Genomic DNA, 72,089 nt, shown 5'->3' on the forward strand with positions numbered 1-72,089 from the left:
CCGGATCACCATTGTACCCTCTTGACCAACTCATGGCAAGGCACACTACATGTGCGGTACACAGCATAGCATACTATAGAGCCTATGTCTAAAGCATAGGGGACGACCTTCGTCCTTTCTCTATCTTCTGCTGTGGTCAGGTCTTGAGTCTCACTCAATACTCACACCTTGTAACACAGCCAAGAACTCCTTCTTTGCTGATCTATTTTGAACTCTTTCAAAATCATGTCAAGGTGTGCTGTCTTTTGAAAGTATCATCAGGCGTCTTGATCTATCTCTATGGATCTTGATGCCCAATATGTAAGTAGCTTTATCCAGGTCTTCCTTTGAAAAACTCCTTTCAAACAACCCTTTATGCTTTCCAGAAATTTTACATCATTTCGGATCATCAATATGTCATTCACATATACTTATCAGAAATGTTGTAGCGCTCCCACTCACTTTATTGTAAATACAAGTTTCTAACAAACTTTGTATAAACCCAAAAACTTTGATCACCCCATCAAAGCGTATATTCTGACTCCGAGATGCTTGCTCTGATCCATGGAAGGATCGCTGGAGCTAGCATACCTTTTAGCATCCTTAGGATCGACAAAACCTTTCTGATTGTATCACATACAACCTTTCCTTACGAAAACTGGTAAGGAAACTTGTTTTGACATCCATCTGCCAGATTTCATAAATGTAGCTAATGCTAACATGATTCCGACGGACCTAAGCATCGCTACGGATGAGAAAAACTCATCGTAGTCAACTCCTTGAACTTGTGAAAATACTCTTTGCCACAAGTCGAGCTTCATAGACGGTAACATTACCGTCCATGTCCGTCTTCTTCTTAAAGATCCATTTATCTCAATGGCTTGCCGATCATCGGGCAAGCTCACCAAAGTCCATGCTTTGTTCTGATACATGGATTCTATCTCGGATTTCATGGCCTCGAGCCATTCGTCGGAATATGGGCCCACCATCGCTTCTCCATAGCTCGTAGGTTCATTGTTGTCTAGCAACATGACTTCCAAGACAGGATCACGCATTACTCTGAAGTAGTGCGCATCCTCGTCATCCTACGAGGTTTGGTAGTGACTTGATCCGAAGTTTCATGATCACTATCATAAGCTTCCACTTCAATTGGTGTAGGTGCCACAGGAACAACTTCCTGTGCCCTGCTACACACTAGTTGAAGCGACGGTTCAATAACCTTATCAAGTCTCCACCATCCTCCCACTCAATTCTTTCGAGAGAAACTTTTCCTCGAGAAAGGACTCGTTTCTAGAAGCAATTACTTTTGCTTCCAGATCTGAAATAGGAGGTATACCCAACTGTTTTTGGGTATTCTATGAAGATGCATTTATCCGCTTTGGGTTCGAGCTTATCACCTGAAACTTTTTCACATAAGCATCGCAGCCCCAAACTTTTAAGAAACGACAACTTAGGTTTCTATAAACGGTGTCGTCTCAACGGAATTGCGTGGTGCCCCTTTTAAAGTGAATGCGGTTGTCTCTAATGCCTAACCCATAAACGATAGTGGTAATTTGATAAGAAACATCATGGTATGCACCATATCCAATAGGGTGCAGTTATGATGTTCGGACACACCATCACACTATGGTGTTCCAGGCGGTATTAATTGTGAAACACTTTCCACAATGTCTCAATTGTGTGCCAAACTCGTAACTCAGATACTCATCTCTATGATCATATCACAGACATTTTATCCTCTTGTCACGATGATCTTCAACTTCACTCTGAAATTACTTGAACATTTCAATAATTCAGACTTGTGTTTCATCAAGTAAATACACTCAGCATCTACTCAAATCATCTGTGAAGTAAGAACACAACGATATCCACTGCATGCCTCAGCACTCATTGGACTGCATACATCAAAATGTATTACTTCCAATAAGTTGCTCTCTTGTTCCATCTTACTGAAAACGAGGCCTTTCAGTCATCTTGCCCATGTGGTATGATTTGCATGTCTCAAGTGATTCAAAATCAAGTGAGTCCAAACGATCCATCTGTATGGAGTTTCTTCATGCATATATACCAATAGACATGGTTCGCATGTCTCAATCTTTTCAAAAATGAGTGAGTCCAAAGATCCACCTACATGGAGCTTCTTCATGCGTTCTACACCAATATGACTCAAGTGCAGTGCCACAAGTATGTGGTACTATCATTACTATCTTATATCTTTTGGCATGAACATGTGTATCACTACGATCGAGATTCATTTTAGGTGCAAGACCATTGAAGGTATTATTCAAATAAACAGAGTAACCATTATTCTCCTTAAATGAATAACCGTTTTGCGGTAAACATAATCCAATCATGTTCAACGCAAACACCAAATCTCGATGGTAGAGGGAGCATGCGATGCTTGATCACATCAACCTTGGAAACACTTCCAACACATATCGTCATCTCACCTTTAGCTAGTCTCCATTTATTCCGCAGCTTTTATTTCGAGTTACTAACACTTAGCAACCGAACCAGTATCTAATACCCTGGTGCTGCTAGGAGTACTAGTAAAGTACACATTCATATAACGTATATCCAATATACTTCTGTCGACCTTGCCTGCCTTCTCATCTACCAAGTATCTAGGGTAGTACTGCTTCAGTGACCGTTCCTCTCATTACAGAAGCACTTAGTCTCGGGTTTGGGTTCAACCTTGGGATTCTTCACTAGAGCAGCAAACGACTTGCTGTTTCATGAAGTATCCCTTTTGCCCTTGCCCTTCTTAAACTAGTGGTTTTACTAACCATCAACAATTGATGCTCCTTCTTGATTTCTACTCTCGCGGTGTCAAACATCGCGAATAGCTCAAGGATCATCATAATTATCCTTGATATGTTATAGTTCATCACGAAGCTCTACTAGCTTGGTGGCAGTGACTATGGAGAACTATCACTATCTCATCTGGGAGATTAACTCCCACTCGATTCAAGCGATTGTGGCACTCAGACAATCTGAGCACACGCTCAACGATTGAGCTTTTCTCCCTTAGTTTGCAGGCTTAAGAAACTTGTCAGAGGTCTCATACCTCTTGACGTGGGCACTAGTCTGAAATCCCAATTTCAGTCTTCGGAACATCTCACATGTTCTGCGACGTTTCAAAACGTCTTTGGTGCCACAATTCTAAACCGCACTGAACTATCACGTAGTCATCAAAACGTGTATGTCAGATGTTTCGTAACATCTACAGACGACGCTGAGGTTCAGCACACCGAGCGGTGCATTAAGGACATAAGCCTTCTGTGCAGCAATGAGGACAATCCTCAGTTTACGGACCCAGTCCGCATAATTGCTACTACCAACTTTCAACTAAATTTTCTCTAGGAACATATCTTAACCAGTAGAACTAAAGCGCAAGCTATGACATAATTTGCAAATACCTTTTTGACTATGTTCATGATAATGAAGTTCATCTGATTATGAACTCCCACTCAGATAGACATCCCTCTAGTCATCTAAGTGAAACATGATCCGAGTTTAACTAGGCCGTGTCCGATCATCACGTGAGACGGACTAGTCAAGATCGGTGAACATCTCCATGTTGATCGTATCTTCTATACGACTCATGCTCGACCTTTCGGTCCTCCGTGTTCCGAGGCCATGTCTGTACATGCTAGGCTCGTCAAGTCAACCTAAGTGTATTGCGTGTGTTCCGAGGCCATGTCTGTACATGCTAGGCTCGTCAACACCCGTTGTATTCGAACGTAAGAATCTATCACACCCGATCATCACGTGGTGCTTCGAAACGACGAACCTTCGCAACGGTGCACAGTTAGGGTGAACACTTTCTTGAAATTATTATAAGGGATCATCCTACTTGCTACCGTCGTTCTAAGCAAATAAGATGCAAAAACATGATAAACATCACATGCAATCAAATAGTGACATGATATGGCCAATATCATTATGCTCCTTTGATCTCCATCTTCGGGGCACCATGATCATCTTTGTCACCGGCATGACACCATGATCTCCATCATCATGATCTCCATCATTGTGTCTTCATGAAGTCGTCACGCCAACGATTACTTCTACTTCTATGGCTAACGCGTTTAGCAACAAAGTAAAGTAATTTACATGGCGTTATTCAATGACACGCAGGTCATACAAAATAATAAAGACAACTCCTATGGCTCCTGCCGGTTGTCATACTCATCGACATGCAAGTCGTGATTCCTATTACAAGAATATGATCAATCTCATACATCACATATATCATTCATCACATCTTCTGGCCATATCACATCACATAGCACTTGCTGCAAAAACAAGTTAGACGTCCTCTAATTGTTGTTGCAAGTTTTTACGTGGTTTGTAGGTTTCTAGCAAGAACGTTTCTTACCTACGTATGACCACAACGTGATTTGCCAATTTCTATTTACCCTTCATAAGGACCCTTTTCATCGAATCCGTTCCGACTAAAGTAGGAGAGACAGACACCCGCTAGCCACCTTATGCATCTAGTGCATGTCAGTCGGTGGAACCTGTCTCACGTAAGAGTACGTGTAAGGTCGGTCCGGGCCGCTTCATCCTACAATGCCGCCGAAACAAGAAAAGACTAGTAGCGGCAAGAAGAATTGGCAAACTCAACGCCCACAACTGCTTTGTGTTCTACTCGTGCATAGTAACTACGCATAGACCTGGCTCATGATGCCACTGTTGGGAATCGTAGCATAATTTAAAAATTTCCTACGCTCACCAAGATGCATCTATGGAGTCTACTAGCAACGAGGGGAAAGGAGTGGATCTACATACCCTTGTAGATCGCGAGCGGAAGCGTTCCAATGAACGTGGATGACGGAGTCGTACTCGCCGTGATCCAAATCACCGATGACCGAGTGCCGAACGTACGGCACCTCCGCGTTCAACACACGTACGGTGCAGCGACGTCTCCTCCTTCTTGATCCAGCAAGGGGGAAGGAGAGGTTGATGGAGATCCAACAGCACGACGGCGTGGTGGTGGATGTAGCGGCTCTCCGGCAGGGCTTCGCAAGCTTCTGCGAGAGAGAGAGAGGTGTTGCAGGGGAGGAGGGAGGCGCCCAAGGCTTAGATCTTGCTGCCCTCCCTTCCCCCCACTATATATAGGGCCAAGGGAGAGGGGGGGCGCAGCCTTGCCCCTTCCTCCAAGGAAGGGTGCGGCCAGGGGGGAGTCCTTCCCCCCCAAGGCACCTCGGAGGTGCCTTCCCCCTTTAGGACTCTCCCTTTTTTCTTATCTCTTGCGCATGGGCCTCTTGGGGCTGGTGCCCTTGGCCCATATAGGCCAAGGCGCACCCCTTACAGCCCATGTGGCCCCCCGGGGCTGGTGGACCCCCTTGGTGGACCCCCGGACCCCTTTCGGCACTCCCGGTACAATACCGATAAAGTGCGAAACTTTTCCGGCGACCAAAATAAGACTTCCCATATATAAATCTTTACCTCCGGACCATTCCGGAACCTCTCGTGACGTCCGGGATCTCATCCGGGACTCCGAACAACTTTCGGGTTTCCGCATACATATATCTCTACAACCCTAGCGTCACCGGACCTTAAGTGTGTAGACCCTACGGGTTCGGGAGACATGCAGACATGACCGAGACGCCTCTCCGGTCAATAACCAACAGCGGGATCTGGATACCCATGTTGGCTCCCACATGCTCCACGATGATCTCATCGGATGAACCACGGTGTCGAGGATTCAATCAATCCGTATGCAATTCCCTTTGTCAATCGGTATGTTACTTGCCCGAGATTCGATCGTCGGTATCCCAATACCTTGTTCAATCTCGTTACCGGCAAGTCTCTTTACTCGTACCGCAATGCATGATCCCGTGACTAACGCCTTAGTCACATTGAGCTCATTATGATGATGCATTACCGAGTGGGCCCAGAGATACCTCTCCGTCACACGGAGTGACAAATCCCAGTCTCGATCCGTGCCAACCCAACAGACACTTTCGGAGATACCCGTAATGCACCTTTATAGTCACCCAGTTACGTTGTGACGTTTGGCACACCCAAAGCACTCCTACGGTATCCGGGAGTTGCACGATCTCATGGTCTAAGGAAAAGATACTTGACATTGGAAAAGCTCTAGCAAACGAAACTACACGATCTTTTATGCTATGCTTAGGATTGGGTCTTGTCCATCACATCATTCTCCTAATGATGTGATCCCGTTATCAACGACATCCAATGTCCATGGTCAGGAAACCGTAACCATCTATTGATCAACGAGCTAGTCAACTAGAGGCTCACTAGGGACATGGTGTTGTCTATGTATTCACACATGTATTACGATTTCCGGACAATACAATTATAGCATGAATAATGGACAATTACCATGAACAAAGAAATATAATAATAACCATTTATTATTGCCTCTAGGGCATATTTCCAACAAAGGGATCACCTCCAGCGAGGATTATATCCCCCAACAATTGTTCTTGTTCGTAGTCTCTTTCCATAGTTTCTGCAAATATTACAACATGCATGGCAATATACAAACATGAGAGATGGATTAATTAGTGGCAAACATAGACCTAGCTAATCGCAACAAGGAATCATATGCATATATGAGCAATGGATTAGTTGTGGACCGCCTCTCTCATGCATGTCCGACCGCTAGTAGAAAACAAGGCTTTGGTTCGGCCAGAAAGAGCATTAATCCCGGTTGCATTACGAACCGGGTCTAATGTGAGCATTAGTCCCGGTTCGAGCGGCTAGGGCACCGTACATGCATTAGTCCCGGTTCAAATGGGACGTTTAGTCCCGGTTGGTGCCACGAACCAGGACTAAAGGGTGCGATGCCCATTAGTACAGGTTCGTGGCACCAACCGGTACTAAAGGTCTAACCCTTAGTACCGGTTGGTGCCACGAACCGGTACTAATGGTCCCATTTTCAAACTCTACCCCCCCTGTGGATCGCCTTTTCAGTTATGTAAAAAGAAAAAGAAAAAGATAAAAACTTCAAAAATTAAAATCCTTCCAGATGTAGTTATGTTACTACATGTACTAGTTAGGAAAATTTAAAAACTTAAATTTGGACATGTTTTGCAAAAAGTGTAGGGAAAGTGTAAAACGGCTATAACTTTTGCATACGATGTCAGAAAAAACGTATAATATATCAAAATGTTCAGCACAAAAATCCGCATCCGATTTTGACAGCGTACGGCCTGTTTGCAAATTTTTAGATCCTCAAATTCTAAAAGGAAAAAAAGTTATGCTCAAATTTCAATTTTTTTTGAATTTTGGTTAAAACAGGTCAAACTTTGGTCAAACTACTTATTCAAGAAGTATTAGTGTTACTAAATAATTTTTCAATAATATTAGTGTTACTAAATATTATTACAGTTTCTTAGAATTTTGGTCAAATCTGGTCAAACTGTGGTCAAATCTGGTCAAACTGTGGTCAAACTATGGTCAAACTACTTATTCAAGAAATATTAGTGTTACTACATAATTATTCAAGAATATTGGTGTTACTAAATAATTATTTCAATTTTTTGAATTTTGGTCAAATTTGGTCAAACTGTGGTCAAACTATGGTCAAACTACTTATTGAAGAAATATTAGTGTTTCTAAATAATTATTGTTTTTTAGAATAATAGATTCAAACTCAAATAGTGAAACGTGTGACTTCATGCTCAAACTAAACTCCTGAGGGTTAATAGGATTGACATCTTACTATTGTTAGGAAAACAACAAGTGCAGACTTGGAAACGAGGGGGAATAGAACCCGAAAGTTAAGCGTGCTCAGGCTGGAGTAGTGAGAGGATGGGTGACCGGCCGGGAAGTTAGATGATTTGGAATGATGATGGGTGATTAGAGATTATAGGTTAAATTGAGCAGTGATGAGGGGTAATTAGAGATTAAATTGGAAAATAATTCAGAAATTTGAAAATCGAAAAAAAAATTCAAAAAAATTCCAATTTAAAAAAAATCAAAAAAATTCGTAAAAATACCTTTAGTGACAGCGGCCACGTGGACGGCCTTTAGTCCCGGTTCGTGTAAGAACCGGGACTACGAACCGGGACTAAAGGGGGAGGCTTTAGTAACGACCCTTTAGTCCCGGTTCCAGAACCGGGACTAAAGGCAACCGGGACTAAAGGCCCTTATAAACCGGGACAAAAGGCCCTTTTTCTACTAGTGGACGTCCCCCCTCATGTCGAAGTTATTAGGCCGGGGTTATACTTTCAGGAGAGGACACTCTGCAAAAAATAATCGCTATGCAGGGAGGGGGTAGATCGACAACGCTCTTTCTTCTAGGGTTTGGGTGGCCTAGAGACTTGGTAAATTTGGGTGGCCTCGACAACGCTTCTAGGGTTTGGGGTGGCCTCGACAACGCTCTTTTAACTTGGTAAATTTGGGTGGCCTTGACAAGTCGGTACGATGGCCTCGACAACGCTTCTAGGGTTTGGGGTGGCCTCGACAATGCTTCTAGGGTTTGGGGGAAGTGGCCTCGACAACTCTTCTAGGGTTTGGGGTGGCCTCGACAATGCTTTTTCAGTCCCGGTTTGGGTGGACTCGAGAGTTGGTTGGGCGAGAGGGGGTTGATCGACGTCCCCCTTCATGTCGAAGTCATCGGAGTTTTCTATATGAACAAAAAAAATCCACATGACATGTCCGATGAGCGGTTCGCCTCTCTCTCATGCATGTCCGACGTCCCCCCTCATGTCGAAGTTATCGGGGAGGGGGTAGATCTGCAGGGACGTCGCTCTTTCTTCTAGGTTTTGGGTGGCCCTTGAGAGTTGGTCGGGCGAGCGTACCGGGAGTAAGTAACATTTTAACTCATTTTCAATATATGAACATTTTAACTTAGTAACTTAGTAAATTTTAACTAATTTCTATGAATAAAAAAAATATTCTATGAATAAAAAAACATCATATGATCATTTTCTATATACATCCATCCATCCATCCACATCCATGCATACATATGAACAAAAAAACATCATATATATGATTATTTATTAACAGAAAAAACATCATATGATCATGTATGAACAAAAAATCATCATATATATGAACAAAAAAAATCATATGAACATTTTCTATATATATACATCCATCCATATCCATCCATTCATCCATACATACACATACATATATACATGGACCAAAAAATGCTATATACATACACACATATATACACATACATATATACATAGACAGACACATATATACACATACATATATGCATATGAACATACATACACATAAAAAATTCTAACTTTTGCAAAATCTTTGCAAATTCTAACTTGATGCTGCGCAAGGCAGGGGCGGTGCAGGCAGGGGCGGCGCGGCGTGGCGGCAGCATAGAGCAGGGGTGAGGCAGGGCAGGGGCGGCGCGCAGCGTCGCAGGGGAAGGGGCCAAGGTAGCCGGAGCTCACTGCGGGAGGTCGGAGAGCGGGCGGACGGAGAGCGCGGGCAGCGGCGTTGGGGCACGGGTGGGGGGGGGGAGGAGGAGGAGAGGAGGGGAACAGTGTTCGAAAACGTAGCATGCAATTTCAAAAAAATTCCTACTCTCACGCAAGATCTATCTAGGAGATGCATAGCAACGAGAGGGGGAGAGTGTGTCCACGTACCCTCGTAGACCGAAAGCGGAAGCGTTAACTTAACGTGGTTGATGTAGTCGAATGTCTTCTCGAATCAACCGATTAAGTACCGAACATACGGCACCTCCGAGTTTTGCACACGTTCAGCTCGATGACATCCCTCGAACTCTTGATCCAGTAAAGGCACAAAGGAGTCGATGAGTTCCGTCAGCACGACGGCGTGGTGACGGTGTTGGTGATGTTATCCGCGCAGGGCTTTGCCTAAGCACTACAACAATATAACTGGAGGAGTAAACGGAGGAGGGGGGCACCGCACACGGCTAAAACAACTGTTGTCCTTTGGGGTGCCCCTTTCCCCCGTATATAAAGGAGGAGAGGGAAGGAGGCCGACCCTTGGGTGCGCCAAGTGGGGGGGGGGGAGTCCTACTACGATTCCCAATCCTAGTCGCCCCCTTACTTTCCAACGGAGGGGGAAGAGGGAAAGAGAGGGAGAGGGAGAAGGAAAGGGGGGCCACGCCCCCTCCCCCTTGTCCAATTCGAACTCCCTTGGGGGGCACCTCTTGCGGCATGCCTCCTCCTTGATACGTCTCCAACGTATCTATAATTTTTGATTGTTCCATGCTATTATATCATCTGTTTTGGATGTTTAAGAGGGCTTTAATATGCTCTTTTATATTATTTTTGGGACTAACCTATTAACCGGAGGACCAGTGCCAGTTTCTGTTTTTTTGTCTATTTTAGAGTTTTGCAGAAAAGGAATACCAAATGGAGTCCAAACGGAATGAAACCTTCGCGATGATCTTTCTTGGACCGAAAGCAAACCAGAAGACTTGGAGTTGAAGTCAGAAATGCCACGAGGCGTCCACGAGGCAGGAGGGCGCGCCCAGGGGGTAGGCACGCCCCCACCCTCATGGGCCCCTCATAGCTCCACCGACGTACTTCTTTCACCTATATATACTCTTATACCCTAGAAACGTCAGGGGAGCCATGAAACCACTTTTCCACCGACGCAATCTTCTGTACCCGTGAGATCCCATCTTGGGGCCTTTTCCGGCAATCTGCCGGAGGGGGAATCGATCGTGGAGGGCTTCTACATCAACACCATTGCCTCTCCGATGAAGTGTGAGTAGTTTACCACAGACCTTCGGGTCCATAGTTATTAGCTAGATGGCTTCTTCTCTCTCTTTGATTCTCAATACAAAGTTCTCCTCGTGGAGATCTATTCGATGTAATACTCTTTTGCGGTGTGTTTGCTGAGATCCGATTAATTGTGGACTTATGAACAAGATTATCTATGAATATTATTTGGTTCTTCTCTGAATTCTTATATGCATGATTTGATATCTTTGCAAGTCTCTTCGAATTATCGGTTTAGTTTGGCCTACTAGATTGATCTTTCTTGCAACGGGAGAAGTGCTTAGCTTTGGGTTCAATCTTGCGGTGTCCTTTCCCAGTGACAGTAGGGGCAGCATGGCATGTATTGTATTGTTGCCATCGAGGATAAAAAGATGGGGTTTATATCATATTTCTTGAGTTTATCCCTCTACATCATGTCATCTTGCTTAATGCGTTACTCCATTCTTATGAACTTCCTACTCTAGATGCATGCTGGATAGCAGTCGATGTGTGGAGTAATAGTAGTAGATGCAGAATCGTTTCGGTCTACTTGACACGGACGTGATGCCTATATTCATGATCATTGCCTTAGATATCTTCATAACTATGTGCTTTTCTATCAATTGCTCGGCAGTAATTTGTTCACCTACCATAATACATGCTATCTTGAGAGAAGCCACTAGTGAAACCTATGGCCCCCGGGTCTCTTTTCTATTATATTGCATCTCTTTTCCATTATATCGCATCCCGTTTACTATCTTGCAATCTTTACTTTCCAATCTATACAACAAAAATACCAAAAATATTTACTTTACTATCTTTATTAGATCTCACTTTTGTGAGTGACCGTGAAGGGATTGACAACCCCTTTATCACGTTGGTTGCAAGGTTCTTGATTGTTTGTGTGGGTACTAGGTGACTTGTGCATCGTCTCCTATTGGATTGATACCTTGGTTCTCAAAACTGAGGGAAATACTTATGCTACTTTGCTGCATCACCCTTTCCTCTTGAAGGAAAAAACCAACGCAAGCTCAAGAGGTAGCAAGAAGGATTTCTGGCGCCGTTGCCGGGGAGATCTACGCCAAGTCAAGCCATACCAAGTACACATCATAAACTCTTCTCCCACGCATTACATTATTTGCCATTCGCCTCTCGCTTTCCTCTCCCCCACTTCTAAAACAATTTTCGAAAATGTTTTCCTTTTCTTCGCCCCTCTTCCGTTCGCCTCTTTTCGTTTGCTTCTTGTGTGCTTGTGTGTTGGTGTACCTCTTTGCTTTGATGTCTTTGCCAAAAATTGTTGATCCTCACCTTAGGAGGTTGGAAGAAATTGAAAACAACGTTAGAACTTTATGTCTGCAATTTGAGCACAATAATTTCTTCAGAAACGAGTTTAAAGAACAAAAAAGTTTTATGGAGTACATGAATAAAGAGCTCGATGATATGACTAAGGAATTTTATGGTTTGAAATATCAGTTTGCTCATCTTGAAAATTTAGTAGGCCAAATTTCGGATAAACAAGCCACCTTAGTTAATAAGATGGCTGCTAAACCGGAAGATCTACATAATAATGATGAAGATCTAAAAGTGGTTGATGTGACTCCTATTAAATCTTTTTTTTCCAATATGAATCTTGATAAAGATGGGACTGGAGATGAGTCAACTTTAGTTAAAAGGCGTCCCAATGATTCGGAATTTTTAGATCTAGATGCAAAAATTGATAAAAGTGGGATTGAAGAGGTCAAAACTTTACATAGCAATGAACCCACTATTTCGGATTTCAAGGGATTTAATTATGATAATTTTTCTTTAATAGATTGTATTTCCTTGTTGCAATCCGTGTTAAATTCTCCTCATGCTTATAATCAAAATAAAGCTTTTACTAAACATATCGTTGATGCTTTGATGCAATCTTACGAAGAAAAGCTTGAACTAGAAGTTTCTATCCCTAGAAAACTTTATGATGAGTGGGAACCTACTATTAAAATTAAGATTAAATATTATGAATGTTATTCTTTGTGTGATTTGGGTGCTAGTGTTTCCAAGATTCCAAAAACTTTGTGTGATGTGCTAGGTTTCCGTGAATTTGATGATTGTTCTTTAAATTTGCATCTTGCGGATTCCACCATTAATAAACCTATGGGAAGGATTAATGATGTCCTTATTGTTGCAAATAGGAATTATGTGCCCCTAGATTTCATTGTTCTTGATATAGATTGCAATCCTACATGTCCTATTATTCTTGGTAGACCTTTCCTTAGAACGATTGGTGCAATTATTGATATGAAAGAAGGAAATATTAGATTCCAATTTCCATTAAGGAAAGGCATGGAACACTTTCCTAGGAAGAAAATTAAATTGCCTTATGAATCTATTATGAGAGCCACTTATGGATTGCATACCAAAGATGGCAATACCTAGATCTATTCGCGTTTTTATGCCTAGCTAGGGGCGTTAAACGATAGCGCTTGTTGGGAGGCAACCCAATTTTATTTTTGTTATTTGCTTTTTGCTCCCATTTAGTAATAAATTCATCTAGCTTCTGTTTAGATGTGGTTTTATGTTTTAATTAGTGTTTGTGCCAAGTAGAACCTTTGGGAAGACTTGGGTGAAGTCTTTGTGATCTTGCTCTAAAAAACAGAAACTTTTGCGCTCACGAGAATAGCTGTCATTTTTTTTACTGGAGAGTGCTTTTGGGTTGATTCTTTTTGCAGATTATTAATATACAAATTCCTCACGCCCACCAAGTTATTTCAGAATTTTTAGAGTTACAGAAGTATTAGAAAGTTACATATTGCTACAGACTGTTCTGTTTTTGACAGATTCTGTTTTTCGTGTGTTGTTTGCTTATTTTGATGAATCTATGAGTAGTATCGGGGGGTATGAACCATAGAGAAGTTGGAATACAGTAGGTTTAAAACCAATATAAATAAAGATGATTTCATTACAGTACCTTAAACTGGTGGTTTATTTTCTTATACTAACGGAGCTCATGAGATTTTCTGTTGAAGTTTTGTGTTGTGAAGTTTTCAAGTTTTTGGGTAAAGATTTGATGGATTTTAGAATAAGGTGTGGCAAGAGCCTAAGCTTGGGGATACCCAAGCACCCCAATTTAGAATTCAAGGACAACCAAAAGCCTAAGCTTGGGGATGCCCCGGAAGGCATCCCCTCTTTCGTCTTTGTCTATCGGTAACTTTATTTGAGGCTATATTTTTATTCACCACATGATATGTGTTTTGCTTGGAGCGTCTTGTATGATTTGAGTCTTTGCATTTTAGTTTACCACAATCATCCTTGCTGTACACACCTTTTCGGAGAGAAACGCATGAATCGGAATTTATTAGAATACTCTATGTGCTTCACTTATATCTTTTGAGCTAGACAATATTGCTATAGTGCTTCACTTATATCTTTTTAGAGCACGGTGGTGGTTTTTATTTTATAGAAATTATTGATCTCTCATGCTTCACTTATATTTTGAGAGTCTTTTAGAACAACATGGTAATTTGCTTTGGTTATAAAATTAGTCCTAATATGATGGCCATCCAAGATGGGTATAATAAAAACTTTCATATAAAGTGCATTGTATACTATCAGAAGTTTGATTCTTTATGATTGTTTTGAGATATGAAGATGGTAATATTAGAGTCATGATAGTTGAGTAATTGTGAATTTGAGAGATACCTGTGTTAAAGTTTGTGATTCCCGTAGCATGCACGTATGGTGAACCGTTATGTGATGAAGTTGGAGCATGATTTATTTATTGATTGTCTTACTTATGAGTGTCGGTCGGGGATGAGCGATGGTCTTTTCCTACCAATCTACCCCCCAGGAGCATGTGCGTAGTACTTCGTTTCGATTACTAATAGATTTTTGCAATAAGTATGTGAGTTCTTTATGACTAATGTTGAGTCCATGGATTATACGCACTCTCACCCTTCCAACATTGCTAGCCTCTCTAGTACCGCGCAACTTTCGCCGGTACCATACACCCAGCATATACCTTCCTCAAAATAGCCACCATACCTACCTACTATGGCATTTCCATAGCCATTCCGAGATATATTGCCATGCAACTTTCCACCATTCCGTTTATTATGACACGCTCCATCATTGTCATATTGCCTCGCATGATCATGTAGTTGACATCGTATTTGTGGCAAAGCCACCATTCATAATTTTTCATACATGTCACTCTTGAATCATTGCACATCCCGGTACACCGCCGGAGGCATTCACATAGAGTCATATTTTGTTCTAAGTATTGAGTTGTAATTCTTGAGTTGTAAGTAAATAAAAGTGTGATGATCTTCATTATTAGAGCATTGTCCCGGTGAGGAAAGGATGTTGGAGACTATGACCCCCCCACAAGTCGGGATGTGACTCCAGATTAAATAAAAAAAAGAGAAAAAGAGGCCATAAAAAAGAGAAAAGGCCCAAATAAAAGAATGAGAGAAAAAGAGAGAAGGGGCAATGCTACTGTCCTTTTACCACACTTGTGCTTCGAAGTAGCACCATGATATTCACGATAGAGAGTCTCCTATGTTGTCACTTTCATTTACTAGTGGGAATTTTTCATTATAGAACTTGGCTTGTATATTCCAATGATGGGCTTCCTGAAAAATGCCCTAGGTCTTCGTGAGCAAGCAAGTTGGATGCACACCCACTTAGTTTCTTGTTGAGCTTTCATACACTTATAGCTCTAGTGCATGACAATCCCTACTCACTCACATTGATATCTATTGATGGGCATCTCCATAGCCCATTGATACGCCTAGTTGATGTGAGACTATCTTCCTCCTTTTTGTCTTCTCCACAACCACCATTCTATTCCACCCATAGTGCTATGTCCATGGCTTACGCTCATGTATTGCGTGAAGATTGAAAAAGTTTGAGAACATCAAAAGTATGAAACAATTGCTTGGCTTGTCATCGGGGTTGTGCATGATTAAATACTTTGTGTGATAAAGATAGAACACAACCAGACCATATGATTTTGTAGGGATAGCTTTCTTTGGCCATGTTATTTTGAGAATACATGATTGCTTTGTTAGTATGCTTGAAGTATTATTGTTTTTATGTAAATATTAAACTTTTGTCTTGAATCTTTCGGATCTGAACATTCATGCCACAATAAAGAAACTTACATTGATAAATATGTTAGGTAGCATTCCGCATAAAAAATTCTGTTTTTATCATTTACCTACTCGAGGACGAGCAGGAATTAAGCTTGGGGATGCTTGATACGTCCCCAACGTATCTATAATTTTTGATTGTTCCATGCTATTATATTATCTATTTTGGATGTTTAATGGACTTTAATATGCTCTTTTATATTATTTTTGGGACTAACCTATTAACCGGAGGACCAGTGCCAGCTTCTGTTTTTTTGCCTATTTTAGAGTTTTGCAGAAAAGGAATACCAAACGGAGTCCAAATGGAATGAAACCTTCATGATGATCTTTCTTGGACCGAAAGCAAACCAGAAGACTTGGAGTTGAAGTCAGAACGCCACGAGGCGTCCACGAGGCAGGAGGGCGCGCCCAGGGCGGTAGGCACGCCCCCACCCTCGTGGGCCCCTCATAGCTCCGCCGACGTACTTCTTTCGCCTATATATACTCTTATACCCTAGAAACATCAGGGGGAGCCATGAAACAACTTTTCCACTGACGCAACCTTCTGTACCCATGAGATCCCATCTTGGGGCCTTTTCCGGCGATCTGCTAGAGGGGGAATCGGTCACGGAGGGCTTCTACATCAACACCATTGCCTCTCCGATGAAGCGTGAGTAGTTTACCATAGACCTTTGGGTCCATAATTATTAGCTAGATGGCTTCTTCTCTCTCTTTGATTCTCAATACAAAGTTCTCGATATTCTTGGAGATCTATTCGATGTAATACTCTTTTGCGGTGTGTTTGCCGAGATCCGATTAATTATGGATTTATGAAAAAGATTATCTATGAATATTATTTGGTTCTTCTCTGAATTCTTATATGCATGATTTGATATCTTTGCAAGTCTCTTCGAATTATCGGTTTAGTTTGGCCTACTAGATTGATCTTTCTTGCAATGGGAGAAGTGCTTAGATTTGGGTTCAATCTTGCGGTGTCCTTTCCCAGTGACAGTAGGGCAGCAAGGCACGTATTGTATTGTTTCCATCGAGGATAAAAAGATGGGGTTTATATCATATTGCTTGAGTTTATCCCTCTACATCATGTCATCTTGCTTAATGCGTTACTCCGTTCTTATGAACTTAATACTCTAGACATGCTGGATAGCGGTCGATGTGTGGAGTAATAGTAGTAGATGCAGAATCGTTTCGGTCTACTTGACACGGACGTGATGCCTATATTCATGATCATTGCCTTAGATATCTTCATAACTACGCTTTTCTATCAATTGCTCGGCAGTAATTTGTTCACCCACCGTAATACATGCTATCTTGAGAGAAGCCACTAGTGAAACCTATGGCCCCGGGTCTCTTTTCTATTATACTACATCTCTTTTCCATTATATCGCATCTCGTTTACTATCTTGCAATCTTTACTTTCCAATCTATACAAAAAATACCAAAAATATTTACTTTACTATCTTTATTAGATCTCACTTTTGCGAGTGACTGTGAAGGGATTGACAACCCCTTTATCGCATTGGTTGCAAGGTTCTTGATTGTTTGTGTAGGTACTAGGTGACTTGTGCGTCGTCTCCTACTGGATTGATACCTTGGTTCTCAAAACTGAGGGAAATACTTACGCTACTTTGCTGCATCACCCTTTCCTCTTCAAGGGAAAAACCAACACAAGCTCAAGAGGTAGAACTCCTCTCCACTATGGCCCAATGATGCGTCCATCTTGCACCATGCTTTTATATCGATATTTATTGCATTATGGGCTGTTATTACACGTTATGTCACAATACTTATGCCTATTCTCTCTTATTTTACAAGGTTTACATGAAGAGGGAGAATGTCGACAGCTGGAATTCTGGGCTGGAAAAGGAGCAAATGTTAGAGACCTATTCTGCGCAACTCCAAAAGTCCTAAAACTCCACGAAAGTCATTTTTGGAATTAATAAAAAATATTGAGCGGAAGAAGTTCCAGAGGGGGACCACCCACCGTCCACGAGGGTGGGAGCCGCGCCTTACCGCCTGGGCGCGCCCCCTGCCTCGTGGGCCCCCTAGCAGCCTTCTGGTGACCATCTTCTGCTATATGAAGTCTTTTACCCTGGAAAAAATCATAAGCAAGCTTTCGGGACGAAACACCGCCGCCACGAGGCGGAACCTTGGCGGAACCAATCTGGGGCTCCGGCGGAGCTATTCTGCCAGGGAAACATCCCTCCGGGAGGGGGAATTCATCACCATCATCATCACCAATGATCCTCTCATCGGGAGGGGGTCAATATCCATCAACATCTTCACCAGCACCATCTCCTCTCAAACCCTAGTTCATCTCTTGTATTCAATCTTTGTCTCAAAACCTCAGATTGGTACCTGTGGGTTGCTAGTAGTGTTGATTACTCCTTGTAGTTGATGCTAGTTGGTTTATTCGATGGAAGATCATATGTTCAGATCCTTAATGCATATTAATACCCCTCTGATTATGAACATGAATATGATTTGTGAGTAGTTACGTTTGTTCCCGAGGACATGGGTGAAGTCTTGCTATAAGTAGTCATGTGAATTTGGTATTCATTCGATATTTTGATAAGATGTATGTTGTCTTTCCTCTAGTGGTGTTATGTGAACGTCGACTACATGAAACTTCACCATTATTTGGGCCTAGGGGAAGGCGTTGGGAAGTAATAAGTAGATGATGGGTTGGTAGAGTGACAGAAGCTTAAACCCTAGTTTATGCGTTGCTTCGTAAGGGGCTGATCTGGATCCATATGTTTCATGCTATGGTTAGGTTTACCTTAATACTTCTTTTGTAGTTGCGGATGCTTGCAATAGGGGTTAATCATAAGTGGGATGCTTTTCCAAGGAAGGGTAGTACCCAAGCACCGGTCAACCCACATATCAAATTATCAAAGTAACAAACGCGAATCATATGAGCGTGATGAAAACTAGCTTGACGACAAGTCCCATGTGTCCTCGGGAGCGCTTTTCTCTATATAAGAATTTGTCCAGGCTTGTCCTTTGCTACAAAAAGGATTGGTCCATCTTTCTGCACTTTATTTACTTTCATTGCTTGTTACCCGTTACAAATTACCTTATCACAGAACTATCTATTACCGATAATTTCAGTGCTTGCAGAGAATACCTTACTGAAAACCGCTTGTCATTTCCTTCTACTCCTTGTTGGGTTCGACACTCTTACTTATCAAAAGGACTACGATAGATACCCTACACTTGTGGGTCATCAAGACTCTTTTCTAGCGCCATTGCCAGGGAGTGAAGCGCCTTTGGTAAGTGGAACTTGGTAAGGAAAAATTTATGTAGTGTGCTGAAATTTACTGTCACTTGTTACTATGGAACATAATCCTTTGAGGGGCTTGTTCGGGGTATCTTCACCCCGACCAGTAGAGCAAAGAGTTTCTCCTCAACCTCTAAACCTACTGAAAATGTTTACTTTGAAATTCCTTCGGGTATGATAGAGAAATTGCTAGCTAATCCTTTTACAGGAGATGGAACATTGCATCCCGATTTGCACCTAATCTATGTGGATGAAGTTGTGGATTATTTAATCTTGCAGGTATGCCTGATGATGTTGTCAAGAAGAAGGTCTTCCCTTTATCTTTGAAGGGAGAGGCATTGACATGGTTTAGGCTCTGTGATGATATGGGATCATGGAACTACAACCGATTGAAATTGGAATTTCATCAGAAGTTTTATCATATGCATCTTGTTCATCGTGATCGTAATTACATATATAATTTTTGGCCTCGCGAAGGAGAAAGCATCGCTCAAGCTTGGGGGAGGCTTAAGTCAATGTTATATTCATGCCCCAATCATGAGCTCTCAAGAGAAATGATTATTCAAAATTTTATGCTCGACTTTCTCTCAACAATCGCTCCATGCTCGATACTTCTTGTACTGGCTCTTTTATGATGAAGACTATTGAATTTAGATGGGATTTATTGGAAAGAATTAAACACAACTCTGAAGATTGGGATCTCGACGAAGGTAAGGAGTCAGGTATGACACCTAAGTTTGATTGCGTTAAATCTTTTATGGATACCGATGCTTTTCATGAATTTAGCACTAAATATGGACTTGACTCTGAGATAGTAGCTTCTTTTTGTGAATCATTTGCTACTCATGTTGACCTCCCTAAGGAGAAGTGGTTTAAATATAATCCTCCCACTGAAGTAAAAGTAGTTGCACCTATTAAAGTTGAAGAAAATACTATCACTTATAATGATCCTATTGTTCCTACTACCTATATTGAGAAACCACCTTTCCTTGTTAGGATAAAGGGATCATGCTAAAGCTTCAACTGTGGTTCGTAAGAGAAATACTAGAACACCTACACCACCTGAGCAAATTAAAGTTGAACCTAGTATTGCTATGGTTAAAGATCTCTTGGCTGATAATATTGATGGGCATGTTATTTACTTCTGTGATGAAGCTGCTAGAATTGCTAGACCAGATACTAAGAATAAACATAGACCTGTTGTAGGCATGCCTGTTATTTCTGTTAAAATAGGAGATCATTGTTATCATGGCTTATGTGATATGGGTGCTAGTTCTAGTGCAATACCTCATTCCTTATACAAAGAAATTATGCATGATATTGCACCTGCTGAGATAGAAGAAATTGATGTTACAATTAAGCTTGCCAATAGAGATACTATTTCACCAGTTGGGATTGTTAGAGATGTTGAAGTCTTGTGTGGGAAAGTTAAATATCCTGCTGATTTTCTTGTTCTTGGTTCCCCACAAGATAGCTTTTGTCCCATTATATTTGGTAGACCCTTCTTGAATACTGTTACTGCTAAGATAGATTGCGAAAAGGATATTGTTACTATTGGTTTGGGGGATATGTCTCATGAGTTTAATTTTGCTAAATTTCGTAAACAACCCCATGATAAAGAATTGCCTAGTAAGGATGAAATTATTGGTCTTGCTTCTATTGCCGTGCCTCCTAATGATCCTTTAGAACAATATTTGCTAGACCATGAAAATGATATGTTTATGAATGAAAGAAGGGAGATAGATGAAGTATTCTTTAAACAGGGACCTATTTTGAAACACAACTTGCCTGTTGAAATTCTAGGGGATCCTCCACCACCCAAGGGTGATCCCGTGTTTGAGCTTAAACCATTACCTGATACTCTTAAATATGCTTATCTTGATGAAAAGAAGATATATCCTGTTATTATTAGTGCTAACCTTTCAGAGCAGGAAGAGGAGAAATTATTGAAAACTCTGAAGAAGCATCGTGCTGCTATTGGATATACTCTTGATGATCTTAAGGGCATTAGTCCCACTCTATGCCAACACAAAATAAAATTGGAGAAAGACGCCAAACCAGTTATTGATCACCAACGACGGTTAAATCCTAAGATGAAAGAAGTGGTAAGAAAAGAAATACTAAAGCTCCTGGAGGCAGGTATAATTTATCCCGTTGCTGATAGTCAGTGGGTAAGTCCTGTCCATTGTGTCCCTAAGAAGGGAGGTATTACTGTCGTTCCTAATGATAAAGATGAATTGATCCCACAAAGAATTGTTACAGGTTATAGGATGGTAATTGATTTCCGCAAATTAAATAAAGCTACTAAAAGGATCATTACCCTTTGCCTTTTATTGATCAAATGCTAGAAAGATTATCCAAACATACACATTTTTGCTTTCTAGATGGTTACTCTGGTTTCTCTCAAATACCTGTGTCAGCAGAGGATCAAGAAAAGACCACTTTTACTTGCCCTTTCGGTACTTTTGCTTATAGACGTATGCCTTTTGGTTTATGTAATGCACCTGCTACCTTTCAAAGATGCATGATGGCTATATTCTCTGACTTTTGTGAAAAGATTGTTGAGGTTTTCATGGATGATTTCTCTGTTTATGGATCTTCTTTTGATGATTGCTTGAGCAACCTTGATCGAGTTTTGCAGAGATGCAAAGATACGAGTCTTGTCTTGAATTGGGAGAAGTGCAACTTTATGGTTAATGAAGGCATTGTCTTGGGGCATAAAATTTCTGAAAGAGGTATTGAAGTTGATAAAGCTAAAGTTGATGCTATTGAAAAGATGTCGTGTCCCAAGGACATTAAAGGTATAAGAAGTTTCCTTGGTCATGCCGGTTTTTATAGGAGGTTCATTAAGGACTTCTCTAAAATTTCTAGGCCTCTGACTAATCTCTTACAAAAAGATATTCCTTTTGTGTTTGATGATGATTGTGTAGAAGCATTTGAAATACTTAAGAAAACTTTGATTTCTGCACCTATTATTCAGCCACCTGATTGGAATTTACCCTTTGAAATTATGTGTGATGCTAGTGATTATGCTGTAGGTGCTGTTCTAGGACAAAGAGTTGATAAGAAACTAAATGTTATTCAATATGCTAGTAAAACTCTAGACAGTGCCCAGAGAAATTATGCTACTACTGAAAAAGAATTTTTAGCAGTTGTATTTGCTTGTGATAAGTTTAGACCTTATATTGTTGATTCTAAAGTAACTGTTCACACTGATCATGCTGCTATTAAATATCTTATGGAAAAGAAAGATGCTAAACCTAGACTTATTAGATGGGTTCTCCTACTACAAGAATTTGATTTGCATATTATTGATAGAAAGGGAGCTGAGAACCCCGTTGCAGACAACTTGTCTAGGTTAGAGAATGTTCTTGATGACCCACTACCTATTGATGATAGCTTTCCTGATGAACAATTAGCTGTCATAAATGCTTCTCGTACTGCTCCATGGTATGCTGATTATGCTAATTACATTGTTGCTAAATTTATACCACCTAGTTTCACATACCAGCAAAAGAAAAAGTTTTTCTATGATTTAAGACATTACTTCTGGGATGACCCACACCTTTATAAAGAAGGAGTAGATGGTGTTATTAGACGTTGTGTACCTGAGCATGAACAGGAACAGATCCTACGCAAGTGTCACTCGAGGCTTATGGAGGACACCACGCTGGAGATAGAACTGCGCATAAGGTATTGCAATCCGGTTTTTATTGGCCTACTCTCTTCAAGGATGCCCGTAAGTTTGTCTTGTCTTGTGATGAATGTCAAAGAATTGGTAATATTAGTAGACGTCAAGAAATGCCTATGAATTATTCACTTGTTATTGAACCATTTGATGTTTGGGGCTTTGATTATATGGGACCGTTTCCTTCCTCTAATGGGTATACACATATTTTAGTTGCTGTTGATTACGTTACTAAGTGGGTAGAAGCTATTCCAACTAGTAGTGCTGATCATAACACCTCTATTAAGATGCTTAAAGAAGTTATTTTTCCGAGGTTTGGAGTCCCTAGATACCTAATGACTGATGGTGGTTCACATTTTATTCATGGTGCTTTTCGTAAAATGCTTGCTAAGTATGATGTTAATCATAGAATTGCATCTCCATATCACCCACAGTCTAGTGGTCAAGTAGAATTGAGTAATAGAGAGCTTAAATTAATTTTGCAAAAGACTGTTAATAGATCTAGAAAGAATTGGTCCAAGAAACTTGATGATGCATTATGGGCTTATAGAACTGCATATAAAAATCCTATGGGTATGTCTCCATATAAAATGGTCTATGGAAAAGCATGTCACTTACCTCTCGAACTAGAACATAAGGCATATTGGGCCATTAAAGAGCTCAATTATGATTTCAAACTTGTCGGTGAGAAGAGGTTATTTGACATTAGCTCACTTGATGAATGGAGAACCCAAGCCTATGAGAATGCCAAACTGTTTAAAGAAAAAGTTAAAAGATGGCATGACAAAAGGATACAAAAGCGTGAGTTTAATGTAGGTGATTATGTGTTGCTATACAACTCTCGTTTAAGATTTTTTGCAGGAAAACTTCTCTCTAAATGGGAAGGCCCTTACGTTATCGAGGAGGTCTATCGTTCCGGTGCCATAAAAATCAACAACTTCGAAGGCACAAGTCCGAAGGTGGTGAACGGTCAAAGGATCAAACATTATATCTCAGGTAATCCATAAATGTTGAAACTAATGTTATTGAAACCGTAACCCCGGAGGAATACATAAGGGACACTTTCCAGAACGTTTTAGACTCCGAAAAGGAATAGGTATGTGGTACGGTAAGTAAACCGACTCCAAAACAGTTCTAATAGCAATTTTCTCCATTTTGGAATATTTAAGAAAATAGGAAAATAAGAAGTAGTCCGGGAAGGACACGAGGCATCCACGAGGGTGGAGGGCGCCCCCCTGCCTCGTGGGCACCTCGTGTGCTCTCCGGACTCCGTTTTCTTGCACGATACTTCTTTTGGTCGGTAAAAATTCATTATATAATCTCCTGAAGGTTTTGACCACCGTATCACGCAAATATCTTCTGTCTTTGTTTCGAGCTGTTTTTCTGACAAATCTAGATCACCATGACGTCTTCAAGCGCCCCCAAGGACAAGTTTTTCGAGAAGGTCATCAACCCCTACCTCGCGGAGGTGCTGCAACACCCTCAAACCATTGACATGCGTGAGGGGGTGCTACACATCCACGATGTTGAGGGACCAAGGAGGACCGGAAGCATGGAGACAAGACTTGAAGCAATGGAACAACAAGTTTTCAAGTGCCAAGGGATGGTGGAGCGCAGACTCAACGCCAACTAGATGATGATCGCGGAGTTCACCAACAACCACAAGCTGGATGCCAAGAACATTGGGGAGACCATCTTCAAGCTTCATGAGAAAATCAAGCACCTCCAAGCCCAGATCTATGACCCGCAAAACCAAAACTGTGAGTATGAATATAGATTAAAGAGGATGAGTTTGGCTGCAGATTTGAGGATCCCGGAGACTCGATCATCCTTCTATGATGGTGAGCCTATGCCTTGGAAGATGGACGACAAGCCTACATCATCAACAACTCCATCATCACCACCTCCGAAGAAAGAGACATAATCACATGGGTATGGGCACTCCCCTTGGCAACTGCCAAGCTTGGGGGAGGTGCCCCGGTATCGTATCACCATCACACTCCTATCTTTACCGTTTTTCTTAGTTCAATCCCTTTAGTAATATCTTAATCTAGTAGAATAAAGTTTTTAGTATGATCTAGTTTTGAGTTTTGCTTTATGATCCCTCTATGTAATCGAGTCCGTGAGCCATATATAATAAAGATTAGTGTTGAGACAAGGGCTTTGCTATCTTGCTATGATCTTGAGGGAATAAAAGAAAGAATAAAAAGAAATAAAAGAGATCATATTGATCTTATGGAGAGTAATGACTTCGCATATAAAGAGTATGATGAATAAAAGTTGTTGAGAGTTGACAAACATAGTTTTGGTCATCATTGCAATTAATAGGAAGTAATAAAGAAAGAGAGGTTCTCACATATAAATATACTATCTTGGACATCTTTTATGATTGTGAGCACTCATTAAAATATGACATGCTAAAGAGTTGATGTTGGACAAGGAAGACAACGTAATGGGTTATGTTTTCTTATATCCGAAATAAAGTATATTGTCATGGATCATCCAACATGTTGAGCTTGCCTTTCCCCCTCATGCTAGCCAAATTCTTTGCACCAAGTAGAGATACTACTTGTGCTTCCAAATATACTTAAACCGAGTTTTTCCATGAGAGTCCACCATATCTACGTATGGATTGAGTAAGATCCTTCAAGTAAGTTGTCATGTTGCATGCAATAAAAATTGCTCTCTAAATATGTATGACTTATTAGTGTGGATAAAATAAGCTTTATACGATCTTGTGATATGGAAGCAATAAAAGTGACATACTGCATAATAAAGGTCCGTATCACAAGTGGCAATATAAAGTGATGTTCTTTTGCATTAAGATTTCATGCATCCAACCATAAAAGCACATGACAACCTCTGCTTCCCTCTGCGAAGGGCCTATCTTTTATTCTTGTCTTATACATTATGCAAGAGTCATGGTGATCTTCACCTTTCCTTTTTACATTTATCCTTTGGCAAGCACCTTGTGTTGGAAAGATCCTGATATATATATATATATATATATATATATATATATATATCCAATTGGATGTAAGTTAGCATGAACTATTATCGTTGACATTACCCTAGAGGTAAAAGGTTGGGAGGCAACACTATAAGCCCCTATCTTTCTCTGTGTCCGATTAAAACTCCATACCCATAAGTATTGCGTGAGTGTTAGCAATTGTGAAAGACTAAATGATAGTTGAGTATGTGGACTTGCTGAAAAGCTCTTATATTGACTCTTTTCGATGTTATGATAAATTGCAATTGCTTCAATGACCAAGATCATAGTTTGTTAGTTTTCAATGAAGTTTCTAATTCATACTTGACATTGTGAATAGATTGTTACTTCAGCATAAGAAATCATATGACAATATATATATGTTGCTGTTATAAGAATAATCATGATGCCCTCATGTCCGTATTTTATTTTATCGACACCTCTATCTCTAAACATGTGGACATATTTTTCGATATCGGCTTCCGCTTGAGGACAAAAGAGGTCTAAGCTTGGGGGAGTTGATACGTCCATTTTGCATCATGCTTTTATATCGATATTTATTGCATTATGGGCTGTTATTACACGTTATGTCACAATACTTATACCCGATCATCACGTGGTGTCTCAGCACGAAGAACTTTCGCAATGGTGCATACTTGGGGAGAACACTTATACCTTGAAATTTTAGTGAGGGATCATCTTATAATGCTACCGCCGTACTAAGCAAAATAAGATGCATAAAAGATAAACATCACATCCAATCAAAATATGTGACATGATATGGCCATCATCATCTTGTGCTTTTGATCTCCATCATCGAAGCAACGTCATGATCTCCATCGTCACCGGCTTGACACCTTGATCTCCATCATAGCGTCGTGGTCATCTCACCAACCATTGCTTCTACGACTACCGCTACCGCTTAGTGATAAAGTAAAGCAATTACATAGCGTTTGTATTTCATACAATAAAGCGACATCCATATGGCTCCTCTAGTTGCCGATAACTTGTTACAAAACATGATCATCTCATACAACAATTTATATCACATCATGCTTTGACCATATCACATCACAACATGCCTTGCAAAAACAAGTTAGACGTCCTCTACTTTGTTTGTTGCAAGTTTTACGTGGCTGCTACGGGCTTCTAGCATGAACCGTACATACCTACGGCACAAAAACCACAACGGTGATTTATCAAGTTTGCTGTTTTAACCTTCACAAGGACCGGTCGCAGTCAAATTTGATTCAACTAAAGTTGGAGAAACAGACACCGGCCAGCCACCTTTATGCAAAACTAATTGCATGTCTGTCAGTGCGGTCTCATGAACGTGGTCATGTAAGGTTGGTACGGGCCGCTTCATCCAAAAATCACTACAAAAAAATACACTTCCATGATGATACGTGTTTGTCACAGTAGGTCACGTTTTCTGTCATGCATGTACATCCATGGCATTTTTATGACAGAATCAAGATAGTCATACCTGTGCTATCGTAGAAGTGTTCCATGACATTACCAAAATTATCATCACGGAAGTGTCCACTTCCATGACGATAAATCACGCGTCACAGAAGTGCTTTCGTCAAGGGTGACCAACACGTGGCATCCACCGTAATGGAACGCCGTTAAGCTATCAGGTCCGGTTTTGGATCCGATAACCCGTTAACAGCCTCGACCAATGGGGATTTTCCACATGTAAAATCATCATTGGCTGGAGGAAACACGTGTCGGCTCACCGTTGGGACAGATGTCATCCACTCATTGGACCGAAGGCGCCTATGGTACGTCGAAACATGGCACGGCCCAATAGAGGCCCATTCCTGTGAAAAGGTCGGCCCGTTTGACTTGGTCAAAAGGTGGCGGGCCGGCCCACGAAAGCCTGTTAACGGCCTGTTCACATATAGCCCATTTACAGCCCGCTAACCCAGGGCCCGTTATGACCTATCCGAATTAGGCCCAGTAGCGTCATCTGGGCCGTCCAATATGATTCTAGCCCATTTTAACTTCTGGCCCATGTATGGCCCATGACGTCTTTCGGCCCATATGAGGCCCTTTGTAACTCTTGGCCCATTAACGGCCCGTGGTGAAACTGGCCCGTAATGAACAGTGTATCACTTTATACCCATTAACGACCCATTATTCAATTGGGCCATTTCCAGCCCAAGTTATCTTTCGGCCTTCTCAGGGCCCATTTATTCTTGGGCTCATTTTCAGCATTCGGTTACTTACGACCCGTTACTGTCATTTTCTGCTTGTGGGCCAAATTCAGCCCGTCGTTACAGTCGGCCCGTTTGTGGCCCATTAATACGTTGGGCCATTTTCATGTAAAATAAACCTGTTGGGCTGTTTTCATAGAGTTATCAAATACGGCCTATTAATGGCCCGTTATGGTCCACGAATAGTATGGCCCATGATTGGCGAAATGATTATACGCCCCGTAGAAGGCCCATGGATCCTACGACCCATAGAAGACCAATGGGTCCTATGGCCCGTAGAAGGCCCATGGATCGTACGGCCCGTAGAAGGCCCATGCACTACAAAAAAATACACTTCCATGATGATACGTGTTTGTCACAGTAGGTCGCGTTTTTTGTCATGCATGTACATCCATGACGATTTTATGACAGAATCAAGATAGTCATACCCGTGCTGTCGTAGAAGTGTTCCATGACATTACCAGAATTATCATCACGGAAGTGTCCACTTCCATGACGATAAATTGGGCGTCACAGAAGTGCTTTCGTCAAGGGTGACCGACACGTGGCATCCACCGTAATGGAACGCCGTTAAGCTATCGGGTCGGGTTTTGGATCCGATAACCCGTTAACAGCCCAGACCAATGGGAAATTTCCATGTGTAAAATTCTTATTGGCCAGACGAAACACGTGTCAGCTCGTCAGTGGGTCAGATAGGCGCCTATGATATGTCGACACATGCCACGGCCCACCACTGGCCCATTTAGCTTACAAAGCCGGCCCGTTTGACTTGGTTAAAAGTTAACGGGTTGGCCCATGAAAAGCCTGTTAACGGTCTCTTCGCAAATAGCCCATTTTACGGCTCGGTAACTCACGGCCCGTTAGGCCCTAACGGAAATCGGCCCAACAACGTCATGTGGGCTGTCGAATATAACACAAGCCCATTTCACTTTCGGCCCATGTATGGCCCACGACGTCTTTCGGCCCATATGAGGCCTTCGTATCTTTAGGCCCTTTAGAGGCCCACGATGACTCTAGCCCATAATGAACAGTAATTTTCTTTGTACCCGTTAATGGCCTGTGATTCACATGGGCCGTTTCCAGCCCGTGTTAGCTTTCGACATGTTCACGGCCCATACGTTCTTGGGCTCCTTTCCGGGCCTTGATTACTTCCGGCCCGTTACTGGCCTGTTCCCCTAATGGGCCAAATTCGTCCCATGGCAAGAGTCAGCCCGTTTCTGGCCTGTTAACCCATTGCGTCGTTTCTAGCCCGTCCTATATTCTGGCCCATTAACGACCCGTTATGCCTATGAAAGAATTAAGCCTTTTCTGTCCTCCGGCCTGCTAACGGCCCATTACCGTGCTGGGCCGATACCAATTACGCCCGTTTATGGCCCATGTAGACCCATTTATCCGACGGCCCGAGGCCCACCGATTCTACGACCCTGTTGGAGGCCCATTTATCGATGGCCCGTAGGAGACCCATGGATCCTACGGCCCGTATATGGCCCATGGTTGTTGCGGCCACTAGCAAACCAGGGAAAAAGAAGACTAGGAAATAAATAAGGCCGAAACTAACGCTAGGCTATTAAGGGGATTGCACAGATTACATCCACTCGTCATCAAAGATCGCCACCAGTGCAAATATAGGGAACACCCTACACTATACAAAAATGGCTTGCTGTTTTCTTCAGCTAGTGGCTGCACGTTAAGAACAAATTTTGTATCGCACCAAAACAAATTACAACTATATAACAAAAGGAAGGTTGGCATAAAACTTAATAGTCTAGCAGATAAATGCACCACCAGAAGTTCAGAAGCTCAGTTCATTTGACCTGACTGTTACGTTTTCATGCTGTATTGTCCGATGGAGCACCATAACACTCGCCTTCATTTCTCCTAGGCTCCTGAACAACATAGCAAATGTCTGATAGTCTGGTTTCAAAACCTTGCATATCTTGACGACATCGAACAATGTCTCTCCTTGTTTCACAAAGGGTCTCTGTTAGGGAATGGACTTGTGTCTGGAGCGCAAATAAAACATTGCTTTGATCTTGCATATCCTGATCATGAGGCAGTTTGGATGAGATTGCCTTAATAACCAACCCAGTATTACGCAGGAACGTGCTTTTGGCACTGTTAGTGGACAGGTACTGACCCACTGCAGCAAGAGCTGACATTGCGGTTATAGTTGCCTCGCCACCTTCAGAAGGTGGCGGTTCCACCATTTTTTCCATAGCTCGCTGAAAAGTTGAGTTTTTACATTAGTAGTACCACAACAAAAGATATTGAGGCAGCAAAACCAAACAAAATAGCTTTGGTCTATATACAGAACTTATTCTGGTGAACCCATGTAAAATATTAGTTGTTTTTTATTGCAAAGTGCATAATAAAACTAGGTTCCAAACATATGACCATGTACCATCGCTAATGTATTGTCTATTTCTTCACATTGTATTGAGGGCTAAGGATAAAGAGACGAAGTTTATAATACGGTAAGCATAGTATGACATCATTCATATCACAAAACAACTAAGAACAGACAAACAGGCAATTGTAACATTGTGTGGGCAAGTCCAGCACGGAACTAGATTACAGGTCAGGATCAAAGGAACATCACTCCTCTCTTTTAAACCTTGTAAAGTGCAATGATACGCTAAGACAATTGTGTATAAAATTGAAAAGAGTAATAGACATTGGCTGCAAACCATGCAGTTCAAGGTACAAGTCAGAGTAAGTAGTAGTTAAAAGGCATGAGGATTAAGGACTTACAACAACGGCTCTGACTGGTGTAGTCATGCCCTTCTTCTTGCTGGTGTGACAGTCCTTGAAGATTTCTAGAGCATTTGGTTCAGGTACTTTTTGGTCCTTGCGGGCTTTCCTCTGCATTTGGAACAAGTCAATATAGATCTGATAATATGGTACAGCGAAAAGAGTGAAACAACAACTAATTACAAGAGCCTCGCAGTGTGCAATATAGCTACGAGATCCTGTCGTCTGTTGGAATTTCACTTTCGTACGGTTGGCCTTGTTCTTTGAACAGTTCACCTACAAGAAGATAGATTTGTTTGGCACATGCGTAAATAGGACTTCAACATGTGATCTGATCACATATATATAATGTACCTGATACTTCGGATCAGACAAGTGTTTAACGAGGCCCCTCCAGTCTTCATCCGATATATTTTCCACTGGAGATGTTTGGGAAAGTTCACTGTTAGCCTTGCCTTCAAAGTAAGTTTTCCTCAAGTTATACCGATACTGTCGCAGAGCAGACTTGAAAACATGGGTGCAAGCTTGTCTGGTTGCATCATCTTGGCTATCCAACTTGAACCTCATCTGTTGAAAATTATGGGAGTCTCATTATCAGCAACCTAGAAAGTATGGGACAGAGCAAGACGATATTACTAGTTTCCATACATAACCATACTTACAGATAAATGGTCGAGGAAGGTGTTGAACTGGGTTTCGTCTTTGTCATTCATGTACTAAATCCATGTTGGGAGGATACGTACATGACACCTAACGGCAACCGCTGCCTCTGATACTAACTTGGCTGACTCTGTAGCATCACGTGGCCTTTTTAAACCTGCCTCAAAACGGATCTCCATTCTTCCTCCTCTAGATTTAGTTAACCTCTCGAGCATTATCCTTGATGTTTGTTTCCTCTTGCGCCTAGGTGCTAGTCCAACAACAAACATAGGAAGTGTTAGTGTACATCAAACTATGAGACTACATATAAAGAAGCATGCAACTGTAACTTGACTCCAGCAACTACCTTCTTTCTGTTGAAGCTCACAAGGTTCATCTGATCTTGCCAACTCGTCTTGTGTCAAGAGTGCTTGGGAAGTAGTGTCAGGTGGCAAGGGAGCTTGGGAACGTGCTGCTAGCTCAGTTGACGCACAGGTAACTCGTGCAGCTGGTAGTACTGTTGTAGGTGTTGCAAGAACTAGGGCTGTCTCTGCTTGTTTGGTGGCAGCTATTTGTTTCTGTTTGGCTTTTTTTGCAGCTCGTGTAGCATGGGATACCCTGTTTGTAGAATTTTCTGCTGGACTTTGACCTTTTATTGCACCATCAGTACCAGCAGAATCTATAGGATTCATCCGCTTCTCATTCCCTGCCATTCTGTGTTTCTTCCTCTTTCTCTGTGCCATGTTAAGTCAAGCCGACAAGAAAACCAAATAACAATTTAGTTCTTCAGAAAAAATTGATGCGTGATGCAGATGAACTGAACTTTGATGTTAGACAACCACATGATAGGAGGATGTAATATGTACGAAAAACAGGACGGAAGAGATAACCAGAACTATGATGTGTAAACTAAGCAGAAGACATTTCACCAAATTAGAAGCAATGCAATGGAAGGTAGACACCATATGAAAGATGCTACAAATATGGCTCTGCCAAGTTAACAGTGTCTCATCATAAATGGCGTTTAAACAAATGTGAAGCAGTACAAGAAATAAATCATATGCAAGATGCAAACAACATCACACTGCCAAGTTAGAGGTCTCTCGTCATTAGTGCCATTGCATATTCACAGCTTATGATGTGTAAACTAAGGAGAAGGCATTTTAACAAATTAGAAGCAATGAAAGCTAGACTCCATATGAAAGATGCAACGAATATCACTCTACCAAGTTAAAACTGTCTCGTCATAAGTGCCATTTCAACAAATTAGTAGTACAAGCTAGAAAAGAATGCGAGATGAAACCTATATCACACTCTGAAGTCAAACATGTCTTATGATAAGTGATTGTTGCAGGTTACACAACAGTAGTAATTTGATGTAAGAACATGGTGTGATAGACAGATATTGTATGTTCTAGAAACTGGAACACGTGTCTTATTCAAGTATAATGTGTAAAGTAAGCAGATGAAATTCAACAAAATTAGAAGCAATACAAGCTAGACATCACACATAACACGCAACCACATATAACAGTGCCAAGTTAGAGGGAGCACCGGTGATGATGCACTAGGGGAGACATGCTCATCATAAACACAGCTTTGTTGAGTGTCTATGCATGTGTTGTCTTGGAAATCATCTTGGGGGGGGGGGGTGGAGGAGTAGAAACTGTAGAGGCCCTCCGTTTGGAAGGAGCACCTTTATCCGTTGCCTTGCTAACTTCCTTCCGCTTTATTGATTTTGAATTGTCAAGTAAAACCAACAAGAAAAAGCAATAAAATTCTCTCTTCAGAACTCATTCATGCATGATACTGACAATCACTACTTTGATGTAAGGCAAACACATGATACCAGGATGGAATATGTACGAAAAACAGGACGGCATGGCATGTTCACAACTGTTTGTGTAAACTAAGCAGAAACCATTCCAACAAATAAGAAGGAATGCAAGATAGACACCACATGAAAGATGCAACCAATATGACTCTGCCAAGTTAAAAGCGTCCCTTCATAAATGGAATTTCAACAAATTAGAAGCAGCGCATGCTATAAATCATATGAAAGATGCAACTAATATCGCACTGCATATACTAAACGTGTCTCGTCATACTGATTGATGCGGGATACAAAAAAACAATAGTTTTATGTAAGGACATGCTTAATAGATAGATGTACTATGTACTAAATACAGGAAGGTATGTCACATTAACAGGTATAATGTATAAGCTAAGCAGAATAGCACATGCAGTTTAACCAGATTGGAAGAATTACAATCTAGACACCATATGCAACATGCAACCACATATCACGCTGCCAAGTTAGAGCAAGCACCTGCGATGCTAGTGTAGGGGAAATGCGGTAATAAACTACAGAGCTACGTTCACTATTCATCTAGCCTTGCTGTTTCTTGAGAATCATGTCGGGAGGCTGACGCTGCATTCTTTAAATGAGGAGTAGTCCACTTGCCTGACTGCCTCATCATAAGTAATTGAGGGATACACAAGAACATTAGTTTGATGTCAGAACATGGTTAATACACAGATGTACTAGTATGTACCAAAAATAGAAAGGCATGTAATATTCAAAGGTATAATGTGTAAGCTAAGCAGATGCAATTTAACCAAATTGGAATCAATACAAGCTAGACATCCGGCTGGAGTGGTGAGCATGATCATCTAGGACCTAAGAGCCTGGTGGGAGGCGGGCTGCTTCGCCACCATCGCGGCTTTTTAGTGAAGGAAATATGCCCTAGAGGCAATAATAAAGTTATTATTTATTTCCTTATTTAATGATAAATATTTATTATTCATGCTAGAATTGTATTAACCGGATACTTAGTACATGTGTGAATACATAGACAAACAAAGTGTCACTAGTATGCCTCTACTTGACTAGCTCGTTGAATCAAAGATGGTTAAGTTTCCTAACCATAGACATGAGTTGTCATTTTATTAACGGGATCACATCATTAGGAGAATGATGTGATTGACTTGACCCATTCCGTTAGCTTAGCACTTGATCGTTTAGTATGTTGCTATTGCTTTCTTCATGACTTATACATGTTCCTATGACTATGAGATTATGCAACTCCCGTTTACCGGAGGAACACTTTGTGTGCTACCAAACGTCACAACGTAACTGGGTGAGTATAAAGGTGCTCTACAGGTGTCTCCGAAGGTACTTGTTGAGTTGGCGTATTTCGAGATTAGGATTTGTCACTCCGATTGTCGGAGAGGTATCTCTGGGCCCTCTCGATAATGCACATCACTATAAGCCTTGCAAGCAATGTGACTAATGAGTTAGTTGCGGGATGATGCATTACATAACGAGTAAAGAGACTTGCCGGTAACGAGATTGAACTAGGTATTGAGATACCGACGATCGAATCTTGGGCAAGTAACATACCGATGACAAAGGGAGCAACGTATGTTGTTATGCGGTTTGACCGATAAAGATCTTCGTAGAATATGTGGGAGCCAATATGAGCATCCAGGTTCCGCTATTGGTTATTGACCGGAGACGTGTCTCGGTCATGTCTACATAGTTCTCGAACCCGTAGGGTCCGCACGCTTAAAGTTCGGTGACGATCGGTATTATGAGTTTATGTGATTTTATGTACCGAAGGTAGTTCGGAGTCCCGGATAAGATCAGGGACATGACGAGGAGTCTCCAAATGGTCGAGACGTAAAGATCGATATATTGGACGACTATATTCGGACATCGGAAAGGTTCCGAGTGATTCGGGTATTTTTCGGGGTACCGGCGAGTTACGGGAATACGAGGAAGAAGTAATGGGCCTCATGGGCCAAGTGGTGGAAGAGAGGAGGCAAGGCGCGCGCCCCCCTAGCCCAAACTGAATTGGACAAGGGGGCCGGCCCCCTTTCCTCCTTTTCCTCCCTCTCCTTCCTTCTCCCTCTCCTCCTTCCTTTCCTCCTCCTAGTTGGAGTAGGAAAGGGGAGTCCTACTCCTACTAGGAGGAGGACTCCTCCTCCTGGCGCGCCCTACAGGGGCCGGCCGGCCTCCCCCTTGCTCCTTTATGTACGGGGGCAGGGGGGCACCTCTAGACACACAAGTTGATCTGTTGATCTCTCCCAGCCGTGTGCGGTGCCGCCCTCCACCATATTCCACCTCGGTCATATCGTAGCGGTGTTTAGGCGAAGCCCTGCGTCGGTAGCAACATCATCACCGTCATCACGCTGTCGTGCTGACGGAACTCTCCCGTGAAGCTCTGCTGGATCGGAGTTCGCGGGACGTCGTCGAGCTGAACTGTGCTGAACTCGGAGGTGCCGTACGTTCGGTACTTGGATCGATCGGATCGTGAAGACGTACGACTACATCAACCGCGTTGTGCTAATGCTTCCGCTTTCGGTCTACGAGGGTATGTGGACTCACTCTCCCCGCTCGTTGCGATGCATCACCATGATCTTGCGTGTGCGTAGGAATTTTTTTGAAATTACTACGTTCCCCAAGAGTGGCATCCGAGCTAGGTTTATGCGTAGATGTTATATGCACGAGTAGAACACAAGTGAGTTGTGGGCGATACAAGTCATATTGCTTACCAGCATGTCATACTTTGGTTCGGCGGTATTGTTGGATGAAGCGGCCTGGACCGACATTACGCGTACGCTTACGCGAGACTGGTTCTACCGACGTGCTTTGCACATAGGTGGCTGGCGGGTGTCAGTTTCTCCAACTTTAGTTGAACCGAGTGTGGCTACACCCGGTCCTTGAGAAGGTTAAAATAGCACTAACTTGACGAAATATCGTTGTGGTTTTGATGCGTAGGTAAGAACGGTTCTTTCTCAGCCCGTAGCAGCCATGTAAAACTTGCAACAACAAAGTAGAGGACGTCTAACTTGTTTTTGCACGGTATGTTGTGATGTGATATGGTCAAGACATGATGAGATATAAGTTGTTGTATGAGATGATCATGTTTAATTGAAGTTATCGGCAACTGGCAAAAGCCTTATGGTTGTCTCTTTATTGCATAAGATGCAAGTGCCAAATGATTGCTTTACTTTATCGCTATGTGATAGCAATAGTTGGCAAGACGACCATGTGACGACACATTGATATAGATCAAGATGATGGAGATCATGGTGTCATGCCGGTGACAAAAGTGATCATGACAGTACTTTGGAGATGGAGATCAAAGGCGCAAGATGATCATGGCCATATCATGTCACATATTTTGATTGCATGTGATGTTTATCTTTTATACATCTTATTTTGCTTTGATTGACGGTAGCATTATAAGATGATCTCTCACTAAATTTCAAGATAAAAGTGTTCTCCCTGAGTATGCACCGTTGCCAAAGTTCGTCGTGCCGAGAAACCACGTGATGATCGGGTGTGATAAGCTCTACGTTCATCTACAACGGGTGCAAGCCAGTTTTGCACACGCAGAATACTCGGGTTAAACTTGACGAGCCTAGCATATGCAGATATGGCCTCGGAACACTGAGACCGAAAGTCGAGCGTGAATCATATAGTAGATATGATCAACATAGTGATGTTCACCATTGAAAACTACTCCATTTCACGTGATGATCGGACATGGTTTAGTTGATTTGGATCACGTGATCACTTAGATGATTAGAGGGATGTCTATCTAAGTGGGAGTTCTTAAGTAATATGATTAATTGAACTTTAATTTATCATGAACTTAGTCCTGATAATATTTTGCAAATAATGTTGTAGATCAATAGCTCGCGTTGTTGCTTCCCTATGCTTTATATGTGTTCCTAGAGAAAACTAAGTTGAAAGATGATAGTAGCAATGATGCGGACTAGGTCCGTGATCTGAGGTTTATCCTCATTGCTGCACAGAAGAATTATGTCCTTGATGCACCGCTAGGTGACAGACCTATTGCAGGAGCAGATGCAGATGTTATGAACGTTTGGCTAGCTCAATATGATGACTACTTGATAGTTTAGTGCCCCATGCTTAACAGCTTAGAATCGGGACTTCAAAGACGTTTTGAAAGTCATGGACCATATGAGATGTTCCAGGAGTTGAAGTTAATATTTCAAGCAAATACCCGAGTTGAGAGATATGAAGTCTCCAACAAGTTCTATAGCTAAAAGATGGAGGAGAATAGCTCAAGCAGTGAGCATGTGCTTAGATTGTCTGGGTACTACAATCGCTTGAATCAAGTGGGAGTTAATCTTCCAGATAAAATAGTGATTGACAGAGTTCTCTAGTCACCATCACCAAGTTAGAAGAACTTCGTGATGAACTATAGTATGCAAGGGATGACCAAAATGATTCCGAGCTTTTCATGATGATGAAATCGATGAAGGTAGAAATCAAGAAAGAGCATCAAGTGTTGATGATTAACAAGATCACTAGTTTCAAGAAAAGGGCAAAGGGAAAGAAAGAGAACTTCATGTAGAATGGCAAGCAAGTTGTCAGTCCCGCGAAGAAGCCCAAAGCTGTACCAAAACCTGAAACTGAGTGCTTCTACTGCAAAGGAAATGGTCACTGGAAGCGGAAATGCCCTGAATATTTGGTGGATAAGAAGGATGGGAAAGTGAACAAGGGTATATTTGATATACAGGTTATTGATATGTACCTTACTAGTGTTTATAGTAGCCCCTGGATATTTGATACTTGTTCGGTTGCTAAAAATTAGTAACTCGAAACAGGAGTTACAGAATAAACATAGACTAGTTGAGGGTGAAGTGACGATCTGTGTTGGAAGTGGTTCCAAGATTGATATGATCATCATCGCACACTCCGTATACTTTCGAGATTAGTGTTAAACCTAAATAAATGTTATTTGGTGTTTGCGTTGAGCATGAATATGATTTGATCATGTTTATTGCAATACGGTTATTCATTTAAAGTCAGAGAATAATTGTTGTTCTGTTTACATGAATAAAACCTTCGATGGTCATACACCCAATGAAAATACTTTGTTGGATCTCGATCATAGTGATACACATATTCATAATATTAATGCCAAAAGATGCAAAGTTGATAATGATAGTGCAACTTATTTGTGGCACTGCCGTTTGGGTCATATTGGTGTAAAGCGCATGAAGAAACTCCATATAGATGTACTTTTGGAATCACTTGGTTACGAATCATTTGATGCTTGCGAACCGTGCCTTTTGGGCAAGATGACTAAAACTCCGTTCTCCGAAACAATGGAACGAGCTATTGACTTGTTGGAAATAATACATACCGATGCGGTCCAATGAGTGTTGATGCTCGTGGCGGGTATCGTTATTTTCTGACCATCACAGATGATTTGAGCAGATATGAGTATATCTACTTAATGAAACACAAGTCTGAAACATTTGAAAAGTTCAAAGAATTTCAGAGTGAAGTGGAGAATCATCGTAACAAGAAAATAAAGTTTCTACAATCTGATCGTAGAGGAGAATATTTGAGTTACGAGTTTGGCCTTCATTTAAAACAATGTGAAATAGTTTCACAGCTCACGCCACATGGAACACCACAGCATAATGGTGTGTCCGAACATCGTAACCGCACTTTATTGGATATAGTGCGATCTATGATGTATCTTACCGATTTACCACTGTCGTTTTGGGGTTATGCATTAGAGACAGCTGTATTCACTTTAAAAAGGGCACCATCAAAATCCATTGAGACGACGCCTTATGAACTGTGGTTTGGCAAGAAACCAAAGTTGTCGTTTCTTAAAGTTTGGGGCTACGGTGCTTATGTGAAAAAGTTTCAACCTGATAAGCTCGAACCCAAATCAGAGAAGTGCGTCTTCATAGAATACCCAAAGGAAACTGTTGGTACACCTTCTATCACAATCCGAAGGCAAGATATTCGTTGCTAAAAATGGATACTTTCTAGAGAAGGAGTTTCTCTCGAAAGAAGTGAGTGGGAGGAAAGTAAAACTTGATGAGGTAATTGTACCTTCTCCCGAATTGGAAAGTAGTTCATCACAGAAATCAGTTCCAGTGATTCCTACACCAATTAGTGAGGAAGTTAATGATGATGATCATGAAACTTCAGATCAAGTTACTACAGAACCTCGTAGGTCTTCCAGAGTACAGACCGCACCAGAGTGGTACGGTAATCCTATTCTGGAAGTCATGTTACTAGACCATGATGAACCTACGAACTATGAGGAAGCGATGATGAGCCCAGATTCCGCGAAATGGCTTGAGGCCATGAAATCTGAGATGGGATCCATGTATGAGAACAAAGTGTGGACTTTGGTGGAGTTTCCCGATGATCGGCAAGCCATATTGTATAAATGGATCTTCAAGAGGAAGACAGACGCTGATAGTAGTGTTACTATCTACAAAGCTCGGCTTGTCGCAAAAGGTTTTTCGACAAGTTCAAGGTGTTGAATATGATGACATTTTCTCACTCGTATCGATGCTTAAGTCTGTCCGAATCATGTTAGCAATTGCCACATTTTATGAAATCTGGCAAATGGATGTCAAAACTGCATTCCTTAATTGATTTATTAAATAATAGTTGTATATGATACAACCAAAAGGTTTTGTCAATCCTAAAGGTGCTAACAAAGTGTACAAGCTCCAGTGATCCATCTATGGACTGGTGCAAGCATCTCGGAGTTGGAATATATGCTTTGATGAGTTGATCAAAGCATATAGTTTTATACAGACTTGCGGTGAAGCCTGTATTTACAGGAAAGTGGGTGGGAGCACTACAACATTTCTGATAAAGTATATGTGAATGACATATTGTTGATTAGAAATAATGTAGAATCTTCTGGAAGCATAAAGGACTATTTGAAAGGAGTTTTTCAAAGAAAGACCTTGGTGAAGCTGCTTACACATTGAGCATCAAGATCTATAGAGATAGATCAAGACGCTTGATAAGATTTTTCAATGAGTACATGCCTTGATAAGATTTTGAAGTAATTCAAAATGGAACAGTCAAAGAAGGAGTTCTTGCCTGTGTTGCAAGGTGTGAAGTTGAGTAAGACTCAAAACCCGACCATGGCAGAAAATAGAAAGAGAATGAAAAGTCATTCCCTATGCCTCAGTCATAGGTTCTATAAAGTATGCTATGTTGTGTATCAGACCTATTGTATACCTTGCTCTGAGTTTGGCAAGGGAGTACAATTTTGATCTAGGAGTAGATCACTGGACAGCGGTCAAGAATATCCTTAGTGAGGACTAAGGAAATGTTTCTCGATTATGGAGGTGATAAAAGAGTTCGTCGTAAAGAGTTACATCGGTACAAGCTTTTACACCGATCCAGATGACTCTAAGCTCAATCTGGATACATATTGAAAGTGGGAGCAATAAGCTAGAGTAGCTCCGTGCAGAGCATTGTAGACATAGAATATTTGCAAAATACATACGGCTTTGAATGTGACAGACCTGTTGACTAAACTTCTCTCACGAGCAAAACATGATCATACCTTAGTACTCTTTGGGTGTTAATCACATAGCAGTGTGAACTAGATTATTGACTCTAGTAAACCCTTCGGGTGTTGGTCACATGACGATGTGAACTATGGGTGTTAATCACATATAGATGTGAATATTGGTGTTAAATCACATGGTGATGTGAACTAGATTATTGACTCTAGTGCAAGTGGGAGACTGAAGGAAATATGCCCTAGAGGCAATAATAAAGTTATTATTTATTTCCTTATTTCATGATAAATATTTATTATTCATGCTAGAATTGTATTAACCGGAAACTTAGTACATGTGTGAATACATAGACAAACAAAGTGTCACTAGTATGCCTCTACTTGACTAGCTCGTTGAATCAAAGATGGTTAAGTTTCCTAACCATAGACATGAGTTGTCATTTGATTAACGGGATCACATCATTAGGAGAATGATGTGATTGACTTGACCCATTCCGTTAGCTTAGCACTTGATCGTTTAGTATGTTGCTATTGCTTTCTTCACGACTTATACATGTTCCTATGACTATGAGATTATGCAACTCCCGTTTACCGGAGGAACACTTTGGGTGCTACCAAACGTCACAAGGTAACTGGGTGATTATAAAGGTGCTCTACAGGTGTCTCCGAAGGTACTTGTTGAGTTGGCGTATTTCGAGATTAGGATTTGTCACTCCGATTGTCGGAGAGGTATCTCTGGGCCCTCTCGGTAATGCACATCACTATAAGCCTTGCAAGCAATGTGACTAATGAGTTAGTTGCGGGATGATGCATTACATAACGAGTAAAGAGACTTGCCGGTAACGAGATTGAACTAGGTATTGAGATACCGACGATCGAATCTCGGCCAAGTAACATACCGATGACAAAGGGAACAATGTATGTTGTTATGCGGTTTGACCGATAAAGATCTTCGTAGAATATGTGGGAGCCAATATGAGCATCCAGGTTCCGCTATTGGTTATTGACCGGAGACGTGTCTCGGTCATGTCTACATAGTTCTCGAACCCATAGGGTCCGCACGCTTAAGTTCGGTGACGATCGGTATTATGAGTTTATGTGATTTGATGTACCGAAGGTAGTTCGGAGTCCCAGATAAGATCGGGGACATGACGAGGAGTCTCGAAATGGTCGAGATGTAAAGGTCGATATATTGGACGACTATATTCGGACATCGGAAAGGTTCCGATTGATTCGGGTATTTTTCGGGGTACCGGCGAGTTACGGGAATACAAGGAAGAAGTAATGGGCCTCATGGGCCAAGTGGTGGAAGAGAGGAGGCAGGGCGCGCCCCCCCTAGCCCAAACCGAATTGGACTAGGGGGCCGGCCCCCTTTCCTCCTTTTCCTCCCTCTCCTTCCTTCTCCCTCTCCTCCTTCCTTTCCTCCTCCTAGTGGGAGTAGGAAAGGGGAGTCCTACTCCTACTAGGAGGAGGACTCCTCCTCCTGGCGCACCCTACATGGGCCGGCCGGCCTCCCCCTTGCTCCTTTATGTACGGGGACAGGGGGCACCTCTAGACACACAAGTTGATCCGTTGATCTCTCCCAGTCGTGTGTTGTGCCCCCTCCACCATATTCCACCTCGGTCATATCGTAGCGGAGCTTAGGCGAAGCCCTGCGTCGGTAGCAACATCATCACCGTCATCACGCTGTCGTGCTGACGGAACTCTCCCATGAAGCTCTGCTGAATCGAAGTTCGCGGGACGTCATCGAGCTGAACATGTGCTGAAATCGGAGGTGCCGTACGTTCGGTACTTGGATCGGTCGGATCGTGAAGACGTACGACTACATCAACCGCGCTGTGCTAACGCTTCCGCTTTCGGTCTATGAGGGTACGTGGACTCACTCTCCCCGCTCGTTGCTATGCATCACCATGATCTTGCGTGTGCATAGGATTTTTTTGAAATTACTACGTTCCCCAACATTTAGTTGGCTTCCAGGTGATGCCTGTATTTGCTGGGCTTGTCACTGGCTCGGCCAGTGCCCTGACTAGCTATTTGTCTTCTGGTGCTCACGAGATGGTGGTTCATGTAAAAAATATCTTTCCTTATCTTAAGAAAGACCGACTTTGGCCTTTCGAATACAAGCTAGACACCATATGGAACATGCAACCACATATGACACCGCGAAGTTAAAGCAAGCACCTGGGATGGTGGTTCATTGCGAGCGAGGTCATCAACTCGAGAGCTACGTTTACCGCCTCTATCTACTGACACTGCACCCTTTATAGCATTGTAAAGTGCTGTGCCTACCCGCGAAGGAAGCTGGCACAACTTCTCTCTTTTCTTTGCCACGTCTCTCGAGGCAGACTCTGAAATACCCTTGCATAAAAACACAATAGTGAGAGTATGGGTGAAGTGTGTGCAGAACTAGTGCACTGTAAAAGTAGCAGATAGCAGGTGGCTGAAAAATAAATGACAGGAGACATATGATAGCTCTACAACATTGCATGCCAAACAAAATTAGATTCTACTCCGTATGATTTTGTAATATATGAGCACAGGAAATGCAGGTACTCCTCCAGCACACCACCACATGTGGTCTAAGATAACAATCGACTGAAAATAAATAGGTCAGTCGATTTTTTTAATGAACCGTCCGATCTATAAGGAACGGTCAGATGGCCTTCGTCTACCTCCCACCAGTCACTGTTGACAATCTTTCTCGAACCGCCAGCGACCACCGGCCCAGACCCCTGCCTCCGCCGCCCCGCCCTCCCCTCGACCTCACACCACCGCCATGCTTGGAAGCACCCCCAGGCCATCCCTTTAATCCCGGCCAACCTCCAGATCGGGCGCCAGTAGCTCTAGGCCCCACACGCCCCTAAGATAAACACCGAGGCACTGCTTCCCCAGCATAATAGGCGTACTAGAGCCTGTTACGCTGGGGAATGCTTCCGTTAATTGGGAATCAACTGACCAGAAATTGAAATTCAGGGGGGCGACGGACCTCTAGCTAAGGTGAAATAGTATATGAGGAGAAACCTTGTGCATCACGAGTTACTAGGAACATCTAGTATCAAGAAGAAGCGGTCAACTAGTGTCACGTAAGATTTGCACAAATAAGGGAAGAGGAGTACCCTTATCGGTTGCCAGTGTGGTCTCCTCCATATGTTGTGGTGATATTCTTTTTTTCCCGGGGAACCGATGTTTTGGAGAGCCGTGGATCCTTGGACAAACCCATGGCCAAATTGTTGACTGTGTTGCCGTGGCCGTATATCATGAAGGGGAAGCAGATCCGAGGCGGCGAAGGACGGCGTAGAAGGAACAGCTCTGGTGCGGTGGACAATGGCGAAGTTAGAGTGACAGTGGTGAGGCGCAGGACGACGTGGTTGAACTGGCTCGGGTACGGACGACTCGGCCTCGGCTTCAACTACTAGCCGTGGAGGGTGTTGCGGTTGAGGTTGCGGTGGACGACGATGTCGGGGTATCGGCTCCGACGTGATGGAGGAGGGCGGCGGATGATGGGTGGGATGGGAGGCGGACAGAGGACGCCGGGGTTTCGCGGCTGGTGGAGAGGTAGTTTTTGCGCCCACCGAGTACGAATGGGGAATCAGACGGGTGGGCGAGGGGGGGACCATGTTTCGGTCTGGCACGTGCTTGTTTTTGGCTTTTTTGAACAGAAGATGGGACACACTTGTTTCAAATTTGGGGAAAGTACAAACTTTGCCCCCCTCTTAAATTTTGGACCTACTGTGGGTCGGGGGTAGGATGGTAATCCCAGGTGTCCCAAATAGTGGGCGGGAGTGATTTTGGCCGCGTGCATGTGTGCTTAGGCAGCCATTGTGTATGATTGTTTTTCGGAGGCGGTTGCGTGGCGTCTAGATGAAGCTACAACCCCACCCCGGTTTAGACCTTTGGACGTCGGTGATACGTCTCCAACATATCTATAATTTTTATTGTTCCATGCTATCATATAACCCGTTTTGGATGTTTATGGGCTTTACTCTACACTTTTATATCATTTTCAGGACTAACCTATTAACCGGAGGCCCAACCCAAATTGTTGTTTTCTTGCCTATTTCAGTGTTTAGAAGAAAAGGAATATCAAACGGAGTCCAAACGGAATGAAACCTTCGGGAGAGTTACTTTTGGAACGGAAGCAATCCAGGAGACTTGGAGTGCACGTAAGGGAAGCAACGAGGAAGCCACGAGACAGGGAGGCGCGCCCTACCCCCCTGGGTGCGCCCCCCACCCACGTGGGCCCCTCGTGGCTCCCTTGACCGACTTCTTTCGCCTATATATGTCCATATACCCTAAAAACATCAAGGAGCACAATAGATCGGGAGTTCCGCCGTCGCAAGCCTCTATAGCCACCAAAAACCAATCGGGACCCTGTTCCGGCACCCTGCCGGAGGGGGAATCCCTCACCGGTGGCCATCTTCATCATCCCGGCGCTCTCCATGATGAGGAGGGAGTAGTTCACCCTCGGGGCTGAGGGTATGTACCAGTAGCTATGTGTTTGATCTCTCTCTCTCTCGTGTTCTTGAGGTGATATGATCTTGATGTATCGCGAGCTTTGCTATTATAGTTGGATCTTATGATGTTTCTCCCCCTCTACTCTCTTGTGATGAACTGAGTTTTCCTCTTGAAGTTATCTTATCGGATTGAGTCTTTAAGGATTTGAGAACACTTGATGTATGTCTTGCCGTTCTTATATGTGGTGACAATGGGATATTCACATGATCTACTTGATGTATGTTTTGGTGATCAACTTGCGGGTTCAATGAACCTATGCATAGGGGTTGGCACACGTTTTCGCCTTGACTCTCCGGTAGAAACTTTGGGGCACTCTTTTAAGTACTTTGTGTTGGTTGAATAGATGAATCTGAGATTGTGTGATGCATATCATATAATAATGCCCATGGATACTTGAGGTGACATTGGAGTATCTAGGTGACATTAGGGTTTTGGTTGATTTGTGTCTTAAGGTGTTATTCTAGTACGAACTCTAGGATAGATCGAACGGAAAGAATAGCTTCGTGTTATTTTACTACGGACTCTTGAATAGATCAATCAGAAAGGATAACTTTGAGGTGGTTTCGTACCCTACAATGATCTCTTCGTTTGTTCTCTGCTATTAGTGACTTTGGAGTGACTCTTTGTTGCATGTTGAGGGATAGTTATATGATCCAGTTATGTTATCCTTGTTGAGAGAACTTGCACTAGTGAAAGTATGAACCCTAGGCCTTGTTTCCTAGCATTACGATACCGTTTACGCTCACTTTTATCGCTTGTTACCTTGCTGTTTTTATAATGTCAGATTACAAAAACCTATATCTACCATCCATATTGCACTTGTATCACCATCTCTTCGCCAAACTAGTGCACCTATACAATTTACCATTGTATTGGGTGTGTTGGGGACACAAGAGACTCTTTGTTATTTGGTTGCAGGGTTGTTTGAGAGAGACCATCTTCATCCTACGCCTCCCACGGATTGATAAACCTTAGGTCATCCACTTGAGGGAAATTTGCTACTATCCTACAAACCTCTGCACTTGGAGGCCCAACAACGTCTACAAGGAGAAGGTTGTGTAGTAGACATCAAGCTCTTTTCTGGCGCCGTTGCCGGGGAGGTGAGTGCTTGAAGGTATATCTTTAGATCTTGCAATCGAATCTTTTTGTTTCTTGTTTTATCACTAGTTTATTCTATAAAGAAAATTACAAAAAAATGGAATTGAGGGTGCCTCATATGCTTCATCTTTTTAATGTCTTCCGTGAAAATAAGGATTCCGATAATTGTGCTCAATTGCTAGAGGAAGAATGCATTAGAATGTTTTGCACAAAATCTTTGAATGATGAGCATGATTGCAATGTTGTTAGTATGAATTCTTTGAATACCCATGATGCTAATGATATGCAAAGCCACAAGCTTGGGGATGCTATGTTTGATGAAGATGATATTTTTAGCCTCCCAAGTTTTGATATGCAATTTTGTTATGATGATAGCATGCCTCCTACTTATGATGATTATATTGATGAAAGTGGGTTTGGAAGAGTGTCAACTTTAGGAAGTAATGGTCCCACTATTTTGGAGGATGTTGAATCTTATTGTGATGAATATGAAAGTGGATTTGGAGAGGTCATGACTTTATTTAGTGATGATTCCACTATCTTGGAAGAGGTTTCAATCGATTATGATGAGAACAAAGTTGCTACTTATGATGATTATTGTGATGAAACTTATGCTATAAAAAGTAGTGATGATTATATTTGTAAAACTTGTCATGATTATGATTACCCTATTTCTGAACATTACTCTTTTTATGTGGAAACAATTTATAGTATTCGAGTCTCTTACGATACTCCCACTATCCCGAATGAGAAGAATTTTGCTTATGTGGAGAGTAGTAAATTTTCTATGCAAGTAGATCATGGAAAGAATGCTTTATGTGCTGGTTATATTGTTGTATTCATTCATGATGCTACTGAAAATTATTATGAGGGAGGAACATATGCTTGTTGGAATTGCAATAATATCAAGTTTCCTCTCTATGTGTTGAAAATCTTGAAGCTATGCTTGTTTAGCCTTCCTATGCTAGTTGATTATTGTTCCCATAAGTTGTTTGCTCACAAATACTATGCATAGGAAGTGGGTTAGGCTTAAATGTGCTAGTCATATGCTTCATGATGCTCCCTTTATGTTTCAATTCTTATCTATTATGCGAGCATCATTGAAATCATCATGCCTAGCTAAAAGGCATTAAAGAAAAGCGCTTGTTGGGAGACAACCCAATATTTACCTTTACTGTTTTTGTGTGTTCAAATGATTATGCTACTGTAGTAATCATGTTTTATAGCTTTTGTTTCAATAAAGTGCCAAGTAAGACCTTTAGGATAGCTTACGGTGATAGTTGTGTTGATCCTGTTGAAAATCAGAAACTTTTGCACCCAGTAAATTAGTTTTGATAATTCACAGAAATGTGATTTTGATCTGATTATTTTTTCTCTGGATTGGTAAACAAATTGCTTAGGGTTTCCTAATTTTTTAGGATTTTTGGGGTTCCAGAAGTATACGTTTGATACAGATTACTACAGACTGTTCTGTTTTTGACAGATTATGTTTTCATTGTGTTGTTTGCTTGTTTTGATGAATCTATGAGTAGTATCGGAGGGTATGAACCATAGAGAAGTTGGAATACATTAGATATTACACCAATATGAATTTATAATGAGTTCACAACAGTACCTAAGTGGTGGTTTTATTTTCTTATACTAACGGAGCTTACGAGTTTTCTGTTGAGTTTTGTGTTGTGAAGTTTTCAAGTTTTGGGTAAAGATTCGATGGACTATGGAATAAGGAGTGGCAAGAGCCTAAGCTTGGGGATGCCCAAGGCACCCCAAGGTAATATTCAAGGACAACCAAGAGCCTAAGCTTGGGGATGCCCCAGATGGCATCCCCTCTTTCGTCTTCGTTCATCGGTAACTTTACTTGGAGCTATATTTTTATTCGCCACATGATATGTGTTTTGCTTGGAGCGTCATTTTGTTTTGCTTGCTGTTTGAATAAAATACCAAGATCTGAAATTCTTAAATGTTAGAGAGTCTTCACATAGTTGCACAATTATTCGACTACTCATTGATCTTCACTTATATCTTTCGGAGTAGTTTGTCATTTGCTCTAGTGCTTCACTTATATCCTTTTAGAGCACTGCGGTGGTTTTATTTTGTAGAAATTGTTGATCTCTCATGCTTCACTTATATTATTTTGAGAGTCTTTTAGAACAGCATGGTATTTGCTATGGTTATAAAATTGGTCCTAGAATGATGGGCATCCAAGTTGGGTATAATAAAAAGCTATCATAGAAAGTGAATTGGATGCTATGATCAATTCGATGCTTGATAATTGTTTTGAGATATAAGGATGGTGATATTAGATTCATGCTAGTGGAGTAATTATGAATTTGAGGAATACTTGTGTTGAAGTTTGTGATTCCCGTAGCATGCACGTATGGTGAACCGCTTTGTGATGAAGTTGGAGCATAATTTATTTATTGATTGTCTTCCTTATGAGTGGCGGTCGGGGACGAGCGATGGTCTTTTCCTACCAATCTATCCCCCTAGGAGCATGCGCGTAGTACTTTGTTTTCAATGGCTTGTAGATTTTTGCAATAAGTATATGAGTTCTTTATGACTAATGTTGAGTTCATGGATTATACGCACTCTCACCCTTCCACCATTGCTAGCCTCTCTTGTGCCGCGCAACTTTCGCCGGTACCATACACCCACCATATACCTTCCTCAAAACAGCCACCATACCTACCTATTATGGCATTTCCATAGCCATTCCGAGATATATTGCCATGCAACTTCCCGTTCCGTTTATTATGACACGCATCATCATTGTCATATTGCTTTTGCATGATCATGTAGTTGACATCGTATTTGTGGCAAAGCCACCTTGATAATTCTTTCATACATGTCACTCTTGATTCATTGCATATCCCGGTACACCGCCGGAGGCATCCACATAGAGTCACATTTTGTTCTAAGTATTGAGTTGTAATTCATGAGTTGTAAGTAAATAAAAGTGTGATGATCTTCATTATTAGAGCATTGTCCCAAGTGACGAAAGGATGATGGAGACTATGATTCCCCCACAAGTCGGGATGAGATTCCGGACTTTATGAAAAAAAAGAGAAAGGCCATAAAAAAAGAAAGGCCCAAAAAAAATAGAAAGGCCATAAAAAAAAGAGAAAGGCCCAAAAAAATGAGAGAAAATGAGAGAAGGGACAATGCTACTATCCTCTATCCACACTTGTGCTTCAAAGTAGCACCACTACCTTCATAATAGAGAGTCTCCTATGTTGTCACTTTCATATACTAGTGGGAATTTTTCATTATAGAACTTGGCTTGTATATTCCAATGATGGGCTTCCTCAAAATGCCCTAGGTCTTCGTGAGCAAGCAAGTTGGATGCACACCCACTTAGTTTCTTTTGTTGAGCTTTCATACACTTATAGCTCTAGTGCATCCATTGCATGGCAATCCCTACTCACTCACATTGATATCTATTAATGGGCATCTCCATAGCCCGTTGATACGCCTAGTTGATGTGAGACTATCTTCTCCTTTTTTGTCTTCTCCACAACCACCATTCTATTCCACATATAGTGCTATGTCCATGGCTCATGCTCATGTATTGCATGAAAGTTGAAAAAGTTTGAGAATACTAAAGTATGAAACAATTGCTTGGTTTGTCATCGGGGTTGTGCATGATTAAATACTTTGTGTGATGAAGATAGAGCATAGCCAGACTATATGATTTTGTAGGCATAGCTTTCTTTAGCCATGTTATTTTGAGAAGACATGATTGCTTTGTTAGTATGCTTGAAGTATTATTGTTTTCATGTCAATATGAACTTTTATCTTGAATCATTTGGATCTGAACATTCTTACCACAATAAAGAAAATTACATTGAGAAATATGCTAGGTAGCATTCCACATCAAAAATTCTGTTTTTATCATTTACCTACTCGAGGACGAGCAGGAATTAAGCTTGGGGATGCTTGATACGTCTCCAATGTATCTATAATTTTTGATTGTTCCAGGCTATTATATAACCCGTTTTGGATGTTTATGGGATTTCCTCTACACTTTTATATCATTTTTGGGACTAACCTATTAACCGGAGGCCCAGCCCAAATTGTTGTTTTCTTGCCTATTTCAGTGTTTCGAAGAAAAGGAATATCAAACGGAGTCCAAACAGAATGAAACCTTCGGGAGAGTTACTTTTGGAACGGAAGCAATCCAGGAGACTTGGAGTGCACGTAAGGCAAGCAACGAGGAAACCATGAGGCAGGGAGGCGCGCCCTACCCCCTGCGCACACCCCCCACCCTCGTGGGCCTCTCGTGGCTCCCCTGACCGTCTTCTTTCGCCTATATATGTCCATATACCCTAAAAACATCAAGGAGCACAATAGATCGGGAGTTCCGCCGCCGCAAGCATCTGTAGCCACCAAAAACCAATCAGGACCCTGTTCCGGCACCCTGCCGGAGGGGGGAATCCCTCACCGATGGCCATCTTCATCATCCCGGCGCTCTCCATGACGAGGAGGGAGTAGTTCACCCTCGGGGCTAAGGGTATGTACTAGTAGCTATGTGTTTGATCTTTCTCTCTCTCATGTTCTTGAGGTGATACGATCTCGATGTATCGCGAGCTTTGCTATTATAGTTGGATCTTATGATGTTTCTCCCCCTCTACTCTCTTGTGATGAATTGAGTTTTCGTCTTGAAGTTATCTTATCGGATTGAGTCTTTAAGGATTTGAGAACACTTGATGTATGTCTTGCCGTGCTTATATGTGGTGATAATGGGATATTCATGTGATCTACTTGATGTATGTTTTGGTGATCAACTTGCGGGTTCAATGAACCTCTGCATAGGGGTTGGCACACGTTTTCGTCTTGACTCTCCGGTAGAAACTTTGGGGCACTCTTTGAAGTACTTTGTGTTGGTTGAATAGATGAATCTGAGATTGTGTGATGCATATCGTATAATCATGCCCACGGATACTTGAGGTGACATTGGAGTATCTAGGTGACATTAGGGTTTTCGTTGGTTTCTGTCTTAAGGTGTTATTCTAGTACGAACTCTAGGATAGATCAAACGGAAAGAATAGCTTCGTGTTATTTTACTACGGACTCTTGAATAGATCGATCAGAAAGGATAACTTTTAGGTGGTTTCGTACCCTACAATAATCTCTTCGTTTGTTCTCCGTTATTAGTGACTTTGGAGTGAATCTTTGTTGCATGTTGAGGGATAGTTATATGATCCAGTTATGTTATCCTTGTTGAGAGAACTTGCACTAGTGAAAGTATGAACCCTAGGCCTTGTTTCCTAGCATTACGATACCGTTTACGCTCACTTTTATCGCTTGTTACCTTGCGGTTTTTATAATTTCAGATTACAAAAACCTATATCTACCATCCATATTGCACTTGTATCACCATCTCTTCGCCGAACTAGTGCACCTATACAATTTACCATTGTATTGGGTGTGTTGGGGACACAAGAGACTCTTTGTTATTTGGTTGCAGGGTTGTTTGAGAGAGACCATCTTCATCCTACGCCTCCCACGGATTGATAAACCTTAGGTCATCCACTTGAGGGAAATTTTCTACTGTGCTACAAACCTCTGCACTTGGAGGCCCAACAACGTCTACAATGAGAAGGTTGTGTAGTAGATATCGTTCGGGACGGTAGGTTTCACGGGTCGGAGTTATTAGAAAAGTAATTTCCTTGTACTACCAAAAATTGGTCTCATGCGGTTTCGAGCGAGTAGAGGTTCTTTTGGCGCTTCGTTCGAAATTTTGAAACACAAGCATTCACGTTTAGAGTACTCTTGAACTATGAGGATTGACCTAAATAGACAACGTTATATTTGACCTTGTATGTTTGAAAACCTCATTAAATTATCCGTTTCTTTTTGAAATTTTGACACTTGAAAATCCTATAACTACGATTATTTTGGAATGGAGGAGCTAAATTTGAATCTATTTTGTACACGACTACATATGCTATTATGTACAAAATCAGAGCAAAGATTGGTGCCTCCGTAATTTAGGTATGATTTACAAATGCCATGATATCAAATTCAAATAATTGAATGGACTTCATGTTGAATTCGATTTTTTTAAACCACCTTAAGTTTAATTCAAATGTATGCTAGTTCATAGGTAGCTATTTATAATGTTCATTGTGTAACTTTCGTCTGTATAATGTGCTTTACACACACAACATGAACTATACTCACGTTTATATTCGATTGCTAAAGCGATGCATTGTCTGGAGTTCAAAATACTAACTATGTGGATCAATTGTGTCGAATAATAACATAGACATGCTCAAATTCGATAGAATCAAGATGTCTGATGGATCAATGACCGTTCCTTACGCGAATTGCAAATATCATGATCCCATCCTAATATTTGGATACAATTTATATCTTTAATCAATGTGTACAACAGTCTTTTATGTGTAGTTTCACTCTCCATCGGTGGTCTCTCACACATGCTCACACACTCTCTCCCGAGGTGTCTTTCTCGCACACATGCTCTAGATATAACCCTCCCTCCCTCTCGTAACCATTTACGACCGTTTTCACTAACCTTTATCACAAGCACTCTTCCTCTCGCAAGTATACACACGCACAATCCCCATCGACCCTTTCTATATACATAGACCTGCCTACGTGTCTCCTGTACGCACATTATCTTTAGGCCTATCTCTCACGCATTGTCTCACACCTCTCTTCCTAATCGACGAGTATGATTCTAGCAGAACATTCTGTAGGATGCCCCTTAAAGTTAGGTTGGATGAATAGTAATATCAGAGATAAAGGGGTTACCTTAGTCCGAGAACCTAGGGTTACAAATCCTAGCTGGCTTTGTCAGTGGACACAGAGTCCTTCACAATTCTGCTATCTTTGTCTTGTACGACTAGTCATCCATGGGTCTCCCTAAATGCGTCACGGGCCGACCAATGTGGCGTAGGACAGAACCGAACGAAGGGCCTCACCTCGACCCACTGGACCTCACGTGGTGACACACCCTCTGCCCCCACGTCTCATTATCTTCTCACACCCACACATACCAACTGAAACACCAGACGCAAAAATATATATTCTCCTGGTGCCTCTATCCCCTCCCCCTTGCATATACACACTCAAGGGAATCTCTCGTCGTGACGTCATATTCGTCTCTCTCTCTAGACCACTCTCATTTCTCGTGCTATCTCTCCCACGCCCCCCGCCGGCCCCACTATCCATGCCTCTCTCGAATATGTAATACACACACATACCTCTCTAGGCCCTGCCAAATGCATCAACTACACATTCAAACATGTTACATCACGTACCCCATTGATCTAAAAAGCCCTCTCTTCACGTTTATTTCACATACAACATTCCTTTTGAATAAAGTGTGGCCAAAAAATTATTTTAGAATTTCTACATATATACAACATTACAAAGTTATATGGAGGAGTACGAATGCTATTTGCATTGCATGGTGCCCACAATGATATTTGTTCCGCACTGTGAATTTGTATATTTTCATACTATATACAAAGTTAGTCATAATAAAGAGAAACAAAGAGCATCTCTCTCTCCATCGCATACCCCCCTCTACGCCCCTTTCACGTATGCACACAAACTATCTCCAGGTCCTCTAAAAGTAAGCCCCCAGCACATTCACGCGTGTTTCATCTTTCTCTCGCGATATATACAATGGCGATCATTGTATTTGAAGCGAAAGCACAATACGTACATTGAACTTCAGAATCCACTCATTACGGTCACCATTTATGTTTTGTGGTTATTATACAGTCACGGGCTCATCGTACAACTCTGTATTTGCTCAAGACATGACTAGTTGACCAGTTAAACGCTCCACGTGGCACCTCTAGTGTTGCATCACATTATCTCACTACCATCGTGCCCACTTGTCGGCTTGTATCTACTCTACATCTACACTCTTATAAATACACTCTTATAAAAACAGAGTTGGTGATGATGGTGTGCCTGCCATCCTGCAATATAGGCCGTCTGATTTATATCCGAAGGATAGGAAAGAAACTATGGCAATTTTGCAAAAAGGTACCCACACACCTCTCCACATTTGCAAATAAGGCCTTCCCTCATTCATTCCTTTCTCTCACAAGATAAACTAGTCATACAAATGCATCTTGATGTTACGTGCAATGCACGGGCATCTTGCTAGTAAGAATGAAAACAAGCGACAAAAAAATATTGGACGGTGGTTCGAAGTCATGACCGCGGGCTCAGCGGACAAGGTGGCCTTGTATTGGTATGCTGAGCCGTCTGTTTTAACACACATGAGCTGGTGTGGTGATTATACACACACGCACGCATGCACACGAACTGCATGCACGCAACACTCACATGAACACATGCACCCACGCACGCACGCAACACTCACACGCACACATGCAGCCATGCACGCACGCAACACTCACATGCACACTCGCACGCATGCATGCACACACTAGTACACCACACGACCAACACACATTCTCACGCTCAAGTGCTCAACCTACATGTGCATGCGCACACATCAGGCCCTGACAGACACATACACAACCAGGTGATTCCCGCGCACGGGTTGGAGTCTTGTTGCGCCTGCGTAAATTTGTGTTTATCTGACCTTTTCCCTATGCGAACTGACAGGTGGGACCCACAAGGAACATGGTCAATTTAACTAGTCAACATGGCGCCACGCATACTATTTGGCCGGTCAACAGAGTGCAATCCGATGCTGAACCATGAGCAAGTGACCATATAATCACCGCAAAACATATATAGTGACCGTAATCAGCTTATTCTGAAGTTCGGTGACCGTATTACGCTTTTATCTCTGTAGGCCCTCCAAAACTACATCTCTACACGTTCTCGCATGTTACATCTAACAACTATGCAATACAGCACTACTACTACACTCTAACACAATAAATCATATGTGTTTTTAGTTTTACTAGATATCATATTGTTACTTAATTATTGAGTTTGCATACATTAAAATTGCCTTTGAAATGTATGGCCAGTATCATCTACCGCGCGTGAAAAATCCCGCCCTTTCCTGTTTAATCGGGTTTGTATCGATGGATCGTGCGCAACAACAAAACTATAGTACTATACAGTACAAGTGACAGTTCACTGGGCCGTCGTGTCGTGTACTCCTCCATCATAAGAGTGGAGCACTCGCTTTCATAAATCTTCTAGTCCCTTTCGCCGACATGTGGGACATCAAGCTACCGGGTCCACGTGCCATACGGAATACAGTGCAGAGCAGCTGGGGTGAAGCACCCCAGTCATGGCACCGGCGTAGTAATGAGCAATGAGGCGTCAAATCATAAAGCTGCACCTTTCCTGCAGTTAAGTTGGAGGGATGAAGTAATAATGCTAAAAAAAGTTGGAGGGACGAAGCAACCATCATTTCACTCGTTGCTGAATCCGCTTCTCCCTCATCTTCTTCAACTTAACCACGTGTTGCTTCTGCCATTGTTCTGCCTCATGTGGGACGCGGATCGGCTTGGTAAAGCACTGACACGTGGGACCACATGTTAGCAAACCGCCAGGACAACGTCCTCTAAAAATAAGAAACCTCCCCCACCATCCGCGCGCCTCCTTTTTATTAATCTTGACTCTATAATTTTTAGATCAATATAATTGAGATTTGTATAGATAGCACACAGGAGCAAAACCAAGGGGTACGGTTAAGGGCATCCACAATGTGTAGCCAAATGTGAAAATAGCTTTTGACATCGTGGGAACCATTGTGGACGGTGTTGCCAAAGCCAAAAAGATGGAACCGAAGCTCCCTGATTGATTGATCGAAGGAATAGAAAAATGCAACGTCTCTCCTCTTTCTCCCATGCTTGGACGCATGTACAGTATAGAGCACAGAGTCTACCCCCTGTCCCTTCTATCACAAATCACAAAGCAGTGAGGCGTCAAATCACAAAAGCACGGACGAAGCAACCATCATTTCACTCTTCGTTGACTCCGCTTCTCCATCGTCTTCTTCGAGAAACCATCTCACCGCACTAAGCTGGACGGATGACGCTATTGTGTACTAGTAGTACTAGTACATTTACGCGTCCTTTGGTTCAACGGACTTCCTAGATGCAAATAAGGCGGTTGTCTCGGCTTGCAGGCGGCATTTGTGAACGACATACCGTGGTCTCCCTCAATGGTGTTCTCCGTCGAACGCACTTCACCAAACCACAACGTTCGAGATATCGTCGACGTCACCACAATGGGGAAGGAAGTCAAATATAGTTACTACCTCCATTTTTTGTACACAAGGCCAGTATATTAAAATTACAATTTGCAAAAGGCCACTAACACTAATCAAGGCAAAATTGATGGGGTTTGCCTCGTACTAGCAACCAAGGACATTAATATCCCCTGCATGCATGCAGAAGTGAGAAGGTTGGTTTGCATGGCGCTGCATTAATCAAGCGATGAGGAGTGAGATGGTTAGCTCTTTGGTCTTTGGAGAAAAAAATACGCATTAATTGACACGTGAAACGAGGATTTGTATCGATTAAGGCTGGTCATAGTGGAGAGTAACATATACTAGTATCATGCATTATGATAGTAGTGTATGATACTACATCCATAGTGCATAGTATCATAAAGTAGTATCATAGATGGTCTTATTTATTGCCATGCATGACACATAGTAGCATAACATTAATTATGATACGGTATCTACCTATGTTACTACTACCCTCTCTCTCTTCTTTAATTGTCTACCACATAAGCATGTTTGCGAGTCCCAAGTATATGATACTAGTTATGTTACCCCCACTATGGCCAGCCTAATCCCGTGAAGGAAAACCCTGCCTTTCTTTTTTAACACTAGTACTCCTAGTACGTACGTACTTATCCTGTTTGGGTCTAGGCCTTGCATTGCCATACTTCGCCACACATTTTTGCCAAGCTTGCCTAAAGTTTTCAAAATGAAAAGGAGGTACACTTGTGCACGACTGTCGCGGTCCGGACCCTCACACGGTCGCTCCTGCACGGCGCGGTCGCACCACACCCTCACACAGTCGCTCCTGCACACCGCAAACCCAACCAAGGGAACGCACCCTCACTGACACGTGCTGTCGCATGTGAACAAACCAAACTCAGGCATCCTACCGCTGACACATAATTTTCGTACATAGAGTATGTTTATCCAACCGCATGTTGGGGGGTATCCGTACGGCCCGTGCGGTGGTCTGTTGGGGAAGAGGAAGAGGTGAGGAAGAAGGGTTATGAGACGTAGGATATTCATCCAACCGCCTGAAATGGTAGACTGACCCAAGTCAGGCGACTTGCATAACAATATATGTTTTTACATAGCAAAAGATGCATAAAAATAACAACATAAAGAAAAACTATCACTGCTCGCGGAACGAGACGGCCTCGTCGTCTTTGGCTGCCGGCGCGAACTAGCCGTAGCTGCCCACGTGTGTCTCCGCACCGTGGTTGTCCTCGGCCTCCAGCTACTCGTTCCCACGGAGCGTGCGGGCGCTCCGCACGGGCGAGAGCACAGTCCGGTTCAAGTCGAGGACATCCGATTCCGCCTGCAGGAGGGCCTCGATGGCAGCGGCATCCGCGCGCTCTGCGTCGAGTCAAGCCTCCGCCGCCCGGTTCAAGTCCAGGACGTCCGGTTCCGCTTGCAGGAGGACGTCGATGAGAGCGGCATCCGCGCGCTCCGCGTCGAGTTGAGCCTCTGTCGCCCGGTTCAAGTCCAGGACGTCCGGTTCCGCCTGCAGGAGGGCCTCGATGGCAGCGGCATCCGTGCGCTCCGCCTCAAGTTGAGCCTCCGCCGCCCGGTTAGCATCCATGACATCCAGTTCTGCCTACAGGAGAGCCTCGATGGTAGCGGCATGCGCGCGCTCCGCGTTGAGTTGAGCCTCTGCCTCCCGGTCCTCCTTTAGTATCGCCATGTTGAACCGCTGGTCCGCCTGCACCATGGGGGACTCGGACGCCGGCACGAAGTCGACGTCCATCGTCTCATACCCATCGGGGGCCTTCTGCGCCACGACCTCCGCCATGAACATTGGATCGGCTTCCTCTCCTCGTAGCTTGGCTCTAGAGAACTCGGGGATTGGCCCGCCGCAAAGCGAGCTTGGGAACGGAGGTCTGTGGTGCCTACCGCCGCCGTGATTTCTGCGCGGCGCTCCGGCGTCAACATCTTGTAGTAAGTGATCTTGCGGCGCACCATGGCTGTCCAGAGAACTAGGGGAAGCTTGATGCGGGCTAGGGGATCGAAAGGTGGGGGAATGGGCTGGAGATTAGGTGTGGTTTTAGGGCAGTGGCTGGCGTAGGCCGAGCAGCGAAGGTTCTGGTGTGAATAGTGGTTCCGGTGACGACCGATCAATCGGTTTTGACTGTACATCGCTCTTGTCGCATTCGCGTTGCAGCCCGGCATGCTGGACCCTCCACGTCGCTCACCGAATGGAACACGCTTTGTCTTGCATTTTCGCTCGCTTGTGGGACCGCAGTTGAGAGCAAACCGACGTCCCTCCCCCTCCCCCGCCCGCGTCATTTATACTACCACTCCCTCCGTTTTATGCGGAGTAAATAAAAATAGAGGGAGTATACTACGAATGAGGATCCCCTGACATGGCCGAACCCATTGAGGAACTGACATGCGGGGCCTAGCAAGCATGGGGTCCGCCAGTAAGTGACCGAAAGGGAGGGTAAGGCAGGGATACCTACGTCAGAGGATCCACTTCCACTACTACTCCCTCCTTCCATTTAATATACAAGGCCTAATGCGTTTTTCGAGGCTAACTTTGACCAAATGTTAGAGTAATAATATATGGCATGCAACTTACACAAAGAATACGGTCAAATTCGTATGTGAAAAGAGTTTCCAATGGTATAATTTTCACATTATACATCTCATGTACTATTAATCTTGTCAATAGTCAAAGAAGGTTTTGAAAAATGCATTAGAGCATGGTTAATAATATAGGCGGTCGATGACTATGAGGGACTGCCATGTCATCTATAGCCATCATCTATTATATGCACTCATACAGTAGTGTGGGCTATAAGGTTGGCTATTTCCCACAAAAAAATTATAAGGTTGGCTATTGTATTAGTACTTTTTTCCATCTCCTCTCTATCTCTTTCTTCATATTTATTGTATTTGACTAGGAATGCGTATATAGCTAGGCTCTTGCATGAGAGCTCACTCCCCTTACGTTTTCACATCTCTCTCCTCCACATAGGCCCTATATAAATGGAAGGAGGGAGTACTACTATGAGCACTGCATACTCTAGTACAGATGTTGTCAGTACTCCACTAGTACTATTGGACAGGGAGCTTAAAAAAGTTACTATTGGACTGGCTATACGTGGCGAAATCCTAGTAGGAAGAGCATGCGCGAGAACAAGCACATTCACGTGGTTGAAAACAAATTGGAAACCATCTCGAGTACAAATCTAGGAGTACATACGAATCTAACAATATTGATTGGGCGTTGTTGAATGTTGATACTTTTTTGATCAAAGTAGAGATACTTTGACTACAAATAAAACTTATATGTAAACTAGAAAGGATAGGAGGGAGTATATTTTACGTTCAAAAATGAAACGAACATTGAATACCCTTTATATATGATTTGCGGATGCTATGATCACCGGTTCAAAATTTTGAATCCGCCTTAGGTATCACGTGCCCCCACTCGTTCTCTCTCGATTTCATCTCGGGGTCCGGAGATCGATTGAAAGAGGACTAGGGTGGGTACATGCGAATGATACTCGGCAGAATGTTCAAATGAGGCATGCGGGAGGATGGACTCGACCGGAGGGTCACATGATCGATGGAGAAGAGGGTTGGAGAGGAACGAGAAATAAGCAAACGCCACATGATTATACTTGAACGGCTCAAATAAACAATAAGTTGTCTCACTTGGCCTACATAGTGAAAGGCCTAATGCGCAACACGGAGCACTGACGCTCGAATATGGCCGGGAAAACAGGGAAACCGACATGTGGGGCACACCCGTCGGGACGACGTACCGCGGACTAGTCCAATGGAGGAGCTGGCCCACGACCTCCTCGCCACCGACAACCGTTCATGTGGGTCGTGGGGGCCAACAACGTGGCGCAGCTCCAGCACCGCCTCTAGACACGGCGACCGCGGTTAGCGACACGCTCATCGTCGCTAGACACGGTCGGTTTCAGTGTGCCGAGGGTGGCGTTAGTGCTGTGGCACGACCAACAGTATGTTTGATTTGTGCCCAAGGTTGCCCCATCAAAGCATTGGGTAGCCAAAATTTTGGTTGAGGTTTTGGTTGCCCATGATTTGGCTGACATTGGCAAGAAAAATGAACTAGAGTTGGCTAGAGTTCATTGGCATGCCAAAAAAATGGCAACCATCCAAACAAAGACCAATCTTTGGGTCATGACCAATATTTAGGTAAGGTGCACTTTGGCCACAATCCAAACACACCCCAACACCCGGCTCGTCGAGGATGCACGGGGCACCGCGACGCGTCCACGGAGTGGTGTAGCGCGGCTAACTGCATCCAACCTGGACATGCCGGGTCGTCTTGCTTTTTCAATGACATGCGGGGATCGCATGTGAGCAAAGGGCATCTCCAATGTTGCCACGACCACAGCTGACTACCCTCGCACACCAAAAACCCTCGTCCCTCGTGCCATCGCGCGGTGCGTTCCCAGCCGATGCCAGCTGCCGGCATTCATGCCGTCCGTTCATATGCCATCGTTAAGAGGCTCGGTGCCCGAGGAACCAACTCCGGTGACTTAATGACGCACCCGGACGCTTGGCCTCACTGGAATGCGCTACTTAAAGCGGCAACTCCCAGCTAATCTCCACACCATAGCGCATCGTCCTCCCACCAGGCACCACATCCGCCATGACCGCAAGCGCGAACGCTCTGTGGGAGAGCTTGTCTTCGGGGATGAAGCTCGAGGTCACTGACCTCGCTCAAGTCGCCTCTCGCGACGCAATAGCGGCGTAGCCAGACGCGGACGCGACCGCACACGCGGTGGCCACGCTGGCGGTCGACGATGGGAGCACTGTTTGCCACGTGTCCTACTTGCCGCCGTCCAACGTCCGGCACCGCCGAGGTCGGGGACTCCTCCGAGGATGAGTAGGGCATGGGAGGCGGTAGGGCATGGTGTGCCAACTGGCTGGTCCGTATCCCGTGTTCTACTCTTCCTTGCCGAAGACCGCACCTTCAGTTCACGGGTCTTGAACCCTGCCCCCATACATAGAGATCGTAGATGGAGGACGTCGGTCGCCGCCATAGAATAGGTTTAGGGTCGGTTTCTTTTATTTTTCTGTCCTATAAAAGTTTGAAATGTAATGAAAATCTGCCGTGTTTGCATTAATCTCGGCCGGTGTATATGAACTTTCACAATAATATAGTATATTGTAGGAGTACTAGCAAGATGCCCGTGCGTTGCACGGAAGATCAAGATCTTGTGGGAGAAAAAGATGAACGAGGGAAAGCCTTATCTGCAAATGTGGAGAGGAGTGCGGGTAAATTGTCATAGTTTCCTTCCTATCCGTCAGATATAGATCGGACGACCTATATTGCAGGATGACAGGCACACCATCATCACCAACTTTTCTTTTTATTGAACCGAGACAAAGCTAACATGCGAAGTAAAATAAACACATAGGGTCTATACATACACAATTTATCTTAGGCACTCCAATAGTACGTCCACTACACATTCACGCATTTCACATCTTTCTACATCTACGGGAACCTACGAAGGGGTTAACGTAAATTGCCTCTCTCTCTCCTCCCCTGATTTTCATGGTGGTAGGCCCCTCCCTCCCCCCAATCTACAATGAACAAATCACACGTTTCACATTACGTTCATTACGTAACTGGGATTACGTAGGTGTAGCATTACTCGTCCTAAAAAATCCAACTAAGCCAACCTCCCAGCATATCGCGCGGGAAAACACCCGGCCGCGCCGTTTTAGTCGGCATTACTGGATTACTAGTAGTAGTATCGATGGATCGCGCGAAGCAACAAGTTTTTTTTAGGGGGCGAAGCACCTAGTTTAAAAGGAAAAAAAGGCGGTACACTCACAACACTCCTATCGCGGTCGCATTGCACCCCACACACGTTCGGTCCTGCACACGGCTCATGCAAACGGAACGCACTTCGGCTTGCCTCTTCACTGACACGTGGGACTGCACTTGGAGAAACCGACCATGCGCCAAAGTCCCCCCGCCCACTGCGCGAAAATCCTCCCCCCCACCAAAAATTTCCCCCCAAATCCAATTCAACCGCCCTTCGGCCAACTAGCCAATAATATTCCCCAAACCCCCCTCCCCCCTTCCCCCTCCACTCCACTCTCTCTGCCAAAGCCGCCCTCCCCGCTGCGCTGATACGTCGGCGGCGCGGTTCGTCGAGGGGATGCACGGCGATCCTCTCGCTCCCACAGTACACTCTCGTAGACTGCTGTCCTCTAGCCGCGCCGCCACCGCTGTCGACGTTCTTGTGGAGGGGCACGGCGGTCAGCGCCGCCACCGCAGGCGACATTCGTGTGGAGACGCACGGCGGTCAGCTTCTCCCACGGTACGCGCATTCTAGACTGAGGCCCCGTGCATGTCGGTGTAGCACTGAATATTAGCTGATAGACGCTGTTAATCTCACTATTTGCCGAAGTAGTTTACAGTCAATATGCTCTGCTTAAGAAGCTTCCTTGCCCTGTTCTGCACTCAATCTGCTTACCTAAGATGGCATGCCAAGGCCGATTAGTTGCTAAAATATCCTGCCATATATTTATTGTGACGTAGATTGCCATGGTCTAGTAGCGAATCTGTTAGGTGAAATAGCTCTACACCGTTTTATACTCGATCTTTGTTGCTGCGATGGCCTTCAATAGTTCGATGGCTCTGTGCTCGGCCTCATTGACTGCTGAAACAGCCTGCATAATTTAGCACTCAAATCTGTTTGCTGAATTAGCTTTACATATATTTCGTTACTTAGATCTGCTCGTCCAAATATCTTGCCATAGCTTTAGACATCGACCTAGGTATTTTTTTTGGACTTCATAAAAAAACATATATGTTTTTCCTGTAATATCTAGTAGAAGAACTAATTTGTATGTCTAACAGATGGACAGGACTTGGATAACTTCTGCTCGAAGATTCTCCGCTGCATATGTCGAGGGGGTTGAAAACTTCATGAACTTTATCAGAGCTGAGTACGGTGGTCCAAAATCAGATGTGCTCTACCCGTGTAGCAGTTGTATGAATTCAGTTACAAGACCCGTGTCAACTGTGCAAAATCATCTACACTTGTATGGGATGTCGGTCACATATACAAGGTGGGTCCATCATGGTGAAACTATGAACGTCAATGTTATTGATTACATGGAAGCAGCAGATCACCATCTTGATCTGCCTGATGCTCAGGTGGAAGAGGAGGAGGAGGAGGTGGTGGTGGCGGAGCCAGTGAGTTTGACCAACATTGAAACAATGCTACTAAATGCTCATGCATTCCGTGAACTTTCACCTGCAGAAGAAAAACGGTGGGCCCGCATGTTGGAACAATGCAATGTGGCTGTCACCCCAGGAAATAAGCTGTTAGTATTCTCGGCTATGGTCACCTTTCTTCAGGTGAAGACATCTGAGCGGATGACCAACAAATCATTCGATGCGATGTTGGCTGCTTTCCACATATCTTTCCCAGGTGCGTCTGAGCTGCCACACACCTACAGTAAAATGAAGAATTTCCTTCATGCAGTTGGAATTGGATATGATATGATCCATGTTTGTAAGAATAATTGTGTTCTGTTCCGGAAGGATTATGCCAACTTAAGTGAATGCCCGAAATGCTAATCATCAAGATGGAAAGATGGCGATGCTGTCAAGAGGATTCCTCAAAATGTTCTGAGACATTTTCCAATTATACCAAGATTGCAGAGGTTGTTTCATGATGCTGAAACAAGAGAGGATGTACGGTGGCATTCTAGGAACTAGGAGTACAGAGATCAGAATGTAATGAGCCATCCATCTCATGGTAGTTGAAGGAAATATGCCCTAGAGTCAATAATAAAGCTATTATTTATTTCCTTATATCATGATAAATGTTTATTATTCATGCTAGAATTGTATTAACCGGAAACATGATACATGTGTGAATACATAGACAAACAGAGTGTCACCAGTATGCCCATACTGACTAGCTCGGTTATCAAAGATGGTTATGTTTCCTAACCATAGACATAAGTTGTCATTTGATTAAACGGGATCACATCATTAGGAGAATGATGTGATTGACTTGACCCATTCCGTTAGCTTAGCACTTGATTGTTTAGTATTCTGCTATTGCTTTCTCATGACTTATACATGTTCCTATGACTATGAGATTATGCAACTCCCGTTTACCGGAGGAACACTTTGTGTGCTACCAAACGTCACAACGTAACTGGGTGATTATAAAGGTGCTCTACAGGTGTCTCCAAAGCTACTTGTTGGGTTGGCGTATTTCGAGATTAGGATTTGTCACTCCGATTGTCGGAGAGGTATCTCTGGGCCCACTCAGTAATGCACATCACTATAAGCCTTGCAAGCATTGTAACTAATAAGTTAGTGCGGGATGATGTATTACGGAATGAGTAAAGAGACTTGCCAGTAACGAGATTAAACTAGGTATTGAGATACCGACGATCGAATCTCAGGCAAGTAACATACCGATGACAAAGGGAACAACTTATGTTGTTATGCGGTTTGACCGATGAAGATCTTCGTAGAATATGTGGGAGCCAATATGAGCATCCAGGTTCCGCTATTGGTTATTGACCGGAGACGTGTCTCGGTCATGTCTACATAGTTCTCAAACCCGTAGGGTCCGCACGCTTAAAGTTAGATGACGGTTATATTATGAGTTTATGTGTTTTGATGTACCGAAGATAGTTCGGAGTCCCGGATGTGATCACGGACATGACGAGGAGTCTCGAAATGGTCGAGACATGAATATTGATATATTGGACGACTATATTCAGACACCGAAATGGTTCCGGGGGTTATCGGATAAATACCGGAGTACCGGGGGTTACCGGAACCCCCCGGGGGGTTAATGGGCCACATGGGCCCAAACTGGAGAAGAGGAGGTGCGGCCAGGGCAGGCCGCGCGCCCCCTTCCCCTCTAGTCTGAATAGGACAAGGAGGGGGGGGGCGGTGCCCCCCTTTCCTTCCTCTCCTCTCTCCCCTTCCTTCCCTCTCCTACTTGGACAAGGAAAGGAGGGAGTCCTGGCCGGCCGCCCCCTCCCCCTTGCTCCTTTATATACGGGGGCAGGGGGCACCTCTAGACACAACAATTGATCCTTGAGATCTATTAGCCGTGTGGGTGCCCCCCTCCACCATAATCCACCTCGATAATATCGTAGCGGTGCTTAGGCGAAGCCCTGCGTCGGTAGAACATCATCATCGTCACCACGCTGTCGTGCTGACGGAACTCTCCCTCAAAGCTCGGCTGGATCGGAGTTCGAGGGGCGTCATCGAGCTGAACGTGTGCTGAGCTCGGAGGTGCCGTGCGTTCGGTACTTGATCGGTCGGATCTTGAAGACGTACGACTACATAAACCGTGTTGTGCTAACGCTTCCGCTTTCGGTCTACGAGGGTACGTGGACACACTCTCCCCTCTCGTTGCTATGCATCACCATGATCTTGCGTGTGCGTAGGAATTTTTTTGAAATTACTACGTTTCCCAACAGTGGCATCCGAGCCAGGTTTTATGCGTAGATGTTATATGCACGAGTAGAACACAAGTGAGTTGTGGGTGATACAAGTCATACTGCTTACCAGCATGTCATACTTTGGTTCGGCGGTATTGTTGGATGAAGCGGCCCAGACCGACATTACGCGTACGCTTACGCGAGACTGGTTCTACCGACGTGCTTTGCACACAGGTGGCTGGCGGGTGTCAGTTTCTCCAACTTTAGGTGAACCGAGTGTGACTACGCCCGGTCCTTGAGAAGGCTAAAACAACACTAACTTGACGAACTATTGTTGTGGTTTTGATGCGTAGGTAAGAACGGTTCTTGCTAAGCCCGTAGCAGCCACGTAAAACTTGCAACAACAAAGTAGAGGACGTCTAACTTGTTTTTGCAGGGCATGTTGTGATGTGATATGGTCAAGGCATGATGCTAAATTTTATTGTATGAGATGATCATGTTTTGTAACCGAGTTATCGGCAACTGGCAGGAGCCATATGGGTGTCGCTTTATTGTATGCAATGCAATCGCCCTGTAATGCTTTACTTTATCACTAAGCGGTAGCGATAGTCGTAGAAGCATAAGTTGGCGAGACGACAACGATGTTACGATGGAGATCAAGGTGTCGCGTCGGTGACGATGGTGATAATGACGGTGCTTCGGAGATGGAGATCACAAGCACAAGATGATCATGGCCATATCATATCACTTATATTGATTGCATGTGATGTTTATCTTTTATGCATGTTATCTTGCTTTGATTGACGGTAGCATTATAAGATGATCTCTCACTTAATTATCAAGGTACAAGTGTTCTCCCTGAGTATGCACCGTTGCGAAAGTTCTTTGTGCTGAGACACCACGTGATGATCGGGTGTGATAGGCTCTACGTTCAAATACAACGGGTGCAAAACCGTTGCACACACGGAATACTCAGGTTAAACTTAACGAGCCTAGCATATAACAGATATGGCCTCGGAACACTGAGACCGAAAGGTCGAGCGTGAATCATATAGTAGATATGATCAACATAGTGATGTTCACCATTGAAACTACTCCATCTCACGTGATGATCGGACATGGTTTAGTTGATTTGGATCACGTGATCACTTAGAGGATTAGAGGGATGTCTATCTAAGTGGGAGTTCTTAAGTAATATGATTAATTGAACTTAAATTTATCATGAACTTAGTACCTGATAGTATTTTGCTTGTCTATGTTGATTGTAGATAGATGGCCCGTGCTGTTGTTCTGTTGAATTTTAATGCGTTCCTTGAGTAAGCAAAGTTGAAAGATGATGGTAGCAATTACACAGACCGGGTCCGTAACCTGAGGATTATCCTCATTGCTGCACAGAAGAATTACGTCCTGGAAGCACCGCTAGGTGCCAGACCTGCTGCAGGAGCAACACCAGATGTTATGAACGTCTGGCAGAGCAAAGCTGATGACTAGTCGATAGTTCAGTGTGCCATGCTTTACGGCTTAGAACCGGGACTTCAACAACGTTTTGAACGTCATGGAGCATATGAGATGTTCCAGGAGTTGAAGTTAATATTTCAAGCAAATGCCCGGATTGAGAAATATGAAGTCTCCAATAAGTTCTACAGCTATAAGATGGAGGAGAATAGTTCTGTCAGTGAGCATATACTCAAAATGTCTGGGTATAACAATCACTTGATTCAACTGGGAGTTAATCTTCCGGATGATAGCGTCATTGACAGAATTCTTCAATCACTGCCACCAAGCTATAAAAGCTTCGTGATGAACTATAACATGCAAGGGATGGATAAGACGATTCCCGAGCTCTTCGCAATGCTAAAAGCTGTGGAGATAGAAACCAAAAAGGAGCATCAAGTGTTGATGGTCAACAAGACCACCAGTTTCAAGAAAAAGGGCAAAGGGAAGAAGAAGGGGAACTTCAAGAAGAACAGCAAACAAGTTGCTGCTCAGGAGAAGAAACCCAAGTCTGGACCTAAGCCCGAGGCTGAGTGCTTCTACTGCAAATAGACTGGTCACTGGAAGCGGAACTACCCCAAGTATTTGGCGGATAAGAAGGATGGTAAGGTGAACAAAGGTATATGTGATATACATGTTATTGATGTGTACCTTACTAATGCTCGCAGTAGCACCTGGGTATTTGGTACTGGTTCTGTTGCTAATATTTGCAACTCGAAACAGGGACTACGGATTAAGCGAAGATTGGCTAAGGACGAGGTGACGATGCGCGTGGGAAATGGTTCCAAAGTCGATGTGATCGCAGTCGGCACGCTACCTCTACATCTACCTTCGGGATTAGTTTTAGACCTGAATAATTGTTATTTGGTGCCAGCGTTGAGCATGAACATTATATCTGGATCTTGTTTGATGCGAGACAGTTATTCATTTAAATCAGAGAATAATGGTTGTTCTATTTATATAAGTAATATCTTTTATGGTCATGCACCCTTGAAGAGTGGTCTATTTTTATTAAATCTCGATAGTAGTGTTACACATATTCATAATATTGAAACCAAAAGATGCAGAGTTGATAATGATAGTGCAACTTATTTGTGGCACTGCCGTTTAGGTCATATTGGTGTAAAGCGCATGAAGAAACTCCATACTGATGAACTTTTGGAATCACTTGGTACTTGCAAACCGTGCCTCATGGGCAAGATGACTAAAACGCCGTTCTCCAAAACTATGGAGTGAGCAACAGATTTATTGGAAATCATACATACAGATGTATGTGGTCCGATGAATGTTGAGGCTCCGGCGGGTATCGTTATTTTCTCACCTTCACAGATGATTTAAGCAGATATGGGTACATCTACTTAATGAAACATAAATCTGAAACATTTGAAAAGTTCAAAGAATTTCAGAGTGAAGTGGAAAATCATTGTAACAAGAAAATAAAGTTTCTACGATCTGATCGTGGAGGAGAATATTTGAGTTACGAGTTTGGTCTTCATTTGAAACAATGTGGAATAGTTTCGCAACTCACGCCACCTGGAACACCACAGCGTAATGGTGTGTCCGAATGTCGTAATCGTACTTTACTAGATATGGTGCGATCTATGATGTCTCTTACTGATTTACCGCTATCGTTTTGGGGTTATGCTCTAGAGACAGCTGCATTCACGTTAAATAGGGCACCATCTAAATCCGTTGAGACGACGCCTTATGAACTATGGTTTGGCAAGAAACCAAAGTTGTCGTTTCTTAAAGTTTGGGGCTGCGATGCTTATGTGAAAAAGCTTCAACCTGATAAGCTCGAACCCAGATCGGAGAAATGTGTCTTCATAGGATATCCAAAGGAAACTGTTGGGTACACCTTCTATCACAGATCTTAAGGCAATACTTTTGTTGCTAAATTTGGATCCTTTCTAGAGAAGGAGTTTCTCTTGAAAGAAGTGAGTGGGAGGAAAGTAGAACTTGATGAGGTAACTGTACCCGCTCCCTTATTGGAAAGTAGTTCATCACAGAAACCGGTTCCTGTGACACCTACACCAATTAGTGAGGAAGTTAATGATGATGATCATGAAACTTCAGATCAAGTTGTTACTGAACCTCGTAGGTCAAACCAGAGAAAGATCCGCACCAGAGTGGTACGGTAATCCTGTTCTGGAAGTTATGTTACTAGACCATGACGAACCCACGAACTATGAAGAAGCGATGGTGAGCCCAGATTCCGCAAAATGGCTTGAGGCCATGAAATCTGAGATGGGATCCATGTATGAGAACAAAGTGTGGACTTTGGTTGACTTGCCCGATGATCAGCAAGCCATTGAGAATAAATGGATCTTCAAGAAGAAGACTGACGCTGACGGTAATGTTACTATCTATAAAGCTCGACTTGTTGCAAAAGGTTTTCGACAAGTTCAAGGGATTGACTATGATGAGACTTTCTCACCCGTAGCGATGCTTAAGTCTGTCCGAATCATGTTAGCAATTGCCACATTTTATGATTATGAAATTTGGCAAATGGATGTCAAAACTGCATTCCTTAATTGATTTCTAGAGGAAGAGGTGTATATGATGCAACCGGAAGGTTTTGTCGATCCAAAGGGAGCTAACAAAGTGTGCAAGCTCCAGCGATCCATTTATGGACTGGTGCAAGCCTCTCGGAGTTGGAATAAACGTTTGGATAGTGTGATCAAAGCATATGGATTTATACAGACTTTTGGAGAAGCCTGTATTTACAAGAAAGTGAGTGGGAGCTCTGTAGCATTTCTGATATTATATGTAGATGACATATTGTTAATTGGAAATGATATAGAATTTCTGGATAGCATAAAGGGATATTTGAACAAGATTTTTTCAATGAAAGACCTCGGTGAAGCTGCTTATATATTGGGCATCAAGATCTATAGAGATAGATCAAGACGCTTAATTGGACTTTCACAAAGTACATACCTTGACAATGTTTTGAAAAAGTTCAAAATGGATCAAGCAAAGAAAGGGTTGTTGCCTGTGTTACAAGGTGTGAAATTGAGTCAGACTCAATGCCCGACCACTGCAGAAGATAGAGAGAAAATGAAAGAAGTTCCCTATGCTTCAGCCATAGGCTCTATCATGTGTGGAATGTTGTGTACCAGACTTGATGTGTGCCTTGCTATTAGTTTAGCAGGGAGGTACCAAAGTAGTCCAGGACTGGATCACTGGACAACGGCCAAGAACATCCTGAAATACCTGAAAAGGACTAAGGATATGTTTCTCGTTTATGGAGGTGACAAAGAGCTAGTCATAGATGGTTACGTCGATGCAAGCTTTGACACTGATCCGACGATTCTAAATCGCAAACCGGATACATGTTTATATTGAACGGTGGAGCTGTCAGTTGGTGCAGTTCTAAACAAAGCGTCATGGCGGGATCTACATGTGAAGCGGAGTACATAGCTGCTTCAGAAGCAGGAAATGAAGGAGTCTGGTTGAAGGAGTTCATATTCGATCTAGGTGTCATACCTCGTGCATCGGGTCCAATGAAAATCTTTTGTGACAATACTGATGCAATTGCCTTGGCAAAGGAATCCAGATTTCACAAGAGAACCAAGCACATCAATGTTGGGAATCGTAGCATAATTTTCAAATTTTCCTACGCTCACCAAGATGCATCTATGGAGTATACTAGCAACGAGGGGAAAGGAGTGCATCTACATACCCTTGTAGATCGCGAGCGGAAGCGTTCCAATGAACGTGGATGACGGAGTCGTACTCGCCGTGATCCAAATCACCGATGACCGAGTGCCGAACGGACGGCACCTCCGCGTTCAACACACGTACGGTGCAGCGACGTCTCCTCCTTCTTGATCCAGCAAGGGGGAAGGAGAGGTTGATGGAGATCCAGCAGCACGACGGCGTGGTGGTGGATGTAGCGGGTCTCGGCAGGGCTTCGCCGAGCTTCTGCGAGAGAGAGAGGTGTTGCAGGGGAGGAGGGAGTCTCCCAAGGCTGTGGGTTGCTGCCCTCCCTCCCCCCTTTATATAGGCCCCCTTGGGAGGGGGGGCCGGCCAAAACCCATCTAGGGTTGGGGGGGGGGGGGCGGCGGCCAAAGGGGGGAAGGGGGTGCCTTGCCCCCCCAAGGCAAGTGGGAAGCCCCCCCACCCTAGGGTTCCCAACCCTAGGCGCATGGGGAAAGGCCCATGGGGGGGCGCCCAGCCCACTAGGGGCTGGTTCCCTTCCACTTTCAGCCCATGGGGCCCTCCGGGATAGGTGGCCCCACCCGGTGGACCCCCGGGACCCTTCCGGTGGTCCCGGTACAATACCGGTAACCCCCGAAACTTTCCCGGTGGCCGAAACTTGACTCCCTATATATAATTCTTCACCTCCGGACCATTCCGGAACCTCTCGTGACGTCCGAGATCTCATCCGGGACTCCGAACAACTTTCGGGGTCCGCATACACATATCTCTACAACCCTAGCGTCACCGAACCTTAAGTGTGTTGACCCTACGGGTTCGGGAGACATGCAGACATGACCGAGACGCCTCTCCGGTCAATAACCAACAGCGGGATCTGGATACCCATGTTGGCTCCCACATGTTCCACGATGATCTCATCGGATGAACCACGGTGTCGAGGATTCAATCAATCCCGTATACAATTCCCTTTGTCAATCGGTATGTTACTT

This window comes from Triticum aestivum, chromosome 5D (genome assembly GCF_018294505.1).
Source record: "Triticum aestivum cultivar Chinese Spring chromosome 5D, IWGSC CS RefSeq v2.1, whole genome shotgun sequence".
In the NCBI taxonomy this organism is placed as follows: Eukaryota; Viridiplantae; Streptophyta; class Magnoliopsida; order Poales; family Poaceae; genus Triticum; species Triticum aestivum.